Source organism: Lepisma saccharinum, chromosome 3 (assembly GCF_977018435.1).
Source record: "Lepisma saccharinum chromosome 3, izLepSacc3.1, whole genome shotgun sequence".
NCBI classification, from domain to species: domain Eukaryota; kingdom Metazoa; phylum Arthropoda; class Insecta; order Zygentoma; family Lepismatidae; genus Lepisma; species Lepisma saccharinum.
In genome coordinates, this window is record NC_139231.1 from 104355729 (window position 1) to 104427817 (window position 72089).

The following is a 72089-nucleotide window of genomic DNA, read 5'->3' on the forward strand; positions in this document are numbered from 1 at the left end:
CGAATCCCCGCCCGGGCATGGGTCTACTTTCCTTTCTTCAATTTCATCATATCATCACGCATCCTGATCTTTGCGATTAGCCATATGTGACAGATAAGCGAAGTAAAATAAACTAAGTCAATTAATCAATTATTTTTTAAAACTCTTTCATTCTTCTTTAGCACGTCACGTTTTTGTTAAAATTATATTACGATTTGTAAAATGAAAATTCTAAAGGAGAACACGCAACTTTCTTTGTAGCGCATCGGTCAGAAAGTTTCAGGAATATGGATTTTCAAAATACATTTTTTCACATGTAATTTGTCCCCTTTTAAAAGTAGCGCGTTTTCAATTATGTTACTAATCATTAAAAGGATGCCTCAATACCATCTTGGAGGATGACAATTAATAATTTTCCCCTCCTAAAAGTAATAATATACTTTCGCTCTCTGAATCTCCGATATAAATGCTAGGGGCCGTCTGCTTGAGCCGAGCTCACTCCCTCTCTGGTGACGTCACGCGTTCGTGCAAGATCGGCAATCTTCGGATGGCTTTACCTAATCTCTATCTACCTTGATCGTAGTGGCATGACGAGCAGCACAGGCCAGCGTTCAGTTGGTGAAATCCTCAGGCGATAAGTGTCGCGTCCCCCTTGTCGCTTTGGTGCGTAATCTCCGTAAAGCAAGACACTCATTGCATCGCGCGGGGTCCCGGGTACGATACCTGGTGGAGGCATTTAGTGGTTCGGATTCCACTTTAAATTGTAGGTCCAGTCCCGATTAGCCTTACTGTGCATAAAGTGGACTTAAAACACTAAATCAATCAATCAAGCATCGCGCATGCGCGAACAACAAACCACGGCAACATGTTGCAAGCTATTGAGGAAATGGACCAGTTTGAGCGACGCATAAGCGACAAAGCGACACGTGTGGCTTATCGTGTCGCCTAGATCTGTTGTTGTAATGTGCTGTTTGTCGTGTCGCCTATCTGTTGTTCGCACAATTAGCAGCGAACGCTTCCCAATAGACTGAAAGCACCATGTTGCTTGTCACTTAGTTGGGAACTCCCCCTGTAGCGCGTCGCTTCGGTCTGAGCACCCTTCCTTTAAGGAGCTTTCCGACCTAAGTAACAAGTAGCACGCGAATACGCCATATGAACATGTCGTTTGCTGTTTGGACCCTCATGTGCAATGAATGCTATTTTACAGTCTGGAAGTGTGTGTCACTAGTGTGACAGTGTGAACATCCCGTGTCGCTTGTCCCATTGGTTTGTAAGTTTCCTTACACTCATGTCGATGGCACCAAGAAAGTTTTATGGGATTCCCCTTGTCGTTTTATGCAATCATCATTATCATCATCGCCGCGATTAGTTTAAAGTGGAAGAAAAGATACAGTAAATATCAAAAATACAAATGCTTCAGTGTGTATATCTTTAAAAGAAATGATGATGATGATGATAATAATGAACCTAATTCATACACAAAAATTTAGTTGGCAAGATCATTCCACGCGTATTTTTTCTCCGGTATTATTAACGAAAGTATGACGATAACAGGACGTGGTCGACTGTCTAGAATGTTCGTTAATATCTTCGCGACCACTGTACCAAATATCATAGCAATTATCATACTCATAGCAGTAAAGGGAAAAATCAATCAAGACCTGGCAACAGCGAAGAAAAATTATCATATGATAATCTTCTTTATACAGCGTTATTTTAATTGGTTCTTATTCTAAAAATCAAGGTATTCAGTAAAGTTTGATTCATACTTTATTGACAATATACAAGATTTGATGCGGCACCTTTAACAGGCACTCAACGTATTTCATCCACTAATGATGTATTAAATAAGATCACACTATCACATAAACATGTTCTCGTAAGGCTCCGCTTTGCCCCTTGGTTTGTGGTTGATGGTTGCATCACCTTCACCACACCATAATGTCTACAGTTTTGAATGTGGTGAATGTAGTTAGACTTGGTTCTACATACAGATATACCAACGCTATGGGATTATGTGCTCCCGTTAAAACGCTTTTGGGGGTGCTACGAAAGTGTAGTTCATGTGGAAAATTATACAGTGCAAATGTAATAAGAGTTGGACTAAAGAGTGATTGGCACTTAATGTTAAAACAAAGCGGTAAGATTTCGTGATAATTTTCATAGTCATCGTAATTTAACTAGTGAATTACGTGTAGCAGTATGTGTTTGCACTGTCATTTGGGAGTGTTCTTGCTGTCCTGCATTGTGTTGCTACCATTAACAGCAATAACATTCATTGCATGAATCGAGAGGAGTAAATTACTTTTTGCCCTTTATTTATTCCTTATTGTGAATTTTTGAGTGTACAATCTTCATGAATGAGCTTCTTTTTGTAAGGTATCTTGATGTGTTAGTTCACACACTAGTCATTTTGTGAGAGTCATTATTTAGGCAAGGTAAATTTCTCGTATCAGACAAACAGCTGAAATTTCATACTTCTTTTCATTTCAATATTCGTACTTACGTATTCTCCATTGACAAACATTGCTGAAGGTGACATTTCGCTAATTTCACCGAAAATAGCTATATTTGCGACATATCGAGTAAGTTTTCTTGGTTGCTTCTTCCCTTCCGTAACACGGGAAATGGCCGTCACAGTTTCACCACCGTAGTCCATATGCAATGTTTCAACCCCACCACGCGTAGAAAGTGCAAGATAAGCGAAATTGAGTGATCCGCGATCGGCACAATTGCTCATTATTTACCGGTGAGGAGGAATGTCGGAAATGTGTTCGGGAATGTAGTTTTGATCCATTTTAATGCGAATGCATGTGGTTTTCTACGAAAATCTATTTCCGATGAGCTATTGCTGCTGGCGCTATTTGCTTTCTGCACGAGAACACAATACACGCTATTGCTGCTGCTGCTAGAAGCCGATGTTGTCCGAATGTCGGAAACGTGTTCGGGAATGAAGTTTTGATCCATTTTAATGCGAATGCATGTGGTTTTCTACGAAAATCTATTTCCGACGAGCTATTGCTGCTGCCGCTATTTGCTTTCTGCACGAGACCACAATACACGCTATTGCTGCTGCTAGAAGCCGATGTTGTCCGAATGTGGGAAACGTGTTCGGGAATGAAGTTTTGATCCATTTTAATGGGAATGCATGTGGTTTTCTACGAAAATCTATTTCCGACGAGCTATTGCTGCTGCCGCCATTTGCTTTCTGCACAAGAGCACAATACACGCTATTGCTGCTGCTATTAGCCGACGTTGTCCGAATGTGGGAAACGTGTTCGGGAATGAAGTTTTGATCCATTTTAATGCGAATGCATGTGGTTTTCTATGAAAATCTATTTCCGACGAGCTATTGCTGCTGCTGCCATTTGCTTTCTGCACAAGAGCACAATACACGCTATTGCTGCTGCTAGAAGCCGACGTTGTCCGTATATGCTAAATTGGATGAAAGGAGTGCTAATGGAACCTAACCTAACAGGCCTAACCTAACCTAGTAGGCATACCTCGTCCCTAGATGGTCCGTGGGGCTATTTTTAGGCTAACGTCAATGGTTTTTGGGGCTACCCGTGGATGGTTTGAGGGAAATAAAGAACAACAGTAAGTACTCGTTAATGTAAGAAATATACATTATTTTCGTTACAAATTCATTATTTCACCTAAAGAAATGTTCCGCAATGCAGAATGTTACGTTAACTACATTAACGAGTACTTACTGTTGTTCCTTATTTTCCACAAACCATGCACGGGTAGCCCCAAAAACCATTGACGTTAGCCCAAAAACTCACGATAGCCCCACGGACCATCACGGAGACGAGGTATGCCTACTAGGTTAGGTTAGGCCTGTTAGGTTCGGTTCCATTAGCACTCCTTTCGTTCAATTTAGCATACGCGCATCCTGCACACGTCAATTTCAAAACGTTGATCACGTTCAACTGATCATATGTATTTAAACGTGTGACCAGTTACATAAACGTATGTTTGGAAACACTGGCCCGGATTACGTCATCACGCACAGGCTACATCCACCTGGAAGTAAATGGATGCAAGAGCTCTCGTGCAACGGTCACACATTTATATCGAAAAAAAGATGATTAACCGGCAAAATTGAATGAACGATGCGAGAAAACACTTCCCCGAACTTCCACAACTATAAAGAAACTGCATTCGGTAAGTAATTTCTCCTGTAAATTTGACGAAATCCGTTTGTCCGATACGAGAAATTTACCTTTAGGCAAATATGTAGAATATTGTACAGAACCAGCTTCATGCAGTCTAGTAAACTCCAGCTAATGATAATATTTCATTAACTTCCAAACCAAGTAACAAGAACAAACTTTACTTTCCCTTATATTGTTCATGATTGAGACAGAAACACCTTACAACAGAATTTAATATTGACATCTTTCAATTCTTATAGCCTATATTTGTTATTGTGTTGATGATGTTATGTCCCTTACAGGACCAGTTTGTTATATTGGTTATGTGCCATCTAGAGCAATTCATCTATCAAGCACGCGACACAAGAAGAGAGACTACTATGATATATTAGGTGTTTCGAAGAATTCTTCCCATAAGGATATAAAAAAAGCATACTACCAACTAGCAAAGAAGTATCATCCTGACACCAATAAAAGTGATCCTGATGCAGGAAAAAAATTTCAAGAGGTCTCTGAAGCATATGAGGTGAGTCACGTTATCATCATTGTCAGGGGTACAAAAAGGCAGGGTGCCCGGTTGCCATGGCGCCTGAAAATTTTCACCTGGCACCTGATTTTCCAAATTCAGTTATAAAAAATGGCAAGAATTTACAATACCAGACCCTTCTGTAATTTCTATGCTACTGCTTATGCTCACGAAATAATTAGTCGCGATGATTTATCTGAGGTTAACATGTTGGTTTGAGGTGTAAATATTGTTCATTAATGTGTAGAAGTTGTAAAATAAGCTTTTCAATTCTCGCAATGATTCTCCTTATACAAGTATGGGAACCATATTTGTTGATATGAACAATTGACATTCACAATTAGTTGTTATGCTGTCTACAGTGTTGCCATACTTTTGATTTCATACTTGGAGAGCATGGATTGTGTAAGAATGGCGGAAGAGAACAGTAAAAAAGTTGTTGATTACAGGTAAGTTTGGCAACAATGCATCGATCGTAAAATTGCAGGATATGAAAATGCCATCTTCCATGAAGAATGTTTGCCGTTAAAGTGCTACGAAAATAAGATTTTTTTATCAGTTTGTTATCACAATTACCGCAAAACCATTCACAGATAGTTCCACTGACCATTCTCGGTAAGGTTAAGTTAGGTTAGGCAAACATAGTTAAAATTTAGGGTCATAAAACCATGCACAGGTAGCCCCACAAACCATGCACGGTAAGGTTAGGTTAGACAAGCATAGTTAAAATTTGGGGTCGTAGTAATGTCAGAAATGTATATTTCATTTTTTAAGTATTGGAAACACAAAATCTTCCGGTAATTAATGAACAATCGTGCATATCTGTTCCAATCACGGACCACTCAATTTCGTTTATTTTGCAATTACTACACGTGACCCCCAAATTGTAACTTCAAATTCGTTATTAGTGAATATGCGAAATATTACAAAAATCGTGGAGGGGTCTGGTATTGTAAATTCGCTCCATATAGTTATTCATACTGTTACTGTGGTGCAAGAATTATTACGAGGCGTATTCGTAAAGTAAGTACCGTTTGCAAATATTGCCGCTGTAGCGATGCAGTCGCGACCGTGTGAGTTCTCGCTTACGTCCTTCATCCATTAGCTAGCCACAGGTACGCGTGGGAGCAGATCATGCTTTTTCTTCGTAGTTTTCTGAAGGTTTGAAATGTTCAAGAAAATCAATCGGCCCGCTGACTGTGAAATCCGGTCTGTGATTTGTTTTCTCAATGCAAGAATGGTTGAATTCTTGCCTAGAGAACAGACCACCAACAAAGATGCCTGCTGTGACACATTAATCCAGCTGCATTGTGCAATTCAAAACAAAAACACTGAATGCTTACTGAAGGCATTGTGTTGCTTCACGGCAATGCTTGTCCTCATACGGCTCAACAAACTCAAAGTGTCATCACGTCACAACAATTTGTTCATCTGCCAACAGCCCTGACTTGGCACCAAGTGACTACCATCTTTTTCTTCATCTGAAGAAGTAGTTTCTTGCTGGTCAGCGTTTCGACAAGGATGACAATGTCGAAGCAGCAGTGCATGGATGGCTTTCGTCACAGGCGGGAACAATCTATGATGATGGGATACAAAAACTAGTGCCACACTAAGACAAATGCTTTAAGAATGATGGAAACTATGTAGAAAAGTATTTTAGGGTTTGCAATGCAAATTAAAAAAGGTACGAAACTATTTTACTTTATTTTTTACATCCTTTCGATACATCGGTACTTACTTTCCAAATACGCCTCGTACTTTTGGAGCGAATTTACAATACCAGACCCCTACCCAATTTTTGTAATATTTCGCATAATCACTAATTTTAAAGTTAAAATTTGGCGGTCATGTCTAGAAATTTCAAAATAAGCAAAATTGAGTGATCTGCGATTGGCGCAATTGCTCATTATTTACTGGAAAATTTTGTGTTTGCTATATGATAATGGATGGGAAAAGATATGTAACTACTAGAAAAGAAAATGTTGTTAGTTACCACTAAGTCAGTCCTTATCACAGCTTTATAATCACACATTCAGCATGTTTCTTGTGACAGTTCCTCCAAAGTGCAAGTTGATAATTGTCTATCTCACCCTTCTTTGCCATGTCATTCACATAATGTACGGTAGATTTTGGAGCATACAGTAAGCACGAAAACTACAATTTGCCAATTACTTTTTCATTGAGATCCTTTTGATCTCCAAGGCTGCGAACATATTTTCTGTGTTTGTCTGTTGGCAGGAAGGATTTTCAATGCACTTACTTTTCCTTTTCCTGCAAATGCATATGGAGACTTATCATATCTCAACAAACATTTTTAATAAGAATTAAAGCTATTTTCCTAATGCCAAGGACCATAATAGGTATTTTGGTAGTATATTTCAGAAACAATTTAACAATGATTCTTTCATGGAATCTCAAACACATAATACACACTTCTTCATCATCCGAGCCTCTCATTAGCAGCGGCAGTATTCACCAACAAATTACCATCTTTTTCATGTTTACTATTAAGATTGAGCACTTTGGGGCTCGCTTCAGATGTGATTTTGCATAATTTATATCCACAGTTGGCAAAGTGTTTTAAAGATTTTCAAAAGATTTACAAAATGCTCTGGTTTCCTACATTCGTTAACAAGAAATGCAATTAGAGTTGTTTTATTCGTTACGTGACTTAGAAATTTCCTTCACTTTCTGAAAATCTGGGAAGATGAGATCTTCTGTGACTAATGTTCGAGTTCTTCCCACGTGTGTGTTCTTTCGGTGTACTTTACAGACGTATCAAACAGATGAGTGATGAAATTGATGAATGGACATTCACAAACAACCAAGCCCGAGCGGAATTCGAACCCGGGAACCTTGGCATCGCAGCGAGATGTGCTAACCACTCGGCCACAGGGTCCGTCTAATGGTTCTAAGAGAAAGCCCATTGGAAGATTCCGATTCTGTGCTGTCACAATAATTTGACCTAATAGTGCTTTGTCTGATAATTGACCTGCCATTACTATCCACTGCCTTCTTCTTGGATCAAAAGAGGAACAGAAAGAACTAGACGAAAACCATGTACAGCTGATGTTTGTGCTACTGAAAGAACATTCAGAGTGGAGATATAGTAATAGTATGGATTTATACAGGTAACAGAATGATCCTATAGTCACTTGAACCAATGCTCACATGATGTGCTCCACTATAGAGCAATGTACTGTATGTATCAATACAACAGCTCAGAAACTGACAGGGTCACAGCAGTAACTCACCCCTAGTATGGTGTGTGATATCGAATGGCCAACACCGCTGCACATCTGTGTGGCATGGGCTTGATGAGAGCTTGGAGGATTCCTCAAAGCTCTTCACTTTGGGCAATTTGAGCTCTGGAAGAGTTGAGGGAGGTGACATCCTACCTAGAATGCGTCTGCCAAGTGCATCCCAGACATTTTCTGTAGGATTTAAGTCCAGTAATCACGCTGGCCACTCCATGCTCTCTATTCCCTCGTTCTCGGGCACATTGTGCACTAGCATCAAGCTGTGAGGACTAGTGTTATCGCCGATGAAAAGGAAACGATCACCTAGTGCATCTGTGCACGGCATGGCAAGAGGTCTGAGGTTCTCGTCCTCATATGTAAGGACCGTCGAACTTCAATTTTCGATGACGTGGATGTCCGTATGTTCCACAATTTTGATTCCAGCCCACACCATCAGCCCAACACTTCCATTTTAGAATGTTTCTTGCACAAAAGCGGGGTTATATGGTGTTCCACATTCCCTCCAGATAAGGTACGTCTATTGTAAGGCTGGAGGCTGAATCGCGACTTATCGGAGAACAGTGCTCAATCCCATTCATTGTGGACCCAATTGCGATGTTTCTCAGCCAAGTTTCTACGGACTGAAAGCTGTATGGAGATGAAACACACGCCATGAGTCTATATTCATAGAGGCCACCTTTAAGAAGGCGATTGCAGACAGTTTGAGATGATACCTGCATCCTATTGCTTTGAGAATGTCATGTTGTAATTTCGTTGCATTCTGTCGTCTGATCGAATCGGTTATTTACAAGAGGTACCCATTGTCTCTTGCTGTTGTTGCTCGCGGATGAACTTGACCTTACATTCGCTGCGCATTTCCAGTTGTTTGGAACCTAATCTATGAGCGAGAAATGTCACTTTGAGACACTCCAAGGGCTACTGATAGCTCTCTCTGCCTGTCCAGCTTCCATCCTTCCTATGGCTCTCCATGCCATTGATTCAGGGCACTTTAGAGACATTGTACACTTCGCAACATCTTATTTGACTGCCCTGAAAGAATTCTAAGTCCCAAATTCGTAAACTTAGCAACATTGCACTTCGGCTCCAAGTGAGAGTAGCCAACTTTGAGTAGGTCCTTCCACTAGACGAAAAACGCTGCGGTGGTAGGTTTTCAATTTAACACTTTCCATGAACTTAGAAAGTATAAACCGCTATTATAATACACAATCAAACAGAAATAATAAATTGGAGAAAGAACCTTGAAGGATATTTACGATTCTGCTTGCTCGACTTGAAATTTCGGGGGTTTGAAACACTGAATAGAGTTTTTCTACACCTGGAGGAAATTGCCATCAAATTTGTGCAGAAAGAAGCAAATTTGTGAGGAGTTTATGTTACAATTTATTTACAATACCTTGCATAATATCGAACAGTTCTCAAAAACATATATTTTACACGACTTGTCGAGAAAATGTGCTTGAAACACAGGAAGGTGGGAGTCTTCATAAATGTCAAAATGTTTTTGATAGTATAACGTCATTAAGTTAACGTAGAGCACCTAAAATATTGATTATATAATTTCGATATACTAAAAAAAGATATGTGGCAACCCACCATCGTGAGGAAATTGGTGAGCTCCGAGTGAGTGAGCGTAATCCAGTCGAGAAGACCTACTATAACGGCTGGGGATACGTTGGGCTGACCCCCCGACTATTCCACTACTGGTCTAAGATCTCCACGCTACAACAGGTGACGGAGGAACAGTGTGGGAGGGAGACCAGCAGTCGGTAGGTAAGCCAAGGCCCTCACGGGCTGTAGAGCTATGGGTTGTTATTATTATAAAAAAAGATATACAGTTATGTATGTATGTATGTTATGTAGTGATGTAGTGAAGTTCTGTAACGAAGGAGAGCGTTTAATGACTTCAAATTGCTAAGATTGGTAATTTTATGTCCGTTCCTTCGTAATGACTGTTGTGAATCCCCTCACCACCATCTTACCATGCGTCTAAAATTAATAGTAAATCGCTAATTAACATAAATAAATTGTTATTGCGACGAAGGCCGATTCGATAAGAAACTACTAATAAGTATTTATATAGTGAGTGACAAACAAAAAATTCAAAACCTCAATGATCGTTAATTCCTCACTGCTTTGTATCTAAAATGTTTGTCTTCTTTGATCAGAAAGTACGAGTATCAGATATAACAAACTTTCCGCACTAACTTTGTAATATTCGAAGCCACCATTACAGACTTAGCTCTATGTAACTTGATTCTGCGCATTCCACGTGGCATGTGACTTCCTTCTATCATCGAAATAACTTTATCTTACTATTTCCTTTCCTCTCGTGAAATACAGAGACCAATGTTAACTTCTTAGCACAGTGGATAAACTTTACACCAAACGATATAATCCTGACAAAAATTCTGCCTAGGTGGAGTATCGAACCTACGACCTCCCCCGTAATAATTAAGCACGCTACCTCTTCTCCAGATAGCTCATGTTAAAACTTTCTACCAGTTTGAAGAAACCAATGCACACATAATGTCATGTCTATAATTTCCTCATGGCAATTTTCATGAGAAAACGAATTCAGATAAAATCGAGAAACGCTGAAAGGGAAAAATGATGAACATGTCTATTGGCATTTTGTCATAATTTGTAAATTGTGTAAAAATTCCGTGTTTTGAACAAGCAATCGTTTAGTTATGAAGTATTTTGTTGTTTGTTTAAAGTAGGAACAGGAGAGCGAAAAGGAGTCAGACCAGACCCCGTTTGACAAGAAACTTCACCTTTTTCCAAAGACTGTATGAAAAGAGAGAGGAACGTATGAAATATAAAATATGTGTGAAATGGAAACCTTGAAAGATAATTCTAACGAACTTCAAACTATGAAAAACATATTTTCATGGTGGAAAACTCCAAGTCATTTTCGAAATATGATTGATGTTTTTCTTTATTATAAATTGGAGATATGGGACGATACGATCCCTCAGCAAGAAAATTTTAAGTAAGCTACCTCCAACTTTTTCAATGGTCATAACTACTAATTAGGGTCCGGAAGTTGATGATAAATCACCTTTTTTTCTGACCCTTAAAAACAATGCTAAACCTGATACCATGTCCGTTTCCCTTCAGTTAGAGCCGGAAAATACTTTCTATTTTACATTTTTTTTTTCATTTTTCAGTTTGTTTTTTTTTGTTTTTTTTTTTGGCTTTTAGTTTATTTGTCAGTATTTTTAACAGTTTTTGTTGCATTATTACTTATTTTTTGAGGTTCATTTTTCTCCTACCCTGTTGTTTCGTGCATTTTAAATGCATTTACTAGTAAAACTTACATATTTAGATTTCTTCACATGGTCCTTTTAGCAAATTCACCATGAATCCAAAATACGGTCAGTGGAAAAGCATATTATTATTCTTAACTGAAATGTTTGGCAATGGATTAAAATACTTTGTGTGGAGATCTACTTCGAGGTTCTTTTTCTGGACACTATTATCGCTTTAATCTGTAGTTTTAAAGTAAAATTAGTCACAATATTAAATGCAATTACACTCTGGTATCCGCGAAGCAGAACTGTATTTTCGGATGCTGGCCGACTACAGTATCATAGAAGGCCCACTTTGAAAGGAGATGAATTGGTTGATTTGGTGTTGTAAGTCAACTTGATGCATAGTAAGGCTAATCGGGAATGGACCTACAGTTTAAAGTGGGATCCGAACCAAGTGCATAAAATAACGTGAACCATGTGGTGTAGAGGGATCGTTTGCTTATGGAATGGAAGGTCATGGGTTCAAACATACTTCCTTGCAAAATCTTTTTCAGGAAGTAAACGGCTTTGGACAAGAATGCTTATCTACTTTTCTTGGATATTTCCATTGATATTTATGCAATTTATGTCCAGCATTTCCGGATGCAGAAAGTTGACATGTAAGTTCGTAATATGTGTTAACTGATAACAGCTGAATGAAAGGAAAAGTATTTCCTAAAATCCTGCCAATAACTGATAGGTTAGGAACATTAATAGAAGTATTACTTGAGGCATGCACAGTGGCAACGATTCGGGGGGTGGGTGGAGGGACAGTTGCCTCCGCACTATGCTAAACCTCATCTACCAAGGGAAAGTATACTGTCCTTGCCCCTCCCACCCCAGATTTGGCATCTTGCGCCGTAAGTTTTGGAACCCAATCACCGCCACTGAGTATGCATCACATAAATATTTACAGTAATATCATATAATCTTATATTACGTTATTACAGCACTTCGTACTCGGTAAATAAAAAGAAAAAAATAATCAGGAAAGGGTGGGATTTGAACCTACGATGTTTCGATCTTGACAAAAACAGTAAAAAAACCAAAGTGCTGTCATCTAACCAACTACTCCAGGAGATTACTAAGAGAAAGCTCAGTAAAACACGTTAATCTCTGTTGAAGCAACATTGTGCCGGAGTTTCGAACCATTTTTCGCCAAGAACCAAGGAAAAGATACGCTTTGCAGAATTGTTTGGTGTTGTGCAAGGTATCTTTACTAAACATTTCGCATAAAATCATCATAAATTTGCCTTCTTGCCTTCAAATGTGACTGCAGTTTTTTCCAGGTGGATGAGAACCTGTTCAGTGTTTCACAATGCATATACATTTTCCTATTTTCAAATTCAGAACGAAGAATCTTGAAATATTTTCAACATTCGTATTTCTACTTAACATTTTTTTGTCTACTCATATATTTTATTACTGCTTTAGGGTATCTTTACTTTATGGAATGTGAAAGAATGAAAACAAAAATTACGAGCGTTTTCATTCAGGAAGAAGAAATGTTGCATAGTTGGCTACTCTTAGTTGGCTCTGAAGCGCTATGCTGCCAAATTTACGAATTCCGGACTTTGAAATTTTTCAGGGCGGTCAAATAAGATGTTGCGAAGTGTACAACTTGCCCATGTTCGTCAATGAATTCTTACACTGTCATTGGACTGCTAGTGTCATTCTCACAGTTGAGCACTTCAGTTGTCAATTCAGATATATCAGCATTAATGATGGGCAAATAGCCAATTGAATCCAGTAATGCTGTTAAATCCCATCCAACTTGTCAATTAAATTATTAAAATATTCACATATTTTAATTACTTTAATTATTATAATCTTAATTATTATCATCATCATTATTTATTTAGATAATTACTGTAATTGGCATTCCTAATATTAAAAGTCAAAATATTAAAAATTACCACAACTTTCTATTTACATCAAGGTATCTGGGAAATGGAGTGATAACACACAGAAGGCAAAGAGTTTATGAAATAAGTAAAAGAAAAGTTCCCGGATTTGAACCGGCCGGGGATCGAACCCGGGACCTTTAGCATGGTAGTCAGACGCGTTACCGACTGAGCCACCGCAGCCTCTAGGCATCCCAACCTTACCAAAAAATTATATTAGAACCCGTTCCCCCAAGTGGTACCGACAACTTGCCTGGCTCAAGGCCTAATATGTAAACTGTAAACACACATTTATCTCAATTTAAAACTCAATAATTTTATAGGCAAAAATTGCGAACATTTTGTGTAGAATAAAATACAAAATACTAATCATGTTAAACCATAAATAGTGTCATTATCATTAAACTATAAATAAACATGGCAGCTGATATTTTGCAAAGTACCTTTTAAAAAATTACCAAAATTAAGCTACAAAGACTAAAAAATATTTTAAGTTATAATCATGTAGTACATCCACAATGTTGTATGTATTTTCGCTGGAAGAAAAGTTAGTGAAATTATTGTTGTTTCATTAATATACTCAACAAACATTTCCATAGTAGGTTCATATGTACAGTATCAGAAACAGAAAAATGTATGTTTACATTTATTTTTTTACTTTCTGTAATCAAACTGTTCAAATATATTAACAGGGCCGTTTACCATAAAAAGCCTTTCTGTAAAAAATATATGTATCTATTTGTATGGTGCCAGAAACCATACAAGCAATTTTTAAACATGTTTGTAAAAAATCTTCAAAGGGGAATTTTTTAAATAAAAATCATGATTTTTCCACCCTGATTATAAGATATTTCAAAATGTGTAGCTTTATGTTATTTGAATTTGTGGCTTTCTTATTAGATTGTATTTGAAAAAAGAAATGCAGTCTCCTGAGGAAAAGGAGTTGGCGAGTGAATTATTTTAAGTTTTTCTACCCCTGATCATAATCATCATTATCTTAGACTTATTGTTTGCATGATGTGTAATGCACCACTCTCTTCCATACACACAGTACATTTTTTTTTCTATATTATTTGGAGGAAGTATCTCCCCTTGTACCTCCACTAACGATGTATGTGATTATCCCATGGTTCCATTCTTGTATTTTTTTTTTCATTTTTCGTGGTGAATAAATGTTAGAGGAGTTGTCAGCATTATTTTGATCATTGGTATGGGTAACTGAAGAAACAATAAATATACCATGTGACACTACTGTCCTATAATGAAACCGGAACATGTTTTAAATGATTTTTCTCTTCATATCGTAAAGGAATGTGTGGAGTAAGGTGATTCTCAAAACATAGGTTGATCTGATCACCTTATTGCGAGAGAGGAATGGTTAAGTTGAATGCCTGCATGACGTAGAAACGAGGAAAAATAGTTTGAGAGAGAAGAAAGCAGGGTCTGTTCGAGAGTTGGTGACAGAGTGGAGGAGCAAGAATCAAGGTAGCCGAGAGGCCATTACCTATTCCTTACAACGAAATGGGTAAGATCAATTACAATTCCATGTGCCGACTTCAGTCTTGAAGGTATAAGCATAATGTTTGGGTGTAATTCAGGTTACATTACGGTGCCTCTCTCTACACCGTATGCAAATTGTAGCGCACACAATTTTCTTTCCAAGCCATGAGACTTATCAGGAAATAGGAACTTGCAGCTAATACAGGGTGCAAAGTGCTTTCATTTGGTTAGGACTTCTACACCTGTAAAGAAGGATTTTTTCGCAGAATGCAACACATCCCTTTCTTTTCTTTTTTTTTTTTAAATGAACTTTACACTCCTCCAAAAAATTACCATATGCACCTTTTAGATATTTTTGTTTTTTTTTGTTTTTTGATATTTCCCCTCCTGTCTGTATAAGCCTCTCATTTTCTGTTGTTTTTAGACATGCACATACATACAGTAGGAAAAATACATAACATCATTTAAACTTGTATATATCGTATATCTGTTAAATTTTCCTGATAGGCCAGTACAGATATTTTTCCACCTTGAATCATATGGAGCCATTTTTATTGTTGCTAGGTGCTCAGCGATGACCAGAAGAGGAAGCAGTACGATGCATGGGGAACCACAGCAGACCAGATGGGCATGGGCAGTGGCCAAGGGGCAGACAGCAGCCAGTTTAGGCATAACTGGAACTTCAAATCATCCATTGACCCCGAAGAGTTGTTCCGGAAGATCTTCGGCGAAGCTGGATTCAGAACAGGATTTTCAGAATATGAAGATTTTGCAGAGTCAAGTTTTGGATTTGGTGCTGCACAAGAGGTATTTTATTATTCTCACTTTGCATTACTGGCACTTCAGCCAGTCACATGAAGTTCATGATTTGATCTTTAAAAACAGAGTTTACCAGGTTCGAGTTCCGGCTAGGGCATGGGTGGTCTTTGTGAGTGTCCTTTCATCAATTTCATCTAGTCATCGTCCATCCTCATTGTTGCCTTTAGTTAATCATGCAGAAAAGTAACATGAATAATAATAAAAGAAAGCAAGGGAACCTCAATATTTCCAGCTTGACCATTTAAAATTGTGAACCGTTGATGTTCGAACTGATTTTGATACTAGTACTCGTTTTGACATTTAAAAATTACATTCTGTTGAAAGAAAATGATAATTTTTTGGTCACATCGAAAATTGTAAAAATATCAAAGTGCATGATGCAATTTCTATTCGACCCCAGATTAACAAGAATATTTACCCATTTGATTGTTACAATTTTAAGATCCTTTAATGGCTATTTGAAGAAATACATCTAACCAATCCCAGTGAGCATCTAATGTTGAAGGCAGAATAAGTAGTACGAAATGCAGGTTTTGAGCCCAATTTTAAGAATCATATTTTTATGTAGGATATTTGTGCAACAATTGTGGTGCAATTTCGCACTGAAAGAAGTAGGTCCTTAAAGCTGTCATGCTCACAAATTTTAACTGCTAGAAATGTTTTCAGCTTTTGAAAGGAACCACCAAGGCACATAACCAAACCTGCATGGCCCACTTGCATAAGCTTTTTTGCAGGAAAATGATGAATCATGTTTCCTCAACAATAACAAAAAGTTGTAGAATTTGTGAAGAGAACTTAATGTAATTGTGTAAAATGAAAGAACATACTTTTGCAGATGTCGGTATTATTTCATTTTCTGGCAACAGTCAACAAATGGCTATTTTTTCTGTGAAAGGCATGTAAGGAAATATAGTTTCCCATTTTACACGCATTTAATTTCCAAGGTTGATTGATTTTGCTTTATTTTACTTCGCTTTTTGTGCCACTTTTGCCTAATTTGCGAAGATGGAGATGAGTGATGACATGATGAAATTGATGAATGGACACTCACAAACATCCATGCCCAGGCTGGGATTCGAACCTGGTACCTCTGGCATCGTAGTGCAATGTGCTAACCACTCCGCCACAAGGGCCCAATAATGCAACATGTTATAAGCTTTTCATATGTTGTAATTTGTTTTAGACAGAGATTGTTGATGGGTTCCACTGTATGTGAGAAAAATCATTTGGCAAGAAAGACACATTAAGTATTCGTTATTACTCTTTAGAGTATGCATTCAAACTTCAAACATGTAACCAATTGATATGATGTAGAACAGTCTTTATATAATGAAGAGGTTAGCATTCAGCAATCGAAAGTTGGGCTTTTCCCATAGGGTCATTCCATGCTAAAGGATCCTATGGTGGTTGCATGGCCATTTTAGAAAAAAATCATTTTTAGTTTCTAGATATCAAAACCAATCTTCCAAAAAAATTATTGTCTTTAGTTCTCCTGGGAAGCCATTTTTCCAACATGGCGCATGGCTATTTTTTGTTCATGTAGCACTTTTCAGAAACCTTAATATCTCAAAAATCATTACAGCTAGAGATGTGAAACAAAAAATTCATTTTGTAGCTAATGAAGTATACTTTCTATGATAATCAAGTATATTTTGCTTAAAATTGCATCGTAAGTACGAAACTTATGGTGAAAATTAAGGTAACAATAGTTAATAAATTGGATTTTTAAGCCTGATTTTTTTCAATGAAGGGGATTAGTCTAAGGCTTGATTTTTTTTTCATGTGTAGACCTGCCTGCAGGGTGTCTGTAAATAAAATATCAGTGCTTAGAAATGCAACCATTTTTTACCATGGGCTCAAACATTGCCATTCATTGAATTTTGACAGTTTTCCAGGTTAAATATCTCAGATGGGTTCTTTTGAAAAATTCTGATATGTTGCACAAAGGAAGCCCTGCATGAACCTAACCCACAGTAAAAATCTCAACTTTTAAATTCAACTCGTTTTGGTCAATATGAGGTAACGTATGTCACCTAATTTCTGAGGTTGCAAAGTAAGGTTAAACATCCCATACTTAGAATAATGAAGTCATTTCTTTTTTCTTTTTTAAATTTGGGTTAAATAAATAGCCTCAGAAAATATAGTAACATAAGGTTTTAATACTTGACTTACCAGAAATTGAAATTACAAGGTATGACAATTGAAAATCTGCGAAATCTCATTGTAAAAGGTTTGATTTATTAGGTACACATGACCAGTTGGTGTTGTCAGCTCCAGTTTCCTATTCATTTTCTTTGTAGCCCAGTCAATAAAGGTTTCATGTTGGAAATAAATCCGTAAAAGCTGAATTTTGGTCAGTTGTTAGAACATTACTAGTAGTGCAAAATCCCAAAAGTCCTGCCCCTCCTTGCGGTGCTCCCCCCCCCCCCCTCAGTGCTCCCCCAAACATCAATTTCGCAGACTGTCAGTTATTGACCTATATCTCCATAACCAATGGTTGTAGGCAGATAATCTTTTTTAAATCTTAATCCTCATTAGATGGGCTGCAAAAAATATTCAGTTTAATGTTTCGATAATGGTGGTTTTGCCGTAATTTAAAAAATAATCTTCAAAAAGTGATTTTTTTGTAATACTTTCTGAAGTTTTTGCCTTGTAACTTTTGAACAAATGAAATGACAAAAAATTGTTTCGGATAAAAGTTGTAGCCTAATTTATAAGCTTTAAAACTATATCAGTTTTAATATATTTTAATGAAAGATGCACCATAAAATATGTGTTAAAATGGATTCCGGTTAAGTCCGGAATCATTGACTTTTCGATAAAAGCATGAGACTTGGTAGAATCAATTGTTATACCACTTAAGACATGTTCAGTCGAGTAGTCAATTGCCATCTGCGTGCTGATCGCCGCCATCTTGGATATTTTTGATTTGATATATCTCTGGAACGGTGGCACCTGTCAACTTCACGATTTTTCAGAAATGCTCCAAATAGTGTAAACTTTCATAATATATCAATAAATCTATTCTTGAAAAATAAAAATTGTGGTTTTGTAGAAAACTCACTTTATGTGAGTAACTCCGAGTTAAGAGTCTTAATAATTTTCGAACCATACAACAGTATTGTATATTTGGTAACATTACGAAATGTATGTTAGAAGACTTTATACAAACTAAACCCCTAAAATACTATTTTTTTGGGATTTATAAATTTACTTTAAATAACATTTTTAAGAGAATTACAGGATTGGCTATACGTAAACCAATTTGATTTCTGAAAGTATGAATGAATGAACTGCGGTGGCTCAGTCGGTAACGCGTCTGACTACCATGCTAAAGGTCCCGGGTTCGATCCCTGGCCGGTTCAAATCCGGGAACTTTTCTAACGTTGGAAGCGGCCCCGGCACCCATCCAGCGTCGAATGACATGGTTACCTGGGGAAACCCTGGGGGGTAAAGGTGGTTAGGGGCATGATGCTGGTCACATCACCCCCACTCACGACCGGATCAAGAAAGTGTGGGGCATTACCCCAACACCCCCTATACGCCTTCATGGTTTGGTGCGAAGCACAAGGGAGCAATTTACCTTTTTATACTTTTTTATGAATGAAAGAAAGACACATTTTCATTGTAACTGATGATAGAAAAAGCAGTGAAAATGTAGAAAATATTTTGTTATTTGATCAGATCTCAAAATTGTATCCTTCACATTTCCATAATGTAGTGGAGGCAAGATTTGCCATTCAACACTTGGAACGTCCACTTCACTGTTAACTTGGCACGTATTTTATGATTTCTCTCTAGTTATCACCAGGGAATACATAGTATTGTCAGCCATTGATGTATCCAAGGACCTCTGTCACTCTGTACGCCTCCCATCAGAAATCAGCAGAGCTGGGTTGACAACAAAGACACCTACAAAGATACCAACCCTATGGCTATAAGAGGTTCTTTCATGATACAGAAATTTTATTATTCTAGCATCCTCATGCGGACAAAAGTGGATCACAATATCCCATTCTAACCATGTCAAAACGAGTAACTACACATTTCCGGATGGCCTTAAGCTCAAAACACATTTCTCTTCATAAACTTTTATCCTTTCTCATAATATCTATGAAACAAAGTTAAAATTAACAACAAAAAAAACAGTAATTTTGCCTATAGTATTGTATGGATGTGAAACTTGGTCCATTGCATTAAAAGAGGAACATAGATGAAGAGTATTTGAACCTAAAAGGGATGAGGAGACATGTGAGTGGAGATGGTTAAATAATTTAGAATTGTATAATTTGTATTCATATCTAGATATGTATTATTAGAATAATTAAATCAAGAAGATTTAGGTGGACAGTTCAAGTGGCACGAATTGGAGAGGAAAGAAGAGTTTGCAGGATTCTTGTTGGGAGACCTGATGGTAAGAGACCTGTAGGAAGAGCAAGACGAAGATGCGGGGATAATGTTGAGATGGATCTAAAAGAAATCAGTCAGGATGGAAAAGATTGAATTGATTTTGCCCAGGATAGGGACAGATGGAAGGCTTTTGTTGCTGCAGCCATAAACCTGCGTGGATTTTTCTTGTATGTCCACTTTATGAATAAATAATAAAGGAAACAAAAAATAATATATTCTACCAGCTTTGGCCCTCCAAAATAAATAGCCTACTTTCAGTGGAGTGCCCAAGAAGGGGTTGGTGGGGATAATAATCCAATACCGTTGTTCTAGTATTCCATAAACAATTACGTCAAAGGCAGGATAATGTGGCAAAAACAGGGCTGTATACTAAAAATGTATATGTAACCCCCTCCCTTTCGAAATTCCTGGGCATGCCACTGCCTATCTTAAGCTGCTACTACATTTAAAAAATATGGGGGAAGCTCAGTTTTAGAGCTGACCGGTCGTGGGTACCTAATAAATCAAACCTTTCGCAATGAGATTTCGCAGATTTTCAATTGTCATACCTTGTAATTCAAATTTCTGGTAAGTCAAGTATTAAAACCTTACGTTACTATATTTTCTGAGGATTTATTTAACCCAAATTTAAAAAAGAAAAAGAGTTGACTTTATTATTCTAAGTATGGGATGTAGTTTAACCTTACTTTGCAACTTCAGAAATCAGGTGACATATGTTACCTCATATTGACCAAAACGAGTTGAATCTAAAAGTTGAGATTTTTACTGAGTTAGGTTCATGCAGGGCTTCCTTTGTGCCAAGTTTCAAAATTTTTCAAGAGATATTTAACCCTGAAAACTCAAAATTCAATGAACGGCCATGTTTGAGCTCATGCTGTTAAAAGGTTTCCATTTCTAAGCACATATTTTATTTACAGACACCCTGCAGGCAGGCAGGTGAAGCCTCAGACTAATCCCCTTCATTGAAAAAATCAGGCTTAAAAATCCATTTTTTTTAACTATTGTTACCCCAATTTCCACCATAATTTTCGTACTTACAATGCAATTTTAGTAAAACATACTTGATTATCATAGAAAGTATACTTCATTAGCTACAAAATGAATTTTCTTTCAGATCTCTAGCTCTGATGGTTTTTGAGATATTAAGGTTTCTGAAAAGTGCTACATGAACAAAAAAAGTCATGCACCATGTTGGAAAAATGGCTTCCCCAGGAGAACTAAAGACAATACATTTTTTTGAACATTAGTTTTGATATCTAGAAACATGTACAAACATATGTACTAAAAATGATTTTTTTCTAAAATGGTCATGCAACCAATTATTTTAAAATTGGTTCATTTGGCTTGGAATGACCCTATATTCCTTTAGTGATCTGGGATCCAAGAAGTCTTGCATGACTAAATCACATTTTCATGAGTAGGTATTATAAGTAGGTAGCTTATTTGAACCTATCATTGAAATAACCCAGTAGCAGTTGTTAGATGAGATGTTGTTAGTTATCATTTTTCTGCCTCTACAATGTAATTAATTACAAAATGTTACATGCCATTCTTATTAAAAATAAACTAATACTTGTTTAAAAAAAAATGTTTCAGGTGATTATGAATCTGACATTTGCCCAAGCTGCACGAGGTGTAAATAAGGACATAAATGTAAATACTGTAGATACATGCCCAAAGTGTACTGGTACCAGGGCTGAACCAGGAACAAAAGCAGTGAAGTGTACTTACTGCAATGGCTCGGGGATGGAGACTATAAGCACAGGTAAGTTTACATCATGGTTTCTTAGAGGTGAAAATATGGCCATATTTGAAGTAATTTTATGTATCATCTTTAGCCTTGTTGCATTCTCGTAATATTTCATGTTTATTGCGAATCATATCAGTCTTTTACAAGCAGGCAAGCACTTTCTTAGTGTTTTGGCTTGAGTGACATATTCGTGCTCTGCGATGCTAGGGGTCCCGGGTTCGAATCCTTGCCTGGGCATGGATATTTGTAAGTGTCCATTAATCAATTTCATCATATCGTCACTTATTCCCATCTTCGCAAATTAGCCAAAAGTGGCACAAAAAGAGAAGTAAAATAAAGCAAATCAAATCAAAATCACAAATCACATTTTTGTGCTGCTGGTGGGACATAATGACACAGTTCCAGGCTTTGTCTTCTACTTTGCCTGGGGCCATATGTGTCATTTTTTGGCTGACACTCTATCAGTGTTACCTTTGGGGGAAGGTGAAAGAGGGGTTCAGCATATTTTTTGATAGCAGAAATGCAATTTTTATTAAGACCCCAGTAAATGTCTAAAATGGCTTCTGCGCACCCAGTAAACTAATGTCATTAGAAGCAATGTTCACATGTCCTCTAGTTCCGATATAAGTTTTTATGGTCAGTAATACATTATACAAAATAATGACAATAGGTCAGTGTGAAGAGACCAGTTTCTCATATGATGGACTGCAAGAGATTTTAGACCGGATCACAGTTAGGCAAGTTTCAGACTAGAAAGACAGATTGTAAGTGAGGCATGTCACTTGGAAATGAACCTTCAGAAAGAAATGCAAACCTTTGTACTAGAATGACGCAACTAGCTGCACATGTCTCTTCTCATGCCACTCAGACTGGCCCATTTTCTCAATAGCATGTGTTGTGTTGCTTCTGTCTGTGAATGCTTTTCTACAAACTATATGAGGCCCATGTTGTTCTTTGTCACCTTGGTGTGAAACCTCCCATGTCGCATGTAACGTGTCATTTTAATCAACACAAGGCAGCTTTTGGGCCAAACGTTTATCTATATTGATATCTTCCGAAGAGACTAGGATGAACTAGCATCACTTAAAGCAAAAATGCAATTATTGTATTGCTTTCAAATGTCATTCTGTAGTTTTTATTGTCCGCTTTCCTGATTATCTTCAGTTATTTGACACATGTACAACACTAAAGCGACATGACTTTTGGTAATGAGCAATATATCAGAGTGATACTGTGAAATTCAACAGAGTATGGAATACAAAATTGACAAAGCAATACTTTCTGTCAGTACAGTGGAATCTCGATTTTACGTTTCTCAGGGAACCAGGCTGAAAGAACTTTAAATATAGGAAAATGTAAAATCGAGGAAATTTTTATAACATTTGGATATGTTGGGACCATAGAGATTGAATGTATAATGTTGAAAAATGTAAAATCAGGGTTCCACTGTACTTGGTTTGTCACATTTTTTTTCCAGCCATTTCACGCTACGCAGGAGTCACAAAAGTATTGGCTGGTATCAGCTTAACCCAAGTTTTAAGAAAATAATGTTCTGGGTCTATTGTAGGTTCAAAAATAATTTCTGGTGACCTGCATTATTTTTATTTTTTTAATTGCTGGAGTTGTCGTAATTGTATCGAATTGTAACTGAGATTTTCTTTGTTATGCCAGGTCCCTTTGTAATGAGGTCTACATGCAGATATTGCCATGGAACACGCATGTTCATAAAGTTTCCTTGTTCAGAGTGTGAAGGAAAGGGCAGCACCGTTCAGCGGAAGAAAATAACAGTTCCTGTTCCAGCAGGTAAATAAATAAATTTTAGCTCTTCTCAACATGCTCTAGGTATTCATTCATATGTGTCCCTAGTGCATTAAAGGTGGATGCTATTGAGAAGTGTGTAAAATCTCTTTGGATATTTATAATACCCGAATGTCTACGTCATTTTTGTGTTATATATGAGGGAAAGTTAAAAAATTAGTTGCACTTACATATAACGGAAAGATACATTTTCAGGGATTTGGTTGGCAACACCTTGAAATAGTGGAGTAATGGTTGCACTGAGGCTGTTAGGGATTCAGACGTTGTCATGTCAGTTATAAGCAGTGTCTTGTTTTCTTTGAGCATGAAGGCATGCCCCTAAGGAGATTTCATCTACAATTGCATGAAGTGTATGGTGATAAGCAAATTTTGTGCCAGGAGATCGCAAAATGGTGTGTGCTATTCGAGAATGGGCATATGGATATTAAGGATGACTACCATCAACTGAGACTGTGGAATGCTGTAATGAATTGATTCACAGTCCAGACCTTGCACCCTGTGATTTTCATCTGTTTCATCCTATGAAAGAAGAACATGTGAAGCGGTGATGATATTCCAATGAGGAAGTTAAAACTGTGATGCAAGATGGTTATGAAAAGTTGAACGAGAATTCTTTAAACAGCGGATAGAGAAACTCTTGTCACACTATGGCAAATGTTCAAACAAAGTTTGTGATTATGTAGTTTTTGTAGTGTACTTTCATGTAAATACAAGAACTGTCCTCTATATTCCATATGCTATTTCTTTCATGCTAGTGCAACCAACTTTTTGACTGACCCTCGTAATTGTGTATATTAATATATGTTTGACATCCGAATCTGTAAATTTTGTGTTTCAACACATCATTACCAGAAATGTTGCAGAACACATTTATTTTTATTAATTTGCTTGTGTAAATTTTAGGGATGCGCTGATAAGAAATTTTGGCTGATACCAATAAAGTACCGATATAAAATTTACTGATCAGATATAAAATTCCAAATAGCCTGAATGCCTGAATGGTTCACTGACCTTAACAAATGTGCATTTTGAGTTGACTACAGTGCAAAAGAAGTTGCATATTTAGCCATTTATTATTTTAAAAAGTAGGGCATCGAAATTATCCAAAAAATTAAAACAAAATGGCAGAATTTTGTTTATGAGATATTTATAGATATATCAGATTGGTTAAATAATTAGTACCTTACCATCCGGCGCTACAGCTCCTGTCAGGCCATGGCCTCCTCCACTATGTCCCTCCATTTCTGTCTGTCCTGGCATTTCTGTTTCCATCTTGTTACTCCTATCTTGTTTAGGTCCGTGCATACTTCTTCCTTCCATCTGCTTCTAGGTCTTCCTTTCCTTTTAGTTGAATATAGCTTACTCTCTATTATTCTTCTCGGCATGGCATCTTTTGGTAGGCGATATACATGTCCTATCCAGCTGATTCTCCTGGCTTTAATGAAGCGAACTATATTTTTATATTTTATTAGTTCCTCTAGTTCGTGGTTGTATTTTATTCTCCATCCTGTTTCTTCTCTAGTTGGTCCAAATATTTTTCTTAATATTGCTCTTTCAAATACCATTAGCCTTCTTTCTGTATCTTTGGTCAACGTCCAAGTTTCGTCTCCATATGTTACTACTGGCCTGATTAATGTATTGTATATTTTCATTTTTGTTGTTCTTGTTATTATCTTACTTTTCAGCAGCTTTCTATTTGCATAATATGCTCTATTTCCTGCTCTGATCCTTCCTTCCACACATCTTCCTATCTTATTTATTTCATTTATTTGATTTCCCAGGTATTTGAATTCATGTACTACCTCGAACTTCTTATTACCTATCTCTATTTCTTTTCTTCTTTCTGGTTTTCGTGCTATTTTCATATATTTTGTTTTATTTATATTTACTTCTAGGCCCATTTCCTTAGTATAGTTCTCCATGTCGTTAAATACTTGTATTAACTTATTCATAGATCTTGCAATGATTGCTATATCATCTGCATAAGCGCAGATTTGTGAGCTTTTATTAAAGATGGTACCTCTTTGGTCAATCTGTTTTATAGCATCATTCAATGCTATATTAAATAGTGTAGTCGACAATCCGTCCCCTTGTTTTACACCTTTTTTTACACCTTTGTCAAATGTAAACTCTTCACTGAGTTGTCCTTTTACTTTTACTCTTGCTGAGGTGTCCATCAGAGTCATCTGTACAAGTTGTCTTAATTTTTTGGGTATACCAATTCTTTCCATTGCTTTAATTAGTTCTTCTCTTTGTACACTATCAAAGGCCTGTTTGAAATCTACAAATAGCATATGTAGTTCGCTCCCATGTTCATAATGTTTCTCTAATATTTGTCTAATTACAAATATTTGGTCTATGGTGCTCTAATTTTCCCGGAATCCTGCTTGATACTCTCCAAGGATGGGTTCAATTATTTCCTGTATCCTTTTATTTAATATGCTCGAGAATATTTTATATCCAACATTTAACAATGTTATTCCTCTATAGTTGCTACAATTATATTTGTCTCCTTTCTTATAAATGGCACATATAGTTCCTTGTCTCCATTCGTCCGGTAGTTCCTCCTTTCTCCATATTTTACTAATCAGCTCGTGTATTTTCTGATATAGTTGTGCGCCTCCATGTTTAATCATTTCGGCTACCATATTATCACTTCCTGGTGCTTTATTATTTTTTAATCTCCTGATTGCTTTTGTTACTTCATCTAACGTTGGTGGTTCTATTGTTTCTTCTTCCTCTTCTTCTGTTTCCCGTTCTGTATTTCCAGCTTCTATTCCATTTTCTCTTCTTGACAGTTTTTCTTTGAAACTTTCTGCCCACCGTTTTCTGATCTGATTTTCTTCATACAGCATTTCTCCATTTTTATCTTTACATCCTTCAATTTCTGGTTTATATTCTTTTGTAAGACTGAACATGGCTTGATAGAATTTTCTTCTCTCATTTTTTTATCTAATTCCTCTACTTCCGCTATTCTTTGTTTTAAATATTGTCTTTTCTTTTGGGTACATATTCTTTTAGCGGCCCTTCTTAATTCTGTGTATCTTGCACAGTTGCTTCTAGTTTTTCTCTGTAACTTCTTATTTCTTGCTTCATTCTTCTTCTGGATGGCCTCTTCACATTCTTCATCAAACCATGGTTTTCCATATTCTCTTTTCTTTTCTCCTATTTTCTCTTCATCTGTTTTTAGTATTATTGATTTTATATTTTTCCATTCTTCATTACTATTCCTCTCTTCTATCTCTTCTGTTTGCTCAGTAATTTTTTCATTAATGGTGGCTCTAAAGGTTTCACACACCTCTCTATCTTTAAATTTCTCTGTGTCCCATCTTTTTCCTAACATTCTTTGTTTTCTTCTGGCCACTTTAACAATTTTTAATCTTATTTTTGCTCGCACCATGTAGTGATCCGAATCGATGTTAGGTCCTCTCAGGCTCCTGACATCCATTATCGATGACCTATATCTTTTATTGGTGAGAACATGGTCAATTTGGTTTACTTCTCGGGTTCCTGGAATCTTCCAAGTTCCTAAATGAATGTTTTTATGAGGGAAAGTGGTACTACTTATTATCAAATTGTTTCTTAAAGCAAATTGTATTAGATATGCTCCGTTTTCATTACTTATGTTGTGGTGAGTATGTTCTCCGCTAGCCTTATATGTGGCTTCCTCCTTCCCAATTTTAGCATTAAAATCACCAATAATTAAGATCTGGTCATTTTTGGATATTTTCTCATATGTACTTTCTAATAATTCATAAAATATCTCTTTTTCTCTATCTTCTTTTTCTTCAGTTGGTGCATGTATTCTCAATCTACAGATTCTCTCATTTATTGTTTCTATCTCCAATATTTTCTTGCTGGTTTCTTTCTGAATCATAAAACCAGTTCCAAATAATCCAGTTCTTTCTCTGGTTCCACTATATATCATGGTAAACTCTGGTTTTCTTATAATTCCACTTCCCTGCCACCTTATCTCCTGTACTGCCATTACTTCTATCTTATATCTCATCAATTCTTGTGCCATTTCCGTCATCTTTCCTGTTTGTACCATAGTTTGGGTATTCCATGTTCCAATCCTTATCTCGTAGTCCTTTAAAAGTTTGCCAGGTTCATTTCCTTTATATCTTCCTTTCCGAGGCATAGTGTTTGGTTTCTGAACCATTTTTTTGTTTTATGGAGCCGGGTTGTTAGCCCTGCACCCAACCCCCAACCTGGAGGACCAGGTAATTTTCTGTTGGGATGTTCTTCCCCTAGCCTTTGCCAGTCCCCTGGCTCCTGCAAGGCAGCAGTGCTGATTTTGGTCCGCCCTGGCTGTGCCAGTACTATATATATCTATATAGCATTCCCCTATCCGCCACCTGGGGAGGCACCCGGTTGGAGATCAGCAACTCCTGGCCGGGAAAATAATTAGTAATTTTACGAATAAACTGATACACTGATATGCCTGTATCAGCCGAAACCAATAGAGTAAAGATTAATCTGTCCCTTCCCTAGAAATTTCTGCACTTGGAATTTCAGTTACAGATATTGAGCAGGCTTGGTTAATTCATGCATGTAAATATTTTTTTGGTAATCAAAGTATTCAATATTTTTGTAATTTTTAGGTGTGGAGGATGGTCAAACTGTTCGCATGCCAGTAGGAAAGAAGGAAATATTTATTACATTCCGAGTGGATAAGTCAGATTATTTTCGAAGAGATGGTGCAGATATTCACACTGATGCTCTTATTTCACTATCACAAGCAATATTGGGTGGAACAATCAGAATCGAAGGAATATATGAAGATCTACATGTGCAGGTAAATGTTCATGATTTAGTTGTAAATACTTCAAGTAATGTGTGTGCTGAACCCCCCCCCCCCCAATAACCAGTCTCAGTTCCCCCTGTAACCCCCCAAAATTTTTGTAGTATGGTAGATGCACTTTGACCAAAAACTTAAAAAGTTTGTTTACATTTTCCAGTATTAAATTTCCATTGAGGCAAGTACAATGTTCAAGTACATTTTCTAGTTCAATTAGATTGCAAAGTTACTTTTAATATGATGTGTACTAAAATCAAGGGGGGGGGGGGTAGATGCAGATATGCCTGGATAGCAGTGGCTACCATTTGAAATCAAGGGGTCCCAGGTTCAATCCCCGGTGGAGGCACATATCATTAAGTGGCTCGGATTCCACTATAAGCTGTAGGTTTTGTCCCAATTAGCTTCTGTGCATATAGTGGATTTTAATACAAATCCAATCAAGTAAACATTTTTGCATACAATGCAAAAATCAGCACGCTTGGGCAATTTCATTCTTCGCAGGCCTAGGTCTACATGCTAATTAATTATTATTTGCGATGTTAGAAAATAATTTCTGCAGTACCGTCAAATTGGCCAAATTTGATTCCATGTAGAACAATCAATCTTTGAAGCACATCTCTTAAAACTATTGATCCAATTCTGATCAATATTCAGAGCTTAATATATTCTGAAATAAAATTATAATCTTCTGCAGTCACTTCTCTAACCAAAATGCCCAGTGCAAGAGTTGCAATTACATAAATCTAAGGATTTTATGTCAATATATTTGTCTCGTAGTGAAGTTGGATTTTTAGTGAAAAAAATTTTGTCTCTTGAGAGTAGCACGTCCTAAGTGGACGATATTTTTCACATCCTCCCCATTTTTAGCCCTAAGTTCTGAATTCCAGTCGTTGAACAAGAAATGTAAGATATTTCTCATGGAAGAGAAAATAGTATGTATCATTAATACACTTTCTATTCAAGGGTGTTTTTGCATATTTCATGCCTACTGTATTAAGTTAGTGCCACTTTTCTGAAGCATGAAAAGCTTCAGTGTTTATGCGCTCCCTGTTGTGATTTGGACAGTTTAAGAGTCATGGCAAACTATGAGGCAGAAAGGAAGCCAAAATAAAGACCTTCGGCAGCTGCTTGCAATGATTGAAACATTCAAAATTTCCTTTTGAGAACTTTATAAGCTTTGTGTTATTAAAGTGTTCATCAACTGTTGCTTGCAACAAGCCAAAATTGAATTGATGACAAGAGGTTGAGTGCTCTATCTGTTCTGCCCTTTGAAGAGCTTGCAAAATCTTTGGATTTAAGGAAGGTTGTGACTGCTCATAAAAACACGTATCTTATCGTAATTTCTTGCTGTGGCTCATTTTCCCATTTTAGCAAAAAAATAATCACACTGTTTACATAGACATAGTGTTATGTGTAGTATTTATATGTTTATCCAGCGAGTTGATAATGAGTGTAGTTTCTATGATGTGTTTTGTACTCTTCACATGAATAGTAAGTCTCTGATATTATTCCACTCAATAATGGCTTAGGAAAAGAAACAACATAATTATTGCATTTTATTTGACATTCGAGCCTAAAAGTACTTTTGTATATGATGGAACCAAATATAACATATCTTTGATTTATCTTGAGTTCTGATTGTAAAATATGCCAGCGGTAAAATTATACCCTAGTTAAGTATGAAGTAAATATGTTTTAGCCGGTATCAGTTAGCCCCCCGAGAATGTGACTCTGAAATCTGTAGCCCCCTCACTTATTTCAAGCTAGCACTGTCACTGTACCCCAAATGTTGTCATCTTACTTCAAAATTACATTCACACGAGTGTTTTATAAGTATTGTAATCTATAACATCTGCCTTTTTCCTTAGAACATGGGAATGAATTTTTGTAAGGTGTTTATTTTGAGAATATTTAAGTATGTAACTGATTTGTGGATTACTTTTCAGATAGCACCTGGCACGTCATCACACACGCGGATTAGGCTAAGTGGGAAAGGAATCAAGAAAGTGAATAGTTTTGGCTATGGCGACCATTATGCTCATATCAAGGTGAAAATTCCGACCAAACTGAGTGATAAGCAGAGAGCACTGATGCAAGCTTATGCTGAACTAGAGGAGGACACTCCTGGAGTCATTCACGGAATCTCAAAGACCAAAGATGGTAAGCTTTATGTTATTTTATAATATATTTCTGTCATAAAAGTTTATTATAATCGTGATGGCAAAACAATTGATGAACAAGATTATGAATTAATGCAGAGAAACGTGTATGCCTTAAACAGGACTCGCTGCATCACTTGTTATAACCTCTCCTTGCTGGCCTCTATGGCAGAGTGGACACTAGTTTTGAGCCCTGGGTAAGGTATGAATGTTTCATTCATTCATCTTCATCATTGCAATTGCCCTGGATAGGTTAAAAGCTGCATAAATTAGTTAAAGTAGAAGTAGATACACTTGATTGTCGAGACTGGCATGTAGAATTGTAACATTGGCAGGTTTCCATCAACATGATTTATAATGTAATAACAGTGAAACAGTGGCATGTACGTAAATTATCTAATAATATATGGTGGTATAATGCTTGGAAATGTGATATCTAAGTTCACAAAATCAGGATTCCACCCTAGATTAATTAGAAGACACAGTGTTTTGTATCTGATACAGCATTTATTAATTCTAAATAGGCATAACACACATTTTACAAAAATATATTGTTTCTCTTCTCTCTTAATATCTCATCAACACAATCCAGTGAATGAAGATTTCATTTTCATTCAGAAAATCTCACCACTTACAATTTGTTACTTTGTGTTGTCCTGCACAGCAGTGTTAAGATGATTTACTCAGAACTGGAGATTGTTTATCATCAACAAATGCAGTCATGAAACAGGGTGGTTACTTGCCGAGAATTCCTTGAATTCTGTGTAAATTTTTCTCTGTACACATGAAAAATTACAACTTTTATTAATCCAAATCCCAGTGAATTTATACATATTTATAAATGCCCTGAGGCAAGGTTTTCACAGTTTAGCATTTATTTTTATCAAGCAAGGATTAGAAAGCTGTGTGGAAATAAAACAGAATTCTCTCAATTAGTTTACTTTGTTAGTGTCCTTTGCAGAGCAATCTATCTGACAGATGGAAGATTATTGCAAGATGCGATATCTTGAAGTTGATTAGGTAAATTTGAGTTCGAAATTCTTATACAAGTAACAATTTTTCATAGATTAATTAATTAATATATCCCGTAAAATGTAAATATATTTCGAGTCTGAGTATGTGAAATGACAAATTTAAAGTCTGCACCTTAAATTAAATGTTATATATATATATATATAATACAAATGTCAAAATACATATACATATATACAGTGCTCGAAAAATTTTCTTCAAAGCTAGGTGCCAGCTCTGAAAATCAGCCGCCAGGAAACCACCTGCGCAATTGTGCATACTACAGTATGTTTCAAAATTCACACAATTCAAACTTTGAAAATGTATATCATGAAAATCGTAAGAGATATTTACACCGGGTTCTCTGCATTATACTAATCCTCTAAGCTATCACTGGGTTCATAAATTTATGTAATCATTTATCTAAATAAAGGCAATTACATTATTTTAAAAACATTGTTAATTTGCTGAAAACATCTGAGAACTGATTTTTGACAATAAATACCAACTCTTAAACAATTTGTGGGATCATTTGTTGGTGTTTTACTGGTTGTAAAACAGTTGCTTTGGGAGGTACAGCAGAAGCAGGGCATTTTTATTGGAAAACCTGTTATACATGAGGGTAAGATTGAGTAGTAAAATACTCTTCAGCAAAGCACACGCACTGCTCCAATGAATATGCCATGCTGAATCAATTTTAAAAAAACAGGCACAGTAGCAGCGAAAGTGAGCGAAGAGAATTCAATGTAACCAGGGGCAGCCTAGGATTCTATCAAGAGTCCAATTTCGGCACAAAATCTAATTACGATTTTTCACGTAAATGTATAGCCAATACTTAGACACATGTTTGCGACTGTTGGCAATATTTCGACCTGCTAGTGTGGCCATATACGAAGATATGTCCCAAAAATGGCACTTTTCGCTCAACCCATAAAATCGCCAGTCAAAACTTCATCAAATGTTGCACATGACCAATATTGGTCGCAAATGACAGACTGACGTGGCATCAGTCATCAAATGTCTGATTATGACCCTTCTATAATTTCTTACATATTTTTCTTACTCAGAAATTCACTTCTGGAAAAATTTGAATGGTGCTTTCCGTCAGTTATTAATTTATATAATTTTCTGTATGGAGTGAACTGATAATTTTAAGCATTGAAATATATATCAATGGATGAGGCTTTATAATGCAGAAAACCTGTGTAAATATCTCTTATAATTTTCATGATAAACCACATTTCCAAAGTTTGGGTTGTGCGACTTTTGAAACACACTGTATAAGATGCTGAGCATCACGGTATTCAAAACATCGCTAAATTATTTGAGAAAGTAGGAAATTGGGTGTTGGGGGACAAAGGGTAAGAAATTGTTACGGACTCTTACTGAATGCTCACAACGTTGATAAAAAAAATCATATGCTAACTTACGCTGTACTGCAATTTGAACTTAGAATCATCAAAATATCATACATATTACAGCAAAAGATCACAGTCGCCAGGCTGAAATTTTTAGTTGCCATGGCGACTGGGATTTTTTGAACCCTGTATGTGTGTGTGTGTGTGTGTGTGTGTATATATATATATATATATATATATAATGGATAAAAGCAAGGAGGGCCAAAAGGGCTAAGTAAAAATCAAAGAAGGTAAAAGGAAACACTCACCGGACAGTAGAAAAATTCAAAATTTTTGCTAATTTCATAGCATCATCGGTGTGAGGAGAAATAGACGGAATTAAGCATTGAAATATATATCAATGGATGAGGCTTTATAATGCATTAGAATCACCCATACACTTTATATTGTTATATATTTTTGTGTGGGTGGTGAGGGGCAGTAATGTGTAAGGTTGAAATAAAGAAAACATCTGCTTATACCCTTGAATTTATGGAATATTCACCTTGAAAACTGGGAATTGTACTTGAATTTTATCATGGTCCTAGAGTGGCCACCCTGTAAAACCTGAATATGGCTACACTGGACCATATTGTGAACCCCACAGTATGGCGAAAGTTAGTCTGATAAATTTAATAATGCTCAAATAGAGACATCATGAAGGTAGCGAAGCATTTGTAGAACCTTTGTATGTCCATGAACCACAACGAGCCTCCCAAATCGCTTAGTGGTAATGCTGTCCTCTTGTAAGGGGTTGCGTTTGGGTTAGACTATAGGTCTAGTCTCAGTTATCCTATCTGATCATAACATGGACTTTAAACAGGTTTTTAATGAACAGCATCAAAAAATAAATAATTATCGTCGGTCAAAAATTGAGGACTTAACAATGTGTTAAAAAAAATCAGTTCCTCAAACATGCTGATAGCACAAAACTTAACCATCCTAACTAACTTACATGCATTATTTTCACTGTTAGAATTCTAATAATGCCTACGTTGTTAGGTTAGGGGGCCAGGTTTAGGGCTGTTACGAACTCATTTTCATGATGTGTTAGCAGCTGGATGTGCCCCGCACCCTACCTCATATATCACACCTCAGGTATCTATATTGTCACAGAAAAAACATTCCAGGAAGCTCATCTGCTAAAAACCTTAACCAGAATAAATCATATTTGAAATTATCTCAAGACAAGCTATTAAATTTTCTGGTGAAATTGGTGACAAAGGGCACTGACATTAGTAAAACCAAGCAATACTAGACACACTTAAGTGTGTTCGGATTGGTTGTGCAATGTAAGAATGCTTTTTACAGTGCTAAATGTAGCAGATTTTAGTACTTTCACTTTGATTGCTAGTAGTAAAGAATGATAGTAGCTTCCCTTGTAGCTATTTGCAGAGAATTGAAATTGTCATATGTAGTTTATCTTTTTTTCCGGTTTATTTCAGACAAAAAATAAATGAAAATACATTCAAGTTAGTCATACAAAAACAAGATCTTCTAATGTAATAAGATGTTATTTCATAATTTCATATTTTAAACTAAAACAGGAGACAGGACAAATCGGTAAGGCAATCTAGCTGTCAGTCATTTGTGACATACTTCTGTAACTTTAATGGTAAGCTTCCAGAATGTTTGAAAGAGGAGAAAATTTATTTCTGGCAGAACATAAAGTATTACTCCTTTTCCTGGATCATTACTCTTTCGGGATCATTATCTGTGTATATTTCTTGTACCATTGTTTTGTGTTTTTATCATACAGATGTTTTTTTGTTTTTTTAATAAAGCATGTTCTTGTGTGTAGCAGTAATCAGATCAGTGTATTTTGTTTCAATTTTTTTGTTTTATAGTTACAAATATTTTGCAAATAAAAATATACTTTTTTGCATGAACTGCTTACCTTCCTTTTTCTTTTGAGAAGAAACTTTTATGTTCTGTCGAAATGTATTCAACTAACATGTATGTATTTGCTTGGGCTTCAGCCAGTTGTCCGTTTTGCGTTCTGTTCCTCGTAATTTTCTGACGTGTTTTCTTTTGTTTCTGTAGGTAACAGAAATGATAGTAATGAAGGTTATGAAGCCCAAGCAAAGCAAGAGCAGGAAGGAATCTTGGAGAAAATTAAGAAAGCTATATTTGGTTGAAGATGTAGAAAATGAGGTAATTTAATACTCTTACAGTTATTTATTATTTGTCGTTCTGTCCATCTTCTGCCAAAAAATAAATTTTAAAGATTTTTTTACATATACATTTTTGTAATGTCTTCACTTCCAGTGTTCCAAGTATGAACATTTAATTGAATGGATACAATTTGGCTTGTTGGCAACACTTTGTATATTTGTTACAAAGTTGTTGTTTTTCCTTATAAGACTCACTACTTTCCTTCCTGCAATTAAGTATATTAATTTTTTGGCACTATATAATTTTGTTAGTTCATAAATTAATTCACACGTGATAGTTTGTGGTTCATGTAACTTTTTTTTAAAGGAGCTTCAGAAGAACTTATTAATTACTATTATAGGTGAATTTGAATTTAAAAATTTTATGTCAAATGCCAGAAGAATCATGTTAAAAATCTGACTTACCTTGTAGCCAGATTTATCTTATTTTTCATTGTAATGTACAGTAGAACCTCAGTTATACATTTTCCAAGGGACTGAAGCTAAAGAACTTATAAAACACAAACATGAATAATTTGGGAAGAATTTTATAATGTTTTTTCATCATTGTGACCAAAAATGTAAAATCTATAATGGGAAAATATAAAAGAATATGTATTATGTTGTGGAATATTTTCATTCTCAGGCAAAACTTGTGTACATACATTCATTAAAGAAGCTGATATATAATCCATGTAGTGAACTGTTTTATATCGGATTCAGTATACCTAAATTATATATTAGGACATGATCAGAATCAGCAAATTTTCGTAATGAAATTAATGAATAAATTATAAATAATAAATTTGTTATTCCATCAATATAAAATTTGTAGAATCTTTTATGCCTATAATGATGCTTGAAAGTAGAAATCCCACCAAATTGGAGATTCTCTAAAACCAGGAGGAAGAGTTATCCACAACACATAGGGAAATATTTCATGTAGGGCTGAGCCAACACCAATTCCCACCGATACGGTACATAAAATTGCAATAATTTATATTTGTTCAAAATATTGGTGTGTAAATGATTCTTCTCCAGTTATATGCATACATTTTCCAAGAAATTTGCTTTAGAATATTCAAGAATTACATCAGAATATTAAAATAGATGTTATGTCATAAAAAAGTAGTTTTTTGTGCAAAATGTCTGCAAATTAAAAAGAAAGTTTGAATTTTGTATAATTTCCAGGATAATTAGATTCTGGGAAAATGTTGCGCAACATTTTTGTGAACCCTGTGAAAGACCAATATGCTGGAGAAATATCGGCTGGTTATCAGTACATGAATTCCAACCGATACATGGGTATAGGCTCAGCCGTAATTTCATGATAATAAATAGTGAATGAACTTCATTTTACAGCACAAGATAAAAATGGTAATATGCAGGGCTCGAAAAAATCCCAGTCGCCAGGTCGCTAAAAATTTCAGCCTGGCAACTGTGATCTTTTGCTGTAATATTGCCGTTCTTTTAAGTTTGCATGTACGAAATTTTGAAGATTCGAAGTTCAAATTGCAGTACTGCGTAAGTTAGCAAATGATTTTTTTTTAAAAAAAACTCAATATGCTGAACAAGGCAGAAATGTATTTATTTTAAATCATAAACTGAACGTAACAACATTTCAACCTTCTAGCAAGGTCTTCTTCAGACTCTGTACCAAGTACAAAAGACCTTGTTAGAAGGTTGAAACGTTACGTTTAGTTTATGATTTAAAATAAATACATTTCTGCCGTGGTCAGCATATTGAGTTTTTCATATCATGGAAACAAATCATGTGTGTTATGATTTTTTTTATCAATGTTGTGAACATTTCATAGAATCAGTAACTATTCCTTACTCTTTGTCCCCCAACCCCTAATTTTCTGCTTTTTCACATGATTTAGCAACATTTTGAATACGGTGATGCTCAACTTCTTATAGTATGCACAATTGCCAGTAGGTTGTTTCGTGGCGCCTGAATTTCAGAGCTCTGAAGAAGATTTTTCAAGCACTGGTAATATGTAATTTACTCGGAACATACACATTCCGTATGAAATTTAGAAATATAATCCTATCACCCCACTTGTTCTGGCACTATTTTAAATTTTGTTGATCACATAGGCACTGTCACCACACATGAAGGAGTTAGTAACTAAAAAGGTAGAGCAGAAAGCTCCTAGAAATCAGTCTCCACCTAAAAACTGTGGACTGCGTTCTGCTAGCAATTAACTAGTGAGGTGAGGTAAGGTCGTGCAATTTATTTTGTCAGTTGAATGTGTTAACAAAATGCAACCAAACATTTCAGATCCTATTATTCTAATTAATTTTCTGTTCACTTCAGGTAGGAAACGCTTTGAAGATGAGGATTTGCTGACAACATTAAGAGGCATTTTAAACGAAGATGGTGTTGGCAGAAAAGTTTCGGATGATGTAGAAGAAGAACCGACCGACACAAAAAGAGGCAGCCTGTCTTAGTTAGATGAAGTTAGTGCATTAGTGTCATGTTGAAACTTAAACAACAAAGATGACAAGAATAGTGTATATATTACATGATTGACTTCGTTGATTTTGTGGTTACCTGTACTATGCATTGTACAGAATATATTGTTTAATGTGAACTAAGTTTAGCTCATTTTCTTGAACAGGATGTATTCAAATATCTTTGAATCTTAATCAACTTCATTTGCCAAAGCCTCAGAATGCCTACTATGTTTATAGCAGAACATACATTTTTAGTGGCTTTAAATGTATACTTTTCAATGTTTTGACAGCTACATGTGTTTTTAGAGATAATTATACATTGCATGCATATATTGTCAAGACAATGAGACATTGAATTTAAAACTACTAAAAGTACATAATGTTTATTATTTCTACAGTGTCTATGCTGGCATGAACACATTACAGGACTTGAAATAATGTTACACAGTATCCCTTCTTTTTAAAATATGTATTTATTTATTTCAAAACTTACATAAATGTCCTGCAAGAGGCACAGATATTCATTCAATAGATTTAAGTCAGTTGAAAGCAGATACAGTTTCTTGAAGCTTTCCTGGCAGCGAATGATGAGGTTTCTTTGGATATCAACCAGGTGATTTCTGGATAGGCTACTGAGCTTTCGAGAGCTAGTTTCAATTCCAGACAACTTCAATCCTTAAAAATGAGAGACATTAGCTCTCAAAAGGCTTGCTTGCTTATTCATAGGGGCATGCATATTTGGTTTTTGGCAAAAACACTAAATTTGATATAACACATTGTAATGTTAATTTTTTATGTTTCTGAAAGATGTGACGTTCATTTTCTTACCCTGTTTTGTCACGAAATGAACTGCAAAATGCAAAATTTATTCTTAAACACGAAATTTACCATTCATATACCGACGTGATACTTTTTGAAGTCTGAAGTATCCTGTGAGTTATGCAATTCATGGAAAATTGGTTAATTCTGCTGTCAATATTTGAGAAGCAAAAATGGACCCCTTTATACAGGAATAAACTCAATATTCGGGTAATGATTTAAAGTGCTATTAGAAGGGATATGTTTATTTTGTGTAATAGTGCAGTTTTTAAATCAAATTTGAGATTAATATTCACATTTTTAAAACCAAAATGTAATTTTATATACTGCTTTTTCACTGCTATAACAGCGAAATTTCATTTTATTTACCGCTTTTGAACCCAAAATTGACTGTTTTTTTACCGAAATTTCGCTTTTTTATTTACCAAAAATATGTGCCTCTACTTATTCAGAAATCACTTTGTTGATATCCCAAGAAAACCTCTTCATCAGGTAGTTTTTGAACATAAATAGAATTATGTGCTGTCGTTATATCCACCCCCAAATTTTCTATAATAACCAGCAAACTCTGTCATATATGAACCGACAGTCGATATTGGGACCTGAAATAGAAAAGAAAATCATTGAATTTTAAGCCAAAATATATAGTAGAGACAAAAAAGGTCAAGTTTTCTTTTTATGACAGACTATTTCAACAGTGTTACCCTTAATGCTGGGACTAGTTTTGGCATGTAATTAGAAATCTCGAGAACTAATAATGATAGAAATAATAATCACATTGCTCAATTTGCTGGCCTCCATGGCAGTACGAAACCAGTTCTCCCAGAGTCAAATTCTACTCTGGCATTGGTGTATCATTGTGTTTGTCACATCATCAATTCATCATTCATCCTCATTGTCCGTGAAAAGTGATGTAAAATAATAGAAATGGGAAGAAAAAGACATGCCTGGATTTGTTCATTATCTATTAAGCCATAAAGTCATGCTTGTAAAGAGCATGTACGTTTTAATGAATAGAAGAAGAAATTTAGAGAAAAACAATTTAAGTGTTTGTGTTCAGATCTTCGTTACGTCAATATCTTTGTGTATATTTATCGTAATGATTCAACTGTGCTAAAAGCTAGTGACTACAGTGGAACCCTAATTTTGTTTTCCCGCATTTTACATTCAGTCATAGTCCCAACATAGCAAAATGTTATAATTTTTTTCTTTATTTCACATTTTAAGATTTTTCAGCTTAGTCCCCGAAAACCGTAAAATCGATATTCCACTGTATTTCCTTTGACAGTGCAAAAACAGTAACATATCCTAATTTAAAACAACAAATCAATGCAGAAAGAGTAATGAAGTACATATATAATAGTCAACTCTTGATTCTACGACCCCGGGTATAACGACCCTTTTCCCGGGAACCGTGAAAAATTTAGAAAAAATTAGAAAACTATGGGAAAACAAAAGTTGAAAAATTGAAGGAAATCGGCCGAAAAATGCGTTGTTTCTTCCTCCACTCATTCCCTTTACGAGCGTTCTACCGCTCACAATTGGGTCTGGACTAAAAATAGACACCACCACACCATGCTTGAGTGATATCCAAATTGCACTTGACCTCTGCCCTCCCCTCCCTCAAGCACACCAATGCACTCGACGGCCGCTACCCAACGTGCCAGGCTTGTTTTGCCACGCTTGCTCTTGGATACGCGAGAAGAGAAGATCGAATGTGCTTGGATGTTATTTTAAATTGTTTCCTTGTCCTAAGAGCTGCTGAAAACTCGTGGTGGAGGGGGGGAGCAGCCCGAAATGACTGCTGGACTTGCAGTCTTTGCCAATGTGTATGGCAGGTCAAGCTCTTTCATCGATAAATACACCACCTTGAGAGATAAGATTGCAGGAATGTTCGAAAATGCAGATGCGTGGCACCTGGAAGTCTGGCCCATCTGTCCAGCTCTGACCTAGAGTTCAGCAGGTTCCCGTGAGTGAGCAACTCTCGGCCTTGTAGACAACTTCCGGTAACCGCTTTCATTCAAAACGTGTTCTTTGTTCCCTGCAACACTTCATAAAAAAGCGAAACTGTTAGAGATAATCAAAACCACATAGGTGAACTAAAGATCGTCAAACCGCTTAATGCGTTGTCATCCAGGTTTCCACAAAAGTTTACTTCGATCTTACGTGCATCATAACTCCCGTTTCCCACTTCATACGTTTTCCTAATTGTGTTGGTCATAATATCTGCCAAAAAAGTGTTCTGTTGGCTGACTGACTTCTCCCTCTTTTCCTGTCAGCAAACGTAAGGAGGGGGGGGGGGGGGTTGCGATGCAGATTGTTTCAGCCACGATTTTATTGCTGATTCGGGCTGATTACAGTCGAGGGTGGAAAAGGACCCACCACTCTTCCTTTCCTTTGACGTCTAAAATGGGGCAACCAGTTCTGGATATATTCTTGAAAACTAACAAAAACCATAGAACAAGTAAAAAAAAGTGACCCTCCCCCCTTTCCCCAGTTCATTCTCCGCCACGCGCCACGGGTGTGCATGGCAATGTTGATAATTGCAGAAATCAGTTTTTTTTTTGTTTTTTTTTTTAATGCTGTTGTCTGCATAGGAAATATTGCCCGTATTATTATCTGCTGCATGGTAAAACGTAAAGGAAGGGTCATTTCTTTCTTCTTTACACTGCTGTTAAAAGTTCCGTCTTAGACAGTTGCGTTATCTTTAAAATGCTGGGATTTTTCTCTTCCGCCACCTGTTGCTCGAACTTAGCGGGTCTCCTTGTTTTTACGATGCAGCTGGCACCAGTGTTTTGTCTATCGTCTGCAAAGCTCTTGCTTGCCGATAACAGCAATGACTCATCCAGCGCAAAGGAAAAAGTTATTGTTTTGAATCTCGCAAAGCTGTTTTGATTTGATGATAACGAAATTCGATCCTTTCATGTTCTGCGCCTTCTGATAAGCAAATCTGTAAATTTAATTTGCATCAGCTTTTCTTCAGAGCCATTCATGTGGAGGAAAAAAAAAGTGTTCAATGTAGGAATGGTCGCTGAGACCGATTAAAAAGACATTATTCAAGAGGAAAACATTTGGAGGGATGGGTGTTTGACATCGAGAATACTCCTAAATCCAACATTAAATTGTCCATTAAGAGAGTAAATAACGAGCTACCATTTTGATATGTGAAAATGCGCAGTTTCATAAAGCTTGTTTTCAGTTCATTTTATGCTGATGGGCTAATCGGGACTAAATATACAGTTTAAAGTGAAATTCAATTCCAAACCCGAATGATTATTGACTGCCACACTGTTTGCTGTTTAATGAAGTGTCCTAGAATACGCATTGGGTGAAAATAGATCGCAAGTTGCACGTTTCTTTTTTTCACGCTGGATTACAATGCAAGTCAAGGAAGGAGTTTGGACTGCTCCCTTGAATGGCGAAGGAGGGTGAATGAAGTTGGTTGAAGCAAAGAAAAGTGACTTTTTTTTTACGATGTATTTTACACAGCTGAACCAGAATGAAAATTACAGCCCTGCCTTATTTTTTTTTTGTCTGGTACCTAGAGAGGTTGTGTTGTTTCTCCCAAGAGATCGAATCTTACCAGTTAATCTTGTAACAGACAATGCTCCAGTAAACCCATATAAAATCCAACATTCATTCTGTCCGATTATCTCCTGACTTTTGCTGGCACCAGTCTGACTGGTGTCAAGATTCTTCGAGTTTCCCTTGCAATAAGCGAGAGATTGTTTTCCTTTCCATTGGTCTCAGTGCAAACGGGTTTCTCATGAACTAGAATTGTAAGAATTTCCTGGAAAAGCAACAACTGTGCACAATTGAAACAAAGTAACATTATTTTAAAGTCTCTTTTGTGAAAACTTTTTCATGTTCTATTTTCCTTCTCACAACATGCATCCTGTGCATAACAGGTTGTATAACTACCAGGATAAATGGTGTTACCGTCTCCTAGGCATCTTTGTGTCCATTTGAGCTCCCTTTAAGCTGAAAATTGGTGCAAATTCCAATAACGACCCCTTCGAAATAACGACCCTTTTCCCGGGAACTGTGAAAGGTCGTTGAATCGAGAGTTGACTGTATATGTAGATATAAAAATCCATTCCTTGATTATATTATATGTAGTAAAAATGTGCTAAATATGTAAATACATATTTAGTTATTCCCACCAAAATATGGACTTATTAAAAAGGTAAATTGTTACAATTATAAGAAGACACTACTCAAGCTAAATAAAATACAGTCTCGGCATTGTAAGTATTACCTTGACTGTCTTGAAGAGATATGAGAAGCGAATCCCGTATGTGTGCCACAAAATCATTGCTTCTGGTACTGCTTTTGGGTGTGCAACTAGTAGCTAGGGTGGGGTACACAATGAACAGCTCGACTTGGGACTCTCTTCCAAGCTTGCCAAAATAATGTTTGTAACAACCAGGAGCCAATGCTTGAGCCGTCATTCTCTATTGTTGATAATTGTAAATAAACAGGAATTTCAAGTGTTTTACAATAGCAAAATCAAACAGTTTGGAGGTAAAAAAAAATATATATTTGGATGACAGAAAACTTGTAATTAACGCAATTGGAGGATAGATAAGCAAACTAAAGTTTACGGCCTTTTTTTTTATGTCACTTCGGACTTTGGCAAGAAATTCACCCAATTGTTTCGGTCACATCGGGACATGTGGTTTTTGTGCAAATATGGAATATAATATTGAGAAATGTTCTGAAATATGGAAATAATATGTACAAATATGGAAAACCAAAACGGAATATCTCAAGTCTACGTGCCATGATGTGCAAAGATAATACAAAATATAACTGATTTCAGCTCCATACATAAATATGTATTTAGATATAAATACGTTGCCTAAATATAATATTGCCATTAAGAGCTCTTCCAAGATGAAAAAATAATTCCAAAATATTGGCTAGAATTTTGCACATGTCATTTTACTTTCTGAAAATAGTGTATAGTATTTTAGAGTACTGCCTAATTTCAAATTATGTGCCAAAAACAGGTAGTGCACATTTAACCTTTAGATGGTGGTAGCCTCTCCAGATAGGAACTTTTTAAGTGTGCGCTTTTCAACCTTACCATGAAGTAAAAAATAAAAAAATAATTTGGTAGCTCTAGAACGAATTGTCGTAGAGAGATGAATTCAGTTTTGTTTTTTTCCTAAAGACAGGGCTTTTAGCGGAGGTAAAATGTATACATTGTGCCTTCCGACAATTAGTGTTAAAGGAAGAAGATAATTGAATTTTTAAAAAATGAAATTGCCATATTGTGTATCTCCCTAATAAACCGAAGTGAATGAAAACATGTAGTGGTGGTACTTTCATACAAGAACACAAAGTTTCGTTGAAATCAGACATACTTCTTGGCTAAAAGAAAAATAAATTTGCATGAAGGGGCAGTGTTGCCACCTTACAGAACAATTTCAGGAATTTCACTTTAGCGTTGGCCCCATGGAAGCTAGATGGACCAAATTTGGAGGGAACCATGATAAAGACCTCTGAGAATATGTAATGCTCGTTCTGCAACTTTCAAAAATATAACTGAAATTATGATTTTCAAAAATTGAGAATTATGGAAAATTTGGGCCTTTGCCCCTGCTTCTCCCCTGAAGTTAATTAAAATGTTGAGTTTTACTTATTCTTACATTTAGAATTTAATTTTTTCCAAAAGATGCAGTGGTTGAGCACTTGTAGCCTTTTATCTTCAATTTATCCCATGGTAACACAAGGAAAACAAAGAGCTTTTTCATACAGCACTGCTTGTTAATAATTGAAACAATGTATATATTGTTTTGTAATTAGTGTGTGTAGTACATTTAGTTGAATACTAAGGAACAAAAATAACAGAACCAAATATCATGTGTAGTTTTCAAGATATGACGTCTTAATTGAAGGGGTTTCAATCTAAAGCAGCTGCCTGGAATGTCATAATTTGGGTGGTTTCACTCGAAACCGGCAGTACGCTAAAGCTTAAGTGTCTGGCACTTTGCCCATCTCATATGACCACAGTAGCACTCAAATTAACCAGTACACACTTTGAAGCGCATAAACAATGCAAACATGAATCTTAGTAAATCTTAGGAATATGTATCTCCCCAATGTCGTGTGTTATAATTATTATGGTGGATCAAATGAAAATGGAACAGGGGCCCCAGAATGAAATCAACAAGGTTTATTTCAAACAATCTCCAAATTTACTCAAGCACTTGTCCCACTGTTTCACCAAGGTTGTGAATAGAACTCCTTTGGCTGAGATGAGAACCAGTTGTGAACATTGTCCGAGTGGAAGCTCCAACCCTTCAATGCCTTTTTCAATGGACCAAATATATGGAAGTCGCATGGTGAAAGATCAGGGATATACGGTGGGTGTTCCATCACTGCCAACTTGTTCTTTGTAACAGCTGACGTATGTGGACACAAATTGTCATGCAGCAAAACCACTCCAGAGAACAACAGGCCGTACCCTTTGGCCTTGATTGCTGCTTGGACGATACTGCTGCCCGACTGCCTACACATATCATGTGCTCATGCGCGACTATCTAGGGCGAGTCCATTATGCAGTAGGGGTTTCTATCCTTACCTCCCTCTCTACCTCTACACAGGGTTGTCACCACACACATACATAAATATAACGCAATACATCCACTGTTTGTTTACATTTGAACCACCCTCATACATTACCTCGTGGCAGATATGGTCTACAGAACTGGCATCTAAGTGTTTAAAGTACAATTATAAATGCCATAAACATATACCTATTTAAATTCAACACTGTGTTCATCCACAGCACTAGACTGTAATTGTGAATTTACAATGAAGAACGTACATCCAGAACAGAAACTGCAAGGTTCTCTAGGGCTCTTCCCACTTCTGCAGCAGCTGTTTGCATCTCCCCAAAGACGTTCACGATGGGTTCCTTTGCCTCCGTTCCCGTCATGTACTAGAATTGGAGAAACTGTTGAATTATGCGCTAATCATACAATATTCCACAAAACAATGTAGCATTAAAACACTACTTGAATTTTTTAACAGATGATTTTAAGAGGTTACATTACAAAGAATGCTAGTTTTAATTTTCACATTAAAAAATATACATACTGTCTTCAAAGACATATCCATATCTCTACAGTCTGCTGCTAAAGATATGTGTACATTAGGGTTATGACTAAATTTTTTTTTGCAAAATTTTGTATCTCCTGTGGTCGCAAATGATGAGCTTTTGTGACCTGATTACTAAAAAATAATTATTACAGGTGGCTCTTAAAAAAACGTCCCGCACCAACCCGTTTCAATTTCAGTGTGTGTCACAAGAACTGTATGTACGGTACTGTAGCCTGTAGCTACTAAAAAAGTAGATCTTTATAATATCGCTCACGATAAAATGACTAATAAGATGTGTTTATACTTTTAGTAAAACATTATTAAAAATTATACGTGTATTTGTATCTGTATGTAGTTACAGATTATGCTAATTATACAGTGTGTGTCTGTTGGTGGTTTCAAACAGCGAGGATTCTTCGGAAAGAGCATCACAATAAATTTAATATTTTTATAACCCTACATTATCAATAACAACTATTTTTGGGGCTCTTTCGAAAAATACCACAAACAACATTTGAAAAGGCTATTATTAATGTAATAATTAGTAAATTAATGTAGTAATTATTAAATGATTATTTATTAAGTGACAAATTGTGTATATTTTCTCTATTTTCAGGTTTCGTAGTTCAATATTAGTATTATAATGGCATATTATAAATCAAGTGAAGCGATTAAGAAAAATGCGGAATCGTGGACGCAGAATGTAGCTATTGATGCAACAATAAGACTAGATGTACCTATAATTAAAACACTTAGTTCTTTTACTCGACTTCCGCGAAAGAAAGACATTATTGGTCGCTATCATACACTTCTGGAAACAGAGAAAGATAAGAAAGAAAGAATGGCTATGATAACTAGTGAGCTTACTGTTCTCTGGGAAAAATTTAGCTTTCCAGTTTTATCAAAACGAGTAATTATGTCAAAAGTAGTTAAATTGATTGAAGAGAACGATAAAAATAGAAAGAGGAAAAAGGATTCACTTCAAGTTGAAATAGAGAATATATTTGACATAACGAAAACAGATTGACATTGGTGTGCCAAGAAGATAAAGAACTATACAAGTTACAAGTTAAATCACAAGGTAAAATTGGATATGTAACAAGCACAGTTGCTCCACAATCGCCCATCCATCCCTCTAAGCGAGTTCGAAAATCGACTTCACAATCTGAACCAAACGCTGTCTTTGCCATTGATGTAGACGACGCATCATCAGCAGAAGTAAGTAGTGATGAAATTTTTCTGACACAGCATATGCATCAGAAGCAGAAGAAAATGAAAATGACAAAAGAAAACGAGTCGTGCATTTTTCAACATCACATGCAGCTAAGTTGGTGACAAAAAATCTCTTTCAATTAATAAAGCTGCTGTAGTGTGCTCCAGTCTAGCCGAAGATGGAATCAGTGTTACAACACCATCACACCCAGGTGTTTGGCGAGCTGTTGTAAGAAGTGGTGAAGATGAAAGGTGTAAAATAAAATAAAATCTATTTTGCAAGAAGAGAAACAATTCTGCCTTCATTTCGACGGTAAGCAAATTGCAAATCACGAGTATCAAGTGGTAATCTTGAAGAGTTCACTTAGAGAATTGAAATTAGGTATAGTAAAATGTGAAAGCAGGTCATCGCAGGATATTTTTAATGCACGGCAAAGTTTGCTGAATTAATTTGATGCATGCAAGAACTTCAAAATGATCGTATGTGACACAACAGCAGTAAATGCTGGACGAGTAAATGGAATTGTTCAAAAATTAAAAAGTGAAATCATCACAAGAGGATTTGATCAGCCACAGTACATTGGCTGCCAGCACCATATTCTTGATAGAGTCGTAAAGCATGTGTTAGACTTCTTTAATCCGATTTCTTCTACCAAACCAACTCTGAACTATGAATTCGTGGACGAAGTGATAAAACAATACGATGTCTTACAGCAGTCCTACAAGCCAGAAAGTGAAATGATAACTTCAAAATCCAGGTTGGCGAGATGATTTTAGATTTCCGTATGAGTTATGTAGAGCATTCCGTTTCCTTAAAGAAACTGGTGCAATCCCAACAATTAAATGGAGAAAATTACCGTATCTTCACAATGCCAGATGGAATTCACGTGCTATATATGCTCTTATTTCATACTTCCTCATTCTTAAATGGAGAATATCACTGGAAATACCGTGCTCTTTCATCTCAAATACATGGCAGGAAGCCTGGTTTTCTAACCAAATGTTCAACGCAGAGATTCAGCAGAAACTGATGGATGAAATTTCCGAATTAAATTGCTCTGCAGCCATGAAGTGCTTTGTAACTCACTGGAATGTTGAAAGATCCATTGTAGATATATCACGGACGAATATTTGTGCCGAACGAGGGGTGAAATTAATGGAAGAACTGTACCAGAAATGCAAAACATAAATATTTGAATCTGAAGCTTATTTCAACTAATAAATTTTGACTGTGCTGAATGTACTTAAATTTGAGAATTTTCATTGTCATTGGTGCGGAACATTTTTTATGAATTGAACGAAATAATTGTCATTTTCTGATTCTGTATTAAAAAGTTCATTGATTTCTACTACAGGCTAAAAAAATATTTTTTTGTCATAACCCTAGTGTACATATTATGGATAGATCAATGTGAAATTTTTGCCAATACCCATATAGTGATAACATATATTCCACTGATCCGATGTAAAATTGAAAATGTTCGACAAAAGATCATTTTTATAAAATTGCAAATGTTCTACAAAAAAAAAAAATGTTCATTTACCTTTGAAAAATAAACTGGTGTATTTAGACTTCTACTTTACAAAGCCGGAAATATGAAATATGAATTTATTACGAATGGTACTGATAAATCATTACTCTATCGATATTGGCCAATATAGGCATTAATCAGTGTATCTTTATCAAGTATATGTACACATAAATATGCAACTTCTTTTGCATTGCAGTCATCTGGTAATTGTTTTTCTTGTATGTACATGTTGCTTGCATTGTAGAATTATTTTCCTGTAGTTTACGGTTATTACAAGCATAAGAAAACAGTTTTTCGTTGTGACGTTTCAGGAGAACACAAGCTACCTTCATCACACTTCTATTTTTATTTTGACTAAAGATATAGTTATAACAATGGTTATCAATTTTTTAAACAAAAAGAATCCATTATATAATGGATGTTGTCAATGTTACGTTGTTGTAATATAGCAACCTAACTGTGAAAAGAAGCAGTCTGTTTTATTTTTATTTCGGATATTTTTTTTTATCACATTATTTTTTATTTAAAATTATGAATCCCAAATATCAAAAGGTAATTAGTTGTTCAAATTGTTTTTTTCAAGGTAAGAAGCTTATTATTTGTTATATTTTTACTCACATCTTGGCCCACAGAAATAAATTTGACAATATAAGCAGCCACAATTTTTTTATGAATAAGCATGAAATAACTCAAAATTATTTCCATACTGTTGTTCTCTTGATACATTTTCAGACTCATACCCAGGATTTTGGGAGGGGTGTTCCGAAATCCTGTTACGTATTATATGTGACTAGGGTGCAAAATCATTCCGTATGGTTGGAATATGGGTGCGGATAACTTATGTACAGACACAATACATATATATAAACTGGAAAATAAATTCCTTTATCAACTGGTTCAAAATGTCAGAAAATTACAAAATAGTTGAAATCTTTTTATCAAGTGTTAGATTCTACGTAGTATTTAGTTTTTGCTTTCCGTTAATGATGATCAACATGATTTCGTTCTTCGTCTTTCATTTGTATTTTACTTTTATTGTGCTTCTGTTGCTATTGGTCTCTCGAAAGGAAATATTTCCTTATCAGGGCTCCAGCTAGAGATTTCAGCACCCAGGATGAGAGTAAAATTTTCGCACTGCCTGCACGAAATTGACACTACCTCTACGTGGATGTAGCTGGCATATATAAATATCAAAGAAATATATACATACAACAATTGTAGAGTTGCAGTACTATGGTCCAAAGTAACGGAAGAAATTAAACCGACTGATGTACTCCTCTGACCAGACAATCAGCAATAAAGTCGCTTACAGACAAAAGGTTGTCGCACGGCATACAGCTTGGTGTTTATTGATTACATTAAATTCTCAGAATTCTCAATTTTCTTCAAAGCTAGGTGCCAGCTCTGAAAATCAGGCACCAGGAAACCACCTACTAGCAATTGTGCATACTACAGTATGTTTCAAAAGTCGTGGAATCCAAACTTGGAAAATGTATATCATGAAAATCGTAAGAGATATTTACACCGGGTTTTATGCACTAAACTAATCCTGTAGGCTATCACTGGGTTCATAAATTTATGTAATCATTTATCTAAATAAAAAGCAATTACATTATTTTCAAATACATGTGTTAATTTGCTGAAAACACCTGAGAACTGATTTTCAACAATAAATACCAATTCTTAAACAATTTGTGGGATCATTTGTTGGTGTTTGACTGGTTGTAAAACCATTGCTTTGTGACGTACAGCAGAAGCAGGACATTTTTATTGGAAAACCTCTTGCACATGAGTGTAAGAATGAGTAGTAAAATACTCTTCAGTAATGCACACGCACTGCTCCAATGAATACGCCATGCTGAATCAATTAAAAAAAACAGGCACAGTAGCAGCGAAAGTGAGCGAAGAGAATTCAATGTAACCAGGGGCAGCCTAGGATTCTCTCGAGAGTCCAATTTCTGCACAAAATCTTTATTTTTCACATAAATGTATAGCCAATACTTAAGACACATGTTGCATGAGACTGTTGGCAACATTTCGACCTGCTAGTGTTGCCATATATGGAGATATGTCCCAAAAATGGCACTTTTCACTCAACCCATAAAATCGCCAGTCAAAAATTCATCAAATGTCTAATAATGACCCTTCGATAATTTCTTACATATTTTTCTTACTCAGAAGTTCATTTCTGGAAAAATTTGAATGCTCTTTCCATCAGTTATTAATTTATAAAATTTTCTGTATGGAGTGAACTGATAATTTTAAGCATTGAAAAATATCTCAATGGATGAGGCTTTATAATGCAGAAAACCCAGTGTAAATATCTCTTAGTTTTATATACATTTCCAAAGTTTGGGTTGTGCGACTCTTGAAACACACTGTATAAGATGCTGAGCATTATTGTATTCAAAACATCACTAAATTATTTGAGAAAGCAGGAAATGGGGTGTTGGGGGACAAAGGGTAAGAAATTGTTACTGACTCTATGGAATGTTCACAACGTTGGGTAAAATAAATTAAAAAAAAAAAAAACATTTGCTAACTTACGCTGTACTGCAATTTGAACTTAGAATCATCAAAATTTCGTACATATTACAGCAAAAGATCAGTCGGCAGGCTGAAATTTTTAGTCACCATGGCGACCGGGAATTTTCGAGCCCTGTTTTATACAGCACCATCAAACAACCATGATAATTCAATGTTTAGAAAATAATGTATTTGTAAATTAAATTATATGTATTAGCAATAATTCTTATAATTAATATCATGTCTGAATGTGAGTTAGCCTAAAAAAGAACATTTTTGCATCACTTCAGCTTGAAAAAGTCAGGACAGGAATTAAAAATTATGAACTGTCCCAACTAAATTGGAACGTCTGGTAGCCTTGCATCAATGGTTATAAAACTAAAATTACCAAATGGTACAGACTGCAGACTTCTGGAGCTGTCCTCTCCAGAAACAACCCATTAATTTATGCAAGGACTTCTATGTTATTTTAATTTTTTTTATAGGTTCACATTAAAATATTTCATGGTTTAAGGAGGAGGCATGCCCCCCTTGGGTACTTGCCTGTACATTTTCATAATTATTTGTCAGGTATGTATTTTTAATCACAATGTCACACCTTGTCAAAATCCTAAAAAGTTAATTAGAAAGATCCCCCCAGCAAATTTTTCTTCAATCAAACACTACGGTATAGTGAGATAGCGCACACATACATACTGTACATCTGCATTATCATTCACTATGTTTGCACATTATAACCTTTGTTACACACTACATAACATTTGTGTGTGTACACATATACGTATTTATGAATGTATGTATTTTTTTAATACACTACCTACCTCAGCCTTCCCATGCTTCCCCATTTCAATATCAAACACTACTCGTGACGATCTGATTCCAACAAGAACAACTTTTCCAATTGCTACCAAAATATCAATAATTGCTTCTGCTACCTGAAAAGTAAAAGATAAATTATTCCATAAGAAGTAATGGACATAATTAATGATGACAATCATAAGCATTCATGTATGTAACCACATTACTTCTTACTTTAAATTCCTCTAAAGTTTTATTCAATTTTGTGGTAATGCTTCCCAATTATTTGTTTGTTTTTATCTATATTTATATAGAATACTGAATAAAATGTTAAAGCAAGAAATGTATACTTTAATGTGGCCTCATGTACCATTCATAATTGATATACAATGGAAAATTAATTAAATGAATTAAAACTCACTTTAAATGATGTGCTGTATAAAATTCTGATTACTTCAGTTGTCCGACGTACTCTTGGAGTTTCAGCCAAATTGTTTTTTGCAAAGGGCGTTTCCTGCAAATTAAAGGCTACATGTAACAAAATTGAATATTGCAATTGGGTTACATTAGATGCATCATACATATTTTCATTGGATAGTAAATCATTACTCATTAATTAATATTTACTAAAATAACATTCTACAATCAAATACTGCAAAATTCAATTTACAGCATACTGGAATTTGGCATGTGTAAAACTGAAACAAAATACAACAAGATCAATCTTTGTTGCCTGTAACATTGGTGAATAACTATTTTAAAGTCTGAATAACAGCTACTAAATATAATAAACCCTATCACGTTATATAATGTGGATAGTAACTTTATAGTACAATTTTCTTTTGAGAGTACTTACCTCATTTTTAATTGGATCAGGTTTTGAGTTATCACTGTCTAAAGGATGGCATGAGATTTGGCTAACAAAAAGGAATGCCAAGCAAACAGCTATAGATAGTTGTGCCATGACCTGTAACAAAACAAAATGGTAACACCACTTATTAAATATAAACATAACGTAGAGTGAAACCCCGATTTTACATTCCCGGGTTTTACATTTTCCTGCATTATACATTCAGTCTTCATGGTTCCAACGTAGCAAAAATGTTGTAAAATTTTCCTCGATTTTACATTTTAATTTTTTTCAGCTTGGTCCTGCAAACATAAAATCAAGGTCCCACAATAATTGTTCAATATTTCAATTATGTGAAAAGTTACACACTGAAGAAACAAAATTGTCTAGTTGCTGATTATGGTATGTTTATGAATATGGGAAGTATGTTACGAAGATTTTTTTTTAACCTTTATCTTACTGTGCAATTGTTACAGTTTTGCTTAGGGCACCATTTCATTATGTCATCTTACACCATTCCAGGAGTGCCCACGGGGGGATTATGGCACAGGCTGTGACATCGAGATTTTTGGGGGATTTTTTTCCGTTCAAATAATATAGAATTCAACATTTATATATTTTTCCAAAATATATGTAAAAATTTTACACCTTAAATGCACCATATTTAATCCATTAGATGAAGAAAAGAAAGTGTTTAAGGAAGGGTAGTATCAAAGGGGTGGGGGAATGTCCCAACATTTACATATTAGGCCTTTATTGACACGTGGGTTCTGGGGGGGAATTCTGAATTAAACGTTGGGGCTAGGGGACAGTATCCAACTCTAGGTCTTAGATTATGGCAGGTATTTTATTTAAAGGAGGATTGAGCATTAAAGTGGGAGGGGGATCCAATTCTTGTGTATAACTATTGTATTAGACTGTTGCGGAAATTCTGGTGTGGAGAATGAGAATTAATTTTTTGGAGGAGTATCACAATATCAACAGTAAGTCTAAAATTGGATTGGAAATTTTGGTGGTAGGTTCGAGTATTAAATGTAAAGGGGGAGATAGGAAGCTCTTGATAAAGTCTTAAATCTTAGATTGTCAAGTGATTTCTGTAGTGGAGAGATAGTTCGAACATTAAATTTTGGACACTGTATTTAGCGATATGGTATCTACACGTTTTCAACCCCGAATGTGCCAAAATAGAAGCTGGAAAGACTAAATATCTCGAGATCCTAAGAAAGTATTATATGCCATTAAATTAATATTGTTGAAAGCCTGCAAAGAAATGGATGTAAAAATTTTCTTGCTCGCTTCGCTCGCAATAATGCATATTCGGCACTTTGCTGTGGTGAATATGAAGCTTTATGCTACAGCTGCATTACAAGACATAAGCAATATTCTCGATATTCATCAACAACATCACTTTTTAAAACATAATGCTTAGTGTTGGTATACTGCTTAATTTAAAGCAGGTGCATCATTTGGAACAGAAATAGCTATATCGAATCTGCATTTCCAACTTCTTGTCACAGGAAAATTTTACTTTAACAAGTAAAATTTGCACTGAACATAAAAATCACATATTTATTGTTGTGAGTTACTAAAATAATTAAATTTATCCCAAGAAAATAGAGGGGAGTTCTTTGCAGGGTTTTAAAAAAAAGTTTTTTTTAAAAAAAAAACCTGGGCCCAGGTGGGTTTAATTTTTTTTTCGGGTTTTGTTGAACTTTAGGGGCCGAAAGGAAGACTTTTGTGAACTATAGGTGTTTCTTAATTTTTCATTCTTACTGCACACCCACCCCACTGGGGGTGTTATTTACGCCCCTGGAATTTTGTGAGAAGCATTAAGAGATCAATTGCAGGTGTGTACTATTATCTTCAGTCACAAGCATAATAAAATAGCATAGATAGTATACATAGTATTCCCCGATAGTAATTTGTTTTTTCTTTCAAGAAGTACGCTGTTACGTAGAACGTAATAGTTGTGTTATTGTAATAATGTAGTAATCATGTAATTCTATGCTATTTGGTATAGAAACTGCAGTAATGAATGTATTCAATTTTGAGCAAACAAATACGTTGCTGTTCAACATACATATTGGAATCTTTTGTGTAAAGTATCTGCAGAATTTACAGCTTAATATAGGCCTGTGTAATTTCTTAATAAAGATTAAACGTTTGTATTGGTGTACTGAGCTCTGATATTTCGTTCTACTTCATTTCAATATTAGAAGTGTTGTGCATTTTAGATAGCAAAATTAATCTCGAGTTATAATGACAGTCGTGATCGCATTCAAAGAATCTAAAATGCAATCTTCATTGGTAGGGCTAGGATTTTGATGCAAATGCATCTTTTTTTTTGGTAAGGCAGAAACGTTGCATAAGTAGATAGAAACTTGTTTTACACGTAAGTGAATTAATTGGGATGCCTTTGTTAGGGCATTTTTTTTACATGTTTTGACCCTTTTTGGAGTAAAGGTCATTTTTTAAACTTTTTTAAAAGGCCGAAAAGTGACTTAAAACAGTTTAAAGTCATTTTATGTATTTTTCTACATTTTGGTGAAAGAAGGTGCATTTTACATGCAAGTGTAACCCTTTGAAGGAGAGTGGTTCCGGACTCTCATCTCATTGCCTTCAGCGCAGTTCTGAATGACTGTGTTTGAAGAAACAAAGAAATTCTGTGCAGTATTGTTGACACAAGCTGTTGTGTAACAATTCAGCTCAAACAATGTGTTTTTCCCCTCTATCAGTAAATATTGTTGCCAGACGGATTATTGTTAAAAGACAAGGGGTACAAAGTTTTGTTCTCTGTATCAGACATTTTGTCAGGGAAGCAATTTGCACTCTATGGAATTGAAAGTGACTTAACATCAAGTGCTATTGTTCATTTCAAGTACACTCCTCTTGTGTCGGTGGAAGTCGAGAGAATTTTTTCCATGTACAAGGCTCTCTCGTCTGAAAACCCACATTCACTTTTGAAAATTTTCATATGATTTTCGTTGTGTACTGCAACTCAGTACTTAAAGTGTAAAAGATGACAAAAAGTGAACTTTCATACTTGTACTACCATACGCAATGAACATGTGATAGATACTGTAACATTAATTTGTAATTTGAATTTCTCTTGGTAGTTTATAAATTTGTTTTACAAATCTTTCAGAATTTTTAGGTCATTTTTCTAAGTTTATAGGGCATTTTCTTACATGTATTAGGTCATAAATTCATTTTTAAGGTCATTTTTTGGCAATTTTAAGGTCGTCAAAATCCTAGCTCTATTCATTAGTATACATCTCTATGATATTCCTTCATTTCAGAAATCATTGAAATACCAAAAGTTAATGAAAAAACCCACTGAGTTTTAAAATTATTTTTTTTTCAAATGGGCCCAAGCCACTGTTTTTTTTTGGGTTGGGCCCACCTTGGCAATCCCTGGTTCTTTAAAAGAGGAACCCTATTATATTATTGCCCGGAACTAAAGAATTTCCAGCTAGGTTTTGTAATGTCTCGTGAAACAATAATTGAATCGGTTATATGGCTGAAGCATGTTATTTGGTTTGCCAAGGTTGAATTTTCTATCTTCATCTTAAGTTGTGTAACAATTTTTGTTAAATACTCCAATTGTGAGTTTATAAACCCACTCGCAAACACTATTTATATGCATATTTACATCATTTAATTAACTACATTTAACCAATTGATTTGCTAGTTTTAAGTTTTTCAAAAATCGAACAATTAAAAAACATGGACAGTTTAACATGGTATTTCATTCAAATAGACAATTATTACATATTCATCCAAACTATTTTGGGGGATTATGATGAACGATTTTAGGGGCAGTCTTGAGTGATTGGCGCCCCTGTTTAGGGAAGAGGGGCAGATCAAGTATAGTCTTCAGTAAAGCTAAGGGAAAAGTTCTTTTGGTACTTTGTGGGGATTACAATATGGTTTGAGGACGTGAATGATGATGGGGGGGGGAGGGGATGGGTACCCCTGCACCATTCAAGCATTTGGATTTGAGCCTTGTCAAAATAACTATACAGATTTAAGGATTTGTGGCATGTACTTGAGGTATGGAAAAATGGACTTTGTCCTCACATTTTGTGTGAATTTAAGTCAATTACTGCATTACTTTTCAAAGTTTGTTTTCTTGAACCTTTGTTTTTATTATCATTGTTGGAAAATAACCTTTGTTTTCATTATCATTAATTTGGAAAATATTTTTACTCTATTTTTATTGTAATCCAATTCAAGCACAAGGGAGGGATACATAAAACAGAAAAAAAATATTTTTATTCAAAATCTTAACTTTCTTCATCATCTAATAAATCTCAACTTTTTTCATCATCTAATATATAACATTTTGGAGTAATTTTAGGTTAGAATAAAGCCTCTGATGTCTAGTGAACAAGACATCAGGATATCTCTGAATGTAACCATATGTTTCACACAAATTATTTAAAAAGCTCATGGTAAGGAAGTAAACTTCCAGCGTGATAACTTTTGGTGTCATTTGGTAAGCTAAAGCTTAAGAGCTTGTTCCCGCTGGAGGTTACAGAAAAATAATGATCGAATTTTATATAAAGAGCACAATGATCTAGTTCATAGACTATTGCTTCTAAACAACATGCTTACACATTAGACAAGAAGAAGAAATTGAACAGTCTTCTATATTACTATAAATCTGGAACTACGAGGGTGGTTTGAAAAGTTCTCGGAATCACCACCAGATGTCAGTGCTAGGACAACGAGGTTCCCGCATAGTAATAGGCCATCCTTTATTAATAAACACGTGGCGCGTCAGTGTTCTGGGTAGAGATCTGTAGTGCTGTCGTCACTTTGTAGTTGTTCCTGTGCAGTGCTTTGTGAAGATGGAAAAAATCGAGATTCGAGCGGTGATTAAGTACTTCGTAAAGAAAGGTATTAAAGCAAAGGAAATTCATGCCGATTTTCTGAACACACTGGGGGACTCTGCTCCTTCATATTCAACTGTTGCAAAGTGGACAAACGAGTTTAAATTTGGTCGGGACAGCTTAGAAGATGATCCACGTAGTGGTCGCCCAAAATGTGCTACTACCCCAGAAATTATTGAAAAAGTGCATAAATTGGTCATGGAGGATCGCCGACTGAAAGTGCGTGAAATTGCTGAAGCTATAGGAATGTCATCTGAATGGGCGTATCACATTATTAACAGTTGAATTGGATATGAGAAAATTATCTGAAAGATGGGTGCCGCGACTTTTAACACAGGACCATAAACGCATCAGAATGGACATTTCCAAACAATGTTTGACTCGTTTTAAGAGAAACCAAACAGATTTTTTGCGCCGGTTTGTGACGACAGATGAAACGTGGGTCCACTACTATACCCCAGAGACAAAACAACAGTCAATGCAGTGGAAACATGTTGATTCACCACCACCAAAGAAAGCAAAGGCAATACGGTCGACCGGAAAGGTAATGGCGTCAGTGTTTTGGGATGCGAAAGGGATTCTGTTGATCGATTATCTTCCCACTGGTCAAACAATTACGGGACAATACTACGCTAATCTCCTCGACCAACTAAAGCATAAGATACGGGAAAAGAGGCCAGGTTTGGCAAGAAAGAAAATCATCTTGCATCAGGACAATGCGCGCCCTCACACAAGTGTCGTTGCCATGGCAAAAATTCATGAACTTGGTTACGAATTGTTGCCACATCCGCCTTATGCGCCTGATTTGGCTCCCTCAGACTTCTATCTTTTCCCCAAACTCAAAAGTTTCCTCGGTGGACGGAGATTCTCTTCAAAGGAAGAACTAATAGCCGAAGTTGACACGTATTTCACAGGCCTGGAGGAATCTAATTTTCGAGATGGGATCAAGGCATTGGAACATTGCTGGACCAAGTGCATTAGTGTACAGGGAGACTACATTGAAAAGTAAAACAAAAATCACTGTTGTAAGTCGTTTCTTTCTATTCCATTCCGAGAACTTTTCAAACCACCCTCGTAGATTGTAGTGACTTAGCTTTGTTAAAGAACCTTAAAATTATGTTTTCAATGTAACAAAGTCTATCTGCCAGGGATAATGAATAATGGCCTTTCATTTGTTCTTGAACCAACTTATCCAATTACAAGGGTGGTCTGAAAAGTTCTGTTGACCCCATTCCCAAAATATATACTGTATGTGTGTGTGTGTGTGTGTAATTTTGTCATTGTTGCTGAAAAGTTTAGTGTGTCAATTTGCAGAATAATAACACTATTTTAAGTTAAGTTCCTAAAGTAACTATATCTGGGAAGACACTGCACCGAAACAAAATTCTTCAAAACAGCCATACTCATCAGACCTTTCTGTTTCTATTACCTATTTCCTAATCTTAAAAGACACTGAAAAGACAAATAATTTTTGCAAGGATACAGAGGTGATAGCAGCAACAGAGCAGTTCTTTATATTTTTTCGAAGGGTTAAAGAAACTTGAGACAAAATGTGCCATGTATGTTGAGCTTTGGGGTGAGTATGTAGAATAGCAGGAAAGCTTCACTGATTGAGATCATTGTGTTCTTGGTCAGGCTGAGAACTGTTCAGTTGCCCCTCGTACATCACATCAAGGGAGCAAACATGAAGAGAAAATAATACTAATAAAGTTAACATTTGATTGGGCCTTCAGTTGAAGAATTTCTTTTGTTTAAATACTTTCAAAAAAAATACACAAAAAGATACATTGGGCTAGGATAGTTGGCAAAACTGACACAAAACTATTTTCGGGGCTTAGCTTGCTAGCATCTAGCATCCTAAAACTAGTTTTCAAACCATTGAAAAGACTGAAAATCTTACCGCACGCAGGCAAAGGAAAAAACAGGTGAGGTATGTTCAGCTTATACAGAGTGAACTTGGTGTGTTCTGGAATGAATATACAATATACTTGACCTTTGAATGTGATTTGCATAATTGCAGATGACATTGTGAACATTAAAGGTGGTTTTGTCATGTCATTATCTGTTGGGAAATGATCTACACTACAATGAGGTCAGGAATGAGCTAGAACTCTTAAATATAGTTGCTGTGTGTTCATTTTATCCTTGTGCTTCAGAATGTGCAAAGTGAGAGAGGAAGTATGATATCTGGCTAAAAAATAACTAGACTGGCAACCCTGTCGGAAGTATACGTGCAGCAGTAGGAACCACATATGCAGGAAATAAACCTTGAAGAAGCTGACGACAAAACCTCAAGTCACTGTCACCAGTAATTAGTCTGTGAACAGTGCTTGAAGGTAAAGGTCCACAATCGTGTTGCTGCAAAACTCTAGCAGTACATTAACCTCAAATTTCAGGTGGAATTGAAGAAATCACAGAGAGTATCCACAGAATCTTTATCAATGTCCATTACATCTGCTATCATTCAAATGCTGACCCAGCGATCGTTGTTGCCATGACAGTGCGACCTGGTCTTTCGCAGTCTTCAACATCGTCACATCCTGCAGCGAAGTGTTTGTGCCATTCAAATACAACCACGTGTCATTGTATTATCACCATACACCTCTGTATGTATGCATTGCTTGCATTATAGAATTATTTTCCTGTAGTTTACGGTTATTACAAGCATAAGAAAACAGTTTTTCTTTGTGACGTTTCAGGAGAACACACGCTCCTTTCATCAGACATTTATTTTCATTTTGACTAAAGATACAGTTATAACAATGGTTAGTAATTTTTTAAACAAAAAGAATCCATTATGTAACACTGACAACATCCATTATATAACGGATTCTTTTTGTTTAAAAAAATTACTAACCATTGTTATAACTGTATCTTTAGTCAAAATGAAATGAATGAAATAAATGTCTGATGAAAGGGGCGTGTGTTCTCCTGAAACGTCACAAAGAAAAACTGTTTTCTTATGCTTGTAATAACCGTAAACTACAGGAAAATAAATCATTTTAATGTATTTATCAAAGCTTGTTTCTTTTTATACAGCAGCAAACTTCCATGACAAAGTGGTTACCATAGCATGTTACGATGCCAAGGGTTCTAATCCTGGCATGGGCATATGTGTTCTTTGTGAGTGCCCATCAATTTCATTGCATCGTCACTTATCCTCAAATTCACGATTAGGTAGAAGTGGCAGAAAAGTGAAGTGAAATAAACCAACTCAGTTTTTCAACAGCAAAAATTTACCAAGATATTTTGCATATACAGGGTGGCAAAAAAGTTCGGAGACTTGTAAGCTAGTCTTCTCATGTTTACATTTTTTTAATGTTCGCTGTTTTTTTTTTCCTAGTTTAATTTTAGACTAGAAAGTCTGATTGCATTCATTTCATCACCAATGAAATGAAACAAAAGCAGTTGGATAAGGCATGTTGTTTGCAATATCATCTCATCTTAGGTACTAGAACCTTTAGATTCCTCCACTGGTGTACGCAGAGTAGAGGTCTGCACGGGCCTAAATTGTAAGGCCCGAGTCCGGCCCGGCCCGAGGAAAAGAAACCCGAACCCGACCCGAGTCCGATAATAAGTAAACGTGAGCCCGGCCCGAGCCCGAAAACATAATTAAAATTACTTTCCAATTCAGCATTTGAAAAAAGATGGACACTGTTGTACTGTTGTACTGTTGTGCTCCTATTCTCATTCTCGAAGTAAACCATAATTTCAATAATTAAAAATTACTTTTCGATGACAATATTCGCTAACAAAATAGCCACGAGGCCCGGGCCCGACCCGAGCCCGAGAAGTTCTGGTTATTTATGGCCCGAGTCCGGCCCGCGGGCCGGGCCGGGCCTAGGCCCGAGGGCCTGGCCCGAGCCCGTGCAGACCTCTAACGCAGAGGGGAACTGATGAGACTACAGTGATAAATGCAAACTCCCCTTAAAATGAGACTTTGGACAACTTTTAAAATGAAATATATAAAAATCACACCTTTAGAAATAAATTAAATGCTCTTTTATGAGAACAGAAAATAAGTAAAAACATTAGCAATGTATTTTTCCTCATTTGAAAGACTGAGTTCTAAGACATCATTCTGTTTTAGAAATGATGAAGTTTTAATTTCACAATTACGTAATATAATTTTTTTTCACGATTCAATAAATATTGATCATTTTAAAATGCACTGTTCATGATACAAATTATTCATAAATTATCACGTAATTACGTGACACGTAACTACCAGTTTTCACTATAATATACATATATTTAAATTTTTTGAATTAATTGAGTCATAATTTTTTAATCATGCGATGTTTCATGTAAATATCATGTTATGCGATACAATTAATGTGACGAGGATAATCAGATTCAGCGAAATACAAGAAACGAAAAAAAAATTGCTACTGGATTCGATCTTACAACCTTCAGAATGTAAAGCAAAAAGGATACCACAGAGCTAATTTGCCACAACATTGCATACCAATTATGAATCATACATGTACTTTCTATTATTTTAAAGTTTGAACTAGCAATCAAAATATACTGATTTAACAACTTACACTTTGTTTCAGTTACAAAACTAGCCTTTCCACCCTTGGGCTAATTTACAGATTTACAGATATCACACATGTTTCTGCCCTCAAAACCTACTTTACATCGTGCATCGTACCTATTCTTGAATATGGTTCCTGTATTTGGTCAATGGCCTGTGATAGCAATATAAAGAGAACAAACAAAGTGGTAAATTTCTTTATCAGAATAGTCAAACATAGATGCCCAGCCCTTGCAAACTTTTCCAAACATGAAATTCTATCCACTCTTCAAATTCACGATCCGTCCCTTCGCCGTCAAGTTTCAGATCTAACATTTCTTTTCAAAATCATGAATGGACAACTTTTCACTAACGAACTCTTGCCACATCTTCACATCCGGATCCCACGTACCAACAGCAAATGCAACAACTTCTTTTACACAAAAGCCTCAAGGCTATCCCTAGAACAAAGGTCATTTCTCTATAGGCTACAAACAAGGTACAATACACTAGTTGATCCTCCAGGCTTCCATCTATCTAAGCAGGCTTTCAGAAATGCGTGCATCAAGCAGCTGAAGAGAAATTAATATTTGTTATACCCTTGTTATTGCTTTATTTTTATTGTATTATTCTTGTTACATATGTGTGCGTGCTTCTCATTTGTTAATTTCTATTTTTCTCGCTGTTGATATCCTGATATAAAATGGATTTTCTCTGTATTCAGGATTTCTCAAATAAATAAATAAAAATAAAATAAATAAATAATTTTGTTTAATGTGTGCCACTAATTGTGTAAAACAATCGCTCAAAATATTAATTCTGCACATCTGTAATGCTGAAGTGTGGCCTTGGATTACACATTTTAGACAACTTGTATTGCTGATTTTCAGATTGAAATGCAAGTTCTGATGAAAGGTATTTCATGTTCCACCGTAGCTCAGTTGATAAGAGCACTGCTTGGAATCTGAAAGGACGAGAGTTCAAATCTCTTCCGAAATAAAAGGTGGATCTTTTTTCAGGCAATGAGCAGGTTAAACTTGATTGGAATAGAAGTTCCGAAGAACATGAAGTGAGTGCCATTGTTAGCTTAATCGGTAAGGCTGTTCTTCTAAATCCAGAGGTGAAAGTTGGTTTTGAATTTCCTCTGGTCTTCTCTACCTTCCACTTTACTTAAGTCCACTCAACCTCTCCACTTTCTGTGGGTGATGCAAGCCCCTTCTCCGGCTCTACAGAGCCCATACCACCCTATAGGGCTTGCAGAAGCCCACAACCATCTTCACACACAATGACCACTCAAGGGAAGGGTCTGTGTCTTGGGAAATTGGAAGCAACACTCTTACCGAGTGAGGTAACTGGTATTTTGGGAGGGGGGGGGGGGTGAATTGATGTTAGTTCAGACATTTGCTACTAGATGGTGCCACTTGTCATTTCACTAAAAGTCACATCATGAAAAAGTTATTGCCAAAGGGGGAATTCGCTCCTTGGACCTTACGATTGTGGAACAGCAGCCTTAACCATAAGACCAAACAGCAACTTGCTTTGGGAAAGACCTTTTCTTCGATATTAGCTTCAGCACAATTTGTAAACTGAAATAATACAACTTTGGGATGAACACATATCCCTGGAAAAGTTCTTACCGATGGTAGGATTCGATCCTTCAACCTCTCGATTGTGGAGTAGCTGCCTTAACCACTAGACGAAACTGCCACTTGCTTTGTAAAAAGAAAGAAAAAAACATTTCTCCTATATTTGATGATTGATCAAACTGACGCAAAACAATTTAATATTATTTGTTTATGCTGACCTCTGGGAAACTTGTTCCATTATCGGAATAGCAGTCTTGAGGGGATTGCATTCTTTTTCTGAAGTATTTTTGGAAGACAATTTGCAATGGTGCTTTATATCAAATATATTTTATGTGATATCTCTTGAAGGAAGTGTTATATTTATGTAACAAAATACATTTCAATGCTGTGATAATTGTAATAGTAATCGCAATCTTTACATCCATCAGCAAAAATTAACATACAATATTTACAAAGCAACCATAATTAGTCATCTTAATGTAGTTTAGTATCAGACATTTCAGTATGTAAATCTTACTGTGGAAAAAAAAATCACTTACTGCATTGATCTACATCATATTTATATATTGCATTTCATTGTTTTTTGTCTCCTGTAGTAGCAAGATGTCCCTGGTTGCCACATGCTTCCTTATTGCAATTTGAGGAGAGATAAGCTCCCCTGTCTACTTGTTTACCCTATGTTCACCTCATATTTGAGATAAGCCCACCCACATAAATGTATACACAATGGCTGGTCAATGTCAATGGAATTACTTCGAGTTTTGCTCCACAGTTTGACTTTACTGATTGGTTCTAGAACGTGTGGGCACCAGTGTTATCATTGTGGATTCATGATGAAGGTTGTGCGAATTACTCACAAGTTTAATATATATATAATATTAACTTACGTTTTTCAAGTATCGAGGTAACTCCTGCGACATTTCGGGAAGCAACTGCTCCCTTCCTCAGGCTGCTCACGTTTAGGTTATGTGTAAATCATAACCACGTCGAACTCTCCATAGGTTCAGGATATAGGATTATCATCATGTTAACAATATTTTGAGTGTGGATCTGGTAAGGGAGATTAGCATGAATTGTTTCTGTACCTGTGTGGTCTCTAAACTGTAATTCAAGTAAACTTAGTGACATGAAGTCATCATCAAAAAAGAAGTTACACTTTTTATTTTGCATATGGTTATCATCAAAGTATGTGACAATTAGCCAAGAGTTATTATCGTTAGTCTTTCCAGCTTGAAAATTGAAGCTGCAGGAGATAATCCTGTTGAGAGAACATACTTAGACACAGGGGTTTATCAATGATCTAGAAGCCAGGCGTTTGCACAGTAATTGGCTGTGTCCTAAAATTAGGTTAAATCTACAGCTTCCTTACTTCAAAGACACCTCATCCGATTCTGTTCTAGTCGGAAAAGAAATGGAACCTCAATATCAATCCTCAGCTCCATTAAAAAGTCATAGGTCAAGTGAAGACTGAAAAAGTGCACTACATATTAGACTAAGTATACCCCTCACCTTTTTGCAAAAGACTGCTAGTCTCTGATCAAACTCTGAAACTTCTTTTTTTTGTGTATAACCACAGATTCTCGAATACATGGGATGTGGGACGTGCATACCACATGCATTTTTAATCCACGATTTCACCTGCTAATTTCAAAAAGCACCTTACATTTTTCCTTCTTAAAGTCTTTTTACACATGGGGACCAAACACAGAGCTGTCAGATCATACCTACTTTCACTGTGACTATATATGCATGCATCTATATAATAAACTAAAGATGATTTTGAGTTTGTTGACAAGTTTGCATTGTCACCTACAAATGTGTTTAACTTAATCTGTATCTAAACAGAGATTGTTCTGGAATCCTAGAATACGGATGAATCAAACTTTTATACTTTTACACAGCATATGGATACTACAAATGTAAATCGAGATGATACTGATTGGCCAAAAATCAATGTAGTAAAGGTAGTCTTCAGACCATTATTTTCACTATTCTTATTCAGGGTTAGTCAAAAGTATCGGGACAGGCCAGTAATAACGAGACACGTGGATGGAGAAAAATCACGTTGTAAGTGGGTATTGATGCGGAAACTGCATTGAATGGGGGTGTGGCTATCATGGCAGCCATCTTGGATTCTGTCATATTGGATATCACACAATATTTCCAAATGGAAAGGGGTATGTATGACATCAATTTAGGCTAGAATCGTCCCACAAACGACAATCCGAACTCATTTTGGACCTGTCGCCATTCGTGGAAGAGATAGGGTGTGCTAAGTTTGACTGCAAAAAATGAGATTTGTCTGAAAGAGACGCTTGGACGGAGGACAACCAGACAATCACATGTTGCAAGTGGGTATTGGTGCGGAGACTGCAATGAATGGGGGTGTGGCCATCTTGGATTCCGCCATATTGGATATCACACATTTTCAAATGGAAAGGGGTATGTATGACACATCAATTTAGGCTAGAATCATCCCACAAACGACAATTCGAACTCATTTTGGACCTATCGCCATTCGTGGAAGAGATAGGGTGTGCTACGTTTGACTGCAAAAAATGGGATTTGTCTGAAATAATTGTTCACTGTATTCCTGTGGGTTACTGTACACTGCAAATTACAGAGAGCATGAACAAGAAAACATGACACTGACTTACAGAATGCCTCAAAGCAAGTGCTCAAACTGCTTCCCGTCGACTGTCTGACAATATGCCAACCGATCGTAAAAATTGTAAAGTGCACGTTGTAGCATATCCCAAGAAGACCTAGTGTTTCATCCACAATGTAATTCCGTAGATCATTCAGGGAGTGTGGTTTGGTGCGATACACTTTGTCCTTCATGTGCCCCCATAAAGTAATCCAAGGGTGAGCTTTCGTGAGCTGTAACAAGAATAAACGTAATTATTGTTGAATCAAAATGTTGATTGTGAATCAGAAATTTTTGGAGATGATTGTTGTATGTTTGTCATAGAAACATTCTTTGGTTATCATCAAGACTCTAAGGTAGGAACATATTACGGCTCTAAATAATTTCTCATGTTAATGCATTGACATTTGTCTATTCCTTTACTTACAAGCTTCAAAAAAACATATTTTCTGTATTTATTTCCCTTTCTCTCTCTGTTGGTAGAATTTAATAAAATATGACCTATTGTCTGACCTGTGTAGATCTGTCTTCAGATTTTACGGTCCTTATTCTATATTTCCGATTAACTTTGCTTCATTATAATAAAAAGGTAAAGGTAAAGTGTTCCTCTGTGCTTAGCACCACGCCATGAAGGCATATATGGGGTGTGGGGGTAACGCCCCACACTTTCTTGATCAGGTCGTGAGTGGGGGTGATGTGATCAGCATCACGCCCCTGACCACCTTTACCCCCCAGGTTTCCATGTTATTTGATGCTGGGTGGACGCAGGGGCCGCTTCCATCGTTAGAAAAGTTCCCGGATTTGAACCGGCCGGGGATCGAACCCGGGACCTTTAGCATGGTAGTCAGACACGTTACCGACTGAGCCACCGTGGCCACGCTTCATTATAATTATTTATTTTATTATTTACTTGTTTATGGAACTTTTATTTTCTTGTAAAACAGATCGAAAGTTCATGGACTTACCTACAAACCTGGTAGGATATCTTTACATACCCTTTATAGCAATAGTGGCGATTGGGTGCTAAAACTGGGGGGGGGGGGGGGCATAAAAACAGGTGGCTGGGCAGATTTGTGCTAGTGCCACATGTGAGAAAATCAAAGCGGTAGCAGGACAAAAGTCGCTGGTTCTCGAGCACTGTATGGCAAAGTCAACCGAGCTGCATTGCCTTGTTCGAACATCAGACCAACCTCTCTCTCCGGGGCACTTTTGTGTCATCCCTGGCCTTTCAAGCAAATTCTGTCAATTTGTATCACATGGATTACAAAGCAACTCTAAAACGAGATCTTTCATTCTCTTAAACCTCTGAACACACAGGGTTGTGCTCCAACATGGCAACAGCGCGACTTGTGCCACCCGCTTAATTTCATGGCCGCATGTTTAGTTCATCGAAGATTTGATATTGTCTACAAGCTCTTGTCCTCTTTAATCCTTCCAGGAGTCAATTTGGAGAGGTCTATCATGGCATTGTCTAGTGGTTTATGAGTGACTTTGAATATAATGTGCGGTGGGTAGTGACATTATCGAGTATAGAAGGAGTAGAGCGGCCAAACAAAAAACGAAATAGATTGTCTTTTGGTGAGGCAGATTGAACGAGAAACTTTGCCTTACTATTTCTGGCAGCCACCGGTTTCATCAATGAGAGTCAACTTGTAATATGCCTAAGTAGACAACATGTTCAAATCCGGGAACTTCCGATAACAATTTCACATTTCGTTTCTTCAGGCTGGAAATCTCTTCAGCTACACTTAAACTTCTACCTCATATATTTCTAGTCTCAGGAACTAAGTAGCCAAGTTATGTGCTCTCAGTACATCAGAACAAGTAACTTAAAGCCATTTGAGTCAATTTTGTATATAATTCAGGATTACAAGATTTGTGGCTATTGAAACATTCATGATTATATTACAGGGAAATCAATATTCGCCCATCCACTCAGAAAGGAGAACATGGCTGAAAAACGCAAACGTGACGATGATGATGATAACATGGTGGATTTCGGTGATGACGGCCAAGGTAAGTGTATATTTTCAAAGTGGCCTTGCCATAGATGTGAATTTGCAAATGTTGCCAGGTTCACCACAGAACATCTCTAATTGTAACAAGTCTGAAATGAAGTCATTTTTATGTTCAAAACATAATTATTCAACCCAAGATTGGCCAGTCCCTACCTTTTACTATTCCGCAGCTGGTTTCGTTCAACACATGGCATTCTAGTCGCGATCAGTGATGATGAATCCACGTTCCACTGCTTAGAAACACAACCAACAATTTTTTTTTTTTTAGAGAATTTATCGATATATTAAACTTTGTTTATATTCAGTGGCTGCGATTAGGGAGGCAATTGACCAATCACGAGTCCACAAACGTGCTACGAAATTGACACAATACTCTGTTGCCCCCACTTTTTGCTACTTTTTGCCCCCACACTATGCTAAACCTTACCTACGAGTGAAGAGAAAATTGTCTTCCCCCCCATTTTGGCACTTTGCCCCCCTAGTTTTGGAACCCAATAGCCGCCAAGTTATATTTGTCATATAACATATTTTACTTCTCTGTTGTTTGTTAGTGTTTGTTTTTTGGCATTTTTCTTCCATTTTTTTCAGTTTCAAAAAGGAGAAATATAAGAGTGGTGAATATTTTGAATTTTACTGAAAGTATGCAAGGCTGAGTGCAGTATTTTTTCCTGGAAGAGGGGAGCAAACTGCCCCTCCCCACATGCACCTGTCTTACCTATAATAAATATTGCCATTGGGCCTCGCGCTCTTTTCCAGGTGCGAAGAAGTGGGGGGGCCTCTGCCCCATTTCCCGATGCCTGTGTTAGACACTGTACGAAAACGCTGAAAGACTAAATATGAGGTCTCGCAATAATACAGAGTGTCCCACAAAGGGGTTTACGCTATTTGAATGTTAATAGAGAAAGTATTACAGATAACCTGATGGAACTTTATGTATCTAGATCTGTCATGATTAGTGATGTTGCCATTCATTTTTTTCTTAATTTCAGTTCAGTTGCTAGTAGTGACAAGTAATTGACAAGATGGCTGGGAACCTTTCCGTTGAGGAACGGAAGTGGATTTTAAAGTATTTTTGGAAATGTGAGAACATGAAAGAAGTGCAGACGATGGCGGGCAGAATTTGATACTGCGCAACCGTCACGTGTAACAATTATGAAATTACGCGACAAGTTTGAGAGGAAAGGAACTGTGTGTGATCTGGGTCGGTGTGGCAGGAAGAAATCAATATCGGACGAAAGAGGTATGGAAGCAGTGGTACAAACTTTCACAAGATCCCCAAGAAGTCCATACATCAAATTCTGCCCGCCATCATCTCTGCACTTCTTTCATGTTCTCACATTTCCAAAAACACTTAAAAAATCCACTTCCGTTGCTCAACGGAAAGATTCCCAGCCATCTTTATTTATTTATTTATCTGTAATACTTTCTCTGTTATTAACATTCAAATAGTGTAAATCCCTTTGTGGGACACTCTGTATGTAAAACATTTTTTAGTTCCATTGATTGATTGATATGGTGTAGTTTCACTTTGCATTTCTGCCACTTTTGGCTAATCGCGAAGATGAGGAGGAGTGATATAATAATTGAGAAAGGGACACTTATAAAGAACACTCATGCTGAGATTCAAACCTGGGATGCCCGATCTCGTAGCGTGATATGCTAACCACTCTGCCACAGAGGTTAGAAAAAATATTTAGGATCTTAAATGTATTAATGTTCTGCTATAGGCCTATATGAGTGTCTGTATTCACGATTCCAAGCAGTTAAGTATGCCATCTGTACCACAGCGAAGTTTAGACAAATTAAGCAGCAAGTTATTGGAAATGAAGTTATTTTCTATATATAATCTGGAATGTATGCAAATCCTGAAATCTTGTTGGTGTTGAATATTGGACTGTCATTCAAAAGAAAATAGAGATTTTTACCTTTTTTTTTAAAAAAAAAAATCTGTTATTGGTTTTTGGATTCAATCTCCAACTGAGGTGCATTTTTTTATGCATACCCTCTCGATTATAATTCTCAACCAGTGGCCTGGCCAGAAGAAAGTTGATGGGAGGAATACGTATCCACTAGTTTCACTTCTCTCAACGAGAAAGTAGATTGAGTGAAAGAAAGTGAAACATTCCTCTCCCAAAACACCGGAGGACACGCTATTGGGTGATATTTCCAAGCAGCGTGCTGTTTTTTATTTCCTTTCTGCACCAGAGTTGATTAATTATGGATGTTCTTGTTTTGAAGATGGCGCCGGAGACGGTAATCCCGATTTACATGGCGCAGCCGTTCTGGAACCCAATCCTGGAGCTGATGGCGTCGTGGCTGAGGTAGGCTTTATCAGAATTCTAGATAGCTAATGACAATTTCCTAGAATATTTTGCGGAAGTGAAACTGTAGTGTCTTTCATTTGGGAGGGCTCAGGAGAGGGGGGAAAATTTTTAGGTGGACTGCTTCGGTGGTCTTTGCTACTGGAAGTAAAATTCTCTCTCTCTTTCTCTCTCTCCATTGTCACCATACCTGTGTCTCTATATTGCTTTATTTCTTTATCTTTCTTCATCTACCTTTCTCTTTTCTTCTGTTAATTCTATACTTCTTCCTTTGGTTCTCTTTCTCTACAATTTTCTCTCTTGACTTTGTTGGCTAATACTATCTCTTTTTATTTATTCTCCTCTCTGTGTGTACTTCTAGCTACATTATAGAGAATTCCGAAAATTCCTCACTTTGGGTCCGAACTCACCCTAGCCCCCACAGTGGCGACCAGGGAAAGCACTACAATTGGCTAAGAAAACAGATCTCTCCCACCCCCCCACATGTTTATAGTAAGGTAGAGGCATTTCGACCTAAAATAAGAAAAACTAGAAATTTTCTTACTTGATATTTATTTTCCATTATGGCAAGACCATTATAATGTGCAAGTGCATTTCCTACTTTTCTCAGATCGGGAGATTACTTTATTACGATATTCTCTAAAATTGCATGCGTGCAGCTGCAGATCTGCCTGGATCGACAACGGTCACTGATTATTTGGTACTAAGTAATTGACCAATCACGAGTCCACAAACGTGCTACGAAATTGACACAATACTCTGTTGCCTACCTGGTAGGTAGATGTGCGTGAAATTGTTCTTTGGTTGTTGAAGGTTCAAACGGTGACGAAGATTATATACACATACATGTGTATAATTATTAGCCTCTATAAATTGTATCACTATTTTTTCGGAATAGGCATAACAGATATAAAATACGATTTTTTTGTTTGTAGTAGGACTTTCAACATCTAAAGAACCCTCAAGTTTCCTTTCTATTTGTCAAGTTCCTCATTCTGATTTTGATTTGTGTTATTTTGCTTCGCTTCTCTGACACTTAGAGTAATTGCGAGAATGACAATAAGTGATGATATGAAAGTGATGAAGGGACACTCACAAAACACATGCTCAGGCTGGGCAGAGGTCGGCATTACTTCATTCAAGTACCGGCAATGGTATGAGTGTTAGCGATGTTGTCCCATTCGCTTCGTCGTCATATCTAGCCGTATCATTGACATCTATACTGCAACTAAGCTGTAAAAAAGGGCCCATCTCATTGTAGTCACGCTCAAACTCAACTGCATAAAACAGGATCTACCATATATATAGTGCCAGTGAAAGTAAGCTGTTGTCCCAGTCCATTCTTCTAGGAAATTATTTTTACGAATTCAAACCAGAACTTAGATCTTTCCAATTTTATTTTTAACAGTGCCAGAATATAGAATTCTAATAAACAAATAGTTTATATTTCCCTTTCTTTTTATATCAAATTCAAATAAATTTATATACTACAACTTAATTGATTAATAATTGGGGGACAATACGTGAGTAGTGCACGCGGCCATACGACCGAGAATTATAGATTAGGTTCCTGGATACTGAAACTAATAATAATCTTATTATCAATTGAAAATAACCAACCTAATATTGAACAAATAAATAAATATATAACTAAAGAATTAAAAGGAACCCCAATCTACTTACATCCCCCATCCCATAGCCACACTCACCATTCACGTGTACAGTAAGAGTCACTCCACTCTTTCCCCCTTAACGGATGCCTTCCGACTGAGCAGGCTTGATTCTTCCTCATGGCTCTGAGCATGCTAGCCAGTCAAAATGAGGCAAGACGTCATACAATGATACCAACTCACTTTGTG

The 72089-nt window shown here is 36.2% G+C and overlaps 3 protein-coding genes across 6 annotated transcripts in view; 2 read left to right on the forward strand and 1 right to left on the reverse strand.

Moving 5' to 3' along the window:
- The first annotated feature begins 1705 nt into the window (after positions 1 to 1705).
- On the forward strand, positions 1706 to 37534 carry LOC145985268 (dnaJ homolog l(2)tid, mitochondrial-like). 3 transcript variants are annotated; one of them, XR_014441410.1, is made up of 9 exons: positions 1706 to 2119; positions 4439 to 4662; positions 15184 to 15426; positions 21445 to 21613; positions 23270 to 23401; positions 28021 to 28214; positions 30164 to 30377; positions 34230 to 34347; positions 37258 to 37439. XR_014441410.1 is itself a non-coding variant. In XM_083119075.1 (9 exons), the coding sequence occupies exons 1-8, from the start codon at positions 1921 to 1923 to the stop codon at positions 34920 to 34922; spliced, it is 1470 nt and encodes a 489-aa protein (XP_082975201.1). In that variant the 5' UTR covers positions 1707 to 1920; the 3' UTR covers positions 34923 to 34938; positions 37258 to 37439. The 3 variants fall into 3 exon arrangements, 2 of the variants coding, with proteins under 2 accessions (XP_082975200.1, XP_082975201.1); XM_083119075.1 differs by lacking the exon at positions 34230 to 34347 and adding an exon at positions 34828 to 34938 and having other exon boundaries at positions 1707 to 2119; XM_083119074.1 differs by lacking the exon at positions 34230 to 34347 and having other exon boundaries at positions 37258 to 37534.
- Positions 37535 to 37854: 320 nt separating this feature from the next.
- LOC145985269 (uncharacterized) lies at positions 37855 to 59088 on the reverse strand. Of its 2 annotated transcripts, none has more exons than XR_014441411.1 (6): positions 59040 to 59088; positions 52251 to 52361; positions 51816 to 51908; positions 51418 to 51531; positions 44981 to 45165; positions 37855 to 38818 (listed from the first exon to the last, which is right to left on the reverse strand). XR_014441411.1 is itself a non-coding variant. In XM_083119076.1 (6 exons), the coding sequence occupies exons 2-6, from the start codon at positions 52356 to 52358 to the stop codon at positions 38732 to 38734; spliced, it is 516 nt and encodes a 171-aa protein (XP_082975202.1). In that variant the 5' UTR covers positions 52359 to 52361; positions 59040 to 59088; the 3' UTR covers positions 37855 to 38731. The 2 variants fall into 2 exon arrangements, 1 of the variants encoding a protein (XP_082975202.1); XM_083119076.1 differs by having other exon boundaries at positions 45052 to 45165.
- A 7120-nt stretch (positions 59089 to 66208) lies between these two features.
- Positions 66209 to 72089, forward strand: part of LOC145985933 (E3 ubiquitin-protein ligase SIAH1-like) — a 7241-nt gene continuing 1360 nt past the window's right edge. The window contains exons 1-3 of the mRNA XM_083120073.1: positions 66209 to 66247; positions 67803 to 67907; positions 70148 to 70230. Of these exons, the coding sequence (XP_082976199.1) occupies positions 67841 to 67907; positions 70148 to 70230 (150 nt within the window). The 5' untranslated portion in view covers positions 66209 to 66247; positions 67803 to 67840. The remainder of the gene's footprint in view (positions 66248 to 67802; positions 67908 to 70147; positions 70231 to 72089) is intronic.

Bases quoted from the DNA above. Each gene is read 5' to 3' on its own strand.
- LOC145985268 (XM_083119074.1), top strand. From the start codon at position 1,921: ATGTCTACAGTTTTGAATGTGGTGAATGTAGTTAGACTTGGTTCTACA. The intron at 21,614-23,269 runs GTAAGTTTACAT...TTGTTATGCCAG, and splicing joins GATGGAGACTATAAGCACAG to GTCCCTTTGTAATGAGGTCT. The intron at 28,215-30,163 runs GTAAATGTTCAT...ATTACTTTTCAG, and splicing joins ATGAAGATCTACATGTGCAG to ATAGCACCTGGCACGTCATC.
- LOC145985269 (XM_083119076.1), bottom strand. From the start codon at position 52,358: ATGGCACAACTATCTATAGCTGTTTGCTTGGCATTCCTTTTTGTTAGC. The intron at 45,166-51,417 runs GTAGGTAGTGTA...CTCCAATTCTAG, and splicing joins GGAAGCATGGGAAGGCTGAG to TACATGACGGGAACGGAGGC. The intron at 38,819-45,051 runs GTACGTTCTTCA...TTTCTATTTCAG, and splicing joins TTGCAGTTTCTGTTCTGGAT to GTCCCAATATCGACTGTCGG.